At 42.5% G+C, this 72,089-nt stretch overlaps 1 protein-coding gene across 2 annotated transcripts; it reads right to left on the bottom strand.

Annotated features, from left to right (window-relative positions):
• Positions 1-20,656: 20,656 nt before the first annotated feature.
• On the bottom strand, positions 20,657-55,076 carry ENTPD3 (ectonucleoside triphosphate diphosphohydrolase 3). 2 transcript variants are annotated; one of them, XM_005891063.2, is made up of 11 exons: positions 55,004-55,076; positions 54,157-54,208; positions 49,964-50,091; positions 41,961-42,078; positions 33,785-33,935; positions 31,294-31,453; positions 30,109-30,342; positions 25,088-25,360; positions 24,815-24,925; positions 23,825-23,962; positions 20,657-21,983 (listed from the first exon to the last, which is right to left on the bottom strand). In XM_005891063.2, the coding sequence occupies exons 2-11, from the start codon at positions 54,194-54,196 to the stop codon at positions 21,747-21,749; spliced, it is 1,590 nt and encodes a 529-aa protein (XP_005891125.2). In that variant the 5' UTR covers positions 54,197-54,208; positions 55,004-55,076; the 3' UTR covers positions 20,657-21,746. The 2 variants fall into 2 exon arrangements, with proteins under 2 accessions (XP_005891125.2, XP_070215098.1); XM_070358997.1 differs by lacking the exons at positions 20,657-21,983; positions 23,825-23,962 and adding an exon at positions 24,128-24,289.
• Positions 55,077-72,089: the final 17,013 nt, after the last annotated feature.

Here is a 72,089-nt window from a genome sequence, read left to right as displayed (position 1 = left end):
ATAACTAAAAAGCCTCTTGATGAAAGTGAAAGAGGAGAGTGAAAAAGTTGGCTTAAAAATCAACATTCAGAAAACTAAGATCATGGCATCCGGTCCCATCACTTCATGGGAAACAGATGGGGAAACAGTGGAAACAGTGGCTGACTTTATTTTCTTGGGCTCCAAAATCACTGCAGATGGTGATTGCAGCTGTGAAATTAAAAGACGTTTACTCCTTGGAAGGAAAGTTATGACCAACCTAGACAGCATATTAAAAAGCAGAGTCATTACTTTGTCAACAAAGGTCTGTCTAGTCAAGGCTATGGTTTTTCCAGTAGTCAGGTATGGATGTGAGAGTTGGATTATAAAGAAAGCTGAGCACTGAAGAATTGGTGCTTTTGAACTGTGGTGTTGGAGAAGACTCTTGAGAGTCCCTTGGACTGCAAGGAGATCCAACCAGTCCATGCTAAAGGGGATCAGTCCTGGGTATTCATTGGAAGGACTGATGTTGAAGCTGAAACTCCAATACTTTGGCCACCTGATGCAAAGAGCTGACTCATTTGAAAAGACTCTGATGTTGGGAAAGATTGAAGGCAGGAGGAGAAGGGGACAACAGAGGATGAGATGGTTAGATGGCATCACTGACTCAATGGACATAAGTTTGGGTAAACTCTGGGAGTTGGTGATGGACAGGGAGGCCTGGTGTGCTGTGGTTCATGGGGTCGCAAAGAGTCGGACATGACTGAGTGACTGAACATAACTGATTCTGACCAATGTGACCCCATTCCTTTGTCTTTTCACTACTTTCTAAGGGTTTGATGAAATGTCATCTTCTAACCTTCTAGTTAGTTTTTAATGTCTGTTATTAGGTTATTAATTTTTAAGAGTTATTTCTTCTTAATCCCACCTGCATTAAAAAAATTGTTGCTATCTCATAGAAGCAATATCTTCTATTATCTCTCTTGGATATTAATCAAAACTTCCTTTTAAAAATGTATTTATTTTTTAATTGAAGGATAATTGCTTTACAGAATTTTGTTGTTTTCTGTCAAACCTCAACATGAATCAGCCATAGGTACACATATATGCCCGCCCTGGGACCTCCCTCTCATCTCTCTCCCCATCCCACCCTCTAAGTTGATTCAGACCCCCTGTTTGAGTTCCCTGAGACATACAGCAAATTCCCATTGGCTATCTATTTTATATATGGTAATGTAAGTTTGCACATTACTCTCTCCATACATCTTACCCTCTCCTCCCCTCTCCCTATGTCCATAGGTCTGTTTATGTCTGTTTCTCCATTGCTGCCCTGAAAATAAACTCTTTGGTACCATCTTTCTAGATTCTATATGTGTGTGTTAGTATTCAATATTTATCTTTTTCTTTCTGACTTACTTCACTCTGTATAATAGGCTCTAGGTTCATCCACCTCATTAGAACTGACTCAAATGCATTTCTTTTTATGGCTGAGTAATTTTCCATTGTGTATATGTAACACAACTTCTTTATCCATCTGTCTGTCAATGGACATCTAGGTTGCTTCCATGTTCTAGCTATTGTAAATAGTGCTGCAATGAACATTGGGGTACATGTGTCTTTCAATTTGGTTTCCTCAGGATATATGCCTGTGCCGGGGACCAGCCCCAGCTGATCCAGGGTATTCGAAGGAGAGACGGCCTAGGCGACTATTTATATGCTAATTAGAGATATAAAGAATAGAAGAATGAGGATAGCTCAGTAGGAAAATTCAGTGGAGAAAAGAGGCTGAGTAGCTTGGTTTACGCGGGAGACCAATAAAACTTCAAGACAAGAAGTTTGCACCACTTACGTAGGCCGCAGGCGCCCTCTCGAATAGCGGAAGGTGCCTCACCCTAGACACCTTCTTGAGTGGGTCTTAGAAGCCCAGGCGTAATTAGTAAGCGTGGTGGGTTCCACGCTCCAGATGGAGACTTCAGCCAGACCGTGAAGAGAATGACATGGGGAGACCAAGCACTGGTGAGCAAGGCCCATAGCTTTATTTTCAACAGGGGCTTATATACCCTAAGTTACACATAGAGGATAATAGGGGATGCAAAGTCAGCAGTCTTTGATTCTTATCAAAAACCAGAATTTCTTTCCTGCAAATTTATCGTATACAAATGGTTTAGGTGATTTACATCATCTTCTGGCCAGAAGACCTATTAACATTTTATGACTCTTGACAAGGACTTATCAACAAAGACTTATTTTCTCTAAGAGTAATTATTTTAAGGTTTGGCGCCATCTTCCAAAGATAAAATTGCATTCCTATAGGGTGGATGTGTAATGGGTTTACAACAAAGGAAAGAATTTATTACCTTAAGGGTCTAAAGTTACTAACACCAAGGCCACTACTTATTTTTTCTATATACCAACTATATTAATTAATACGTATTCAAGGATACAATTCAGGGGATGTGAAAACTTGGCAGCAAGCATTGGCTCATCAATGAAATCCTTTACTAGTCTTATTCTGACAGTTTCTAACTCTCTGAGAGGCTCTAAGCTATTTGAATATCTTAAGCTTCCCGTGCCTCTGGAGGCTGGGAGACTGTAACCAATCGTATGCATAGCTGCAGGAGTCCGGGTAAACTTGTCAGGCGAGTTGAGAGCCATCTGAGGGGTTTGGATTTAAACACTCCTAATTGCCCAGGAACTTTATTAATTGGAGCTGTAAGTTAACTCTTTGACAGAGAGAGCGAGATGGTGGTAGGGGACAGCCCCCAGTAAAGTCAGAGGTGAGAGCACAAAGCAATAAAGTAGGCAGACTCTGGTTTTTTGGGGGAAGATACTCGAGAATATCCGGGGAGACTTCCGAGGCTTGATCCCGCCTTTGCGTATGCCGAGCCTCCCTCCTCATGACCTTTGTCACGAGCGGAATGTCTCTCGCCGGCTCCCGGCATGCCTGTGAGTGGGATTGCTGGGTCATATGGTGGTTTTATTCCTACTTTTTAAAGGAATCTCTATACTGTCTTCCATAATGGCTGTATCAATTTATGTTCCCACCAATAGTGCAAGAGGGCTCCCTCTTCTCCACACCCTCTCCAGCAGTTTTTGTTTGTAGACTTTTTTTTTTTTTTTTTTTGGTAGACTTTCTGATGATGGCCATTCTGATTGGTGTGAGGTGATATTGTAGTTTTGATTTGCATTTCTCTAATAATGAGCAATGTTGAGCATCTTTTCATGTGTTTGTTAGCCATCTGTATGTTTTCCACACTTTTTGATTGGGTTGTTTGTTTTTCTGGTATTGAGTGGTATAAGCTCAATAAATGGATACAGCCATTATGGAAGACAGTATGGAGATTTCTTAAAAAACTAGGAATAAAACCACCATATGAGCCAGCAATCCCACTCCTAGGCATATACCCTGAGGAAACCAAAATTGAAAAAGACACATGTACCACAATGTTCATTGCAGCACTATTTACAATAGCTAGAACATGGAAGCAACCTAGATGTCCATTGACAGATGAACAATAGATGTCTGAGATATCCACTGACAGTATATTTTGGAAATTAATCCTTTGTCAGTTGTTTCATTTGCCATTATTTTCTCCCATTCTGAGAGCTGTCTTTTCACCTTGCTTATAGTTTGCTTTGCTATGCAAAAGCTTTTAAGTTTAACCAGACAGGTCCCATTTGTATACTTTTGTTTTTATTTCCATTACTCTAGGAGGTGAGTCATAGAGGATCTTGCTTTGATTTATGTCATAGAGTATTCTGCCTATGTTTTCCTCTAAGAGTTTTATAGTTTCTGGTCTTACATTTAGGTCTTTAATTGATTTTGAATTTCTCTTCATGTATGGTGTTAGGAAGTGTATAATTTCATTCTTTTGCATGTAGCTGTCCAGTTTTCCCAGCAGCACTTATTGAAAAGACTATCCTTGCCCCGTTGTATATTCTTGCCTCCTTTGTCAAAAACAAGGTATCTCTGGGCTTTCTATCTTGTTCCATTGGTCTATATTTCTGTTTTTGTGCCAGTACCATACAGTCTTGATGACTGTAGCTTTGTAGTATAGTCTGAAGTCAGGAAGGTTGATTCCTCCAGCTCCATTCTTCTTTCTCAAGACTGCTTTCGCTATTTGGAGTCTTTTGTTTTCCCATATGAATTGTGAAATTTTTTTGTTCTAGTTCTGTGAAAAATGCCATTGGTAATTTGATAGGGATCGCATTGAATCCTTAGATTGCATTTGGTAGTATAGTCATTTTTCACAATATTGATTCTTCCTGCCCAGGAACATGGAATATCTCTCCATCTGTTTATGTCATCTTTGCTTTCTTTCCTCAATGTCTTATAATTTTCTGTATACAGTTCTTTTGTCTCCTTATGTAGGTTTATTCCCAGATATTTTATTCTTTTTGTTGCAGTAGTAAAGGATTGATTCCGTAATTTCTCTTTCTGATTTTTCATTGTTAGTATATAGGAATGCAAGTGATTTCTGTGTATTGATTTTGTATCCTATGACTTTGCTAAATTCACTGATTAGCTCTAGTAATTTTCTGATAGTACCTTTAGGGTTTTCTATGTAAAGTATCATGTCATCTGCAAACAGTGAGTGTTTTGCTTCTTCTCTTCCAATTTGAATTCCTTTCATTTCCTTTTCTTCTCTGATTGCTGTAGATAAGACTTCCAAAACTACATTGAATAATAGTGTTGAGAGTGGACACCCTTGTCTTCTTCCTGATCTTAGGGGGAATGCTTTCAGTTTTTCACCATTGAGAATAATGTTTGCTGTGGGCTTATCATATATGGCCTTTACTATGTTGAGGTAAGTCCCTTCTATGCCCATTTTTTGAAGAGGTTTAATCATAAATGGGTGCTGAATTTTGTCAAAGGCTTTTTCTGCATCTATTGAGATGATCATATGGTTTTTATCTTTCAGTTTATTAATATGTTGTATCACACTGATTGATTTGCATATATTGAAGAATCCTTGCATCCCTGAAATAAACTGAGCTTGATCATGGTGTATGAGCTTTTTAATATGTTGTTGAATTCTGTTTGCTAGAATTTTGTTGAGGATTCTTGCATCCATGTTCATCAGTGATATGGGCCTGTAGTTTTAACTAAATTAATCAAAACTTCCTTTTTAAAAATTTTTTTCTTCTCTGTGGATAGTTTCTGTTTTTTCCAATTCACTTTTTCCTATTGATTTGTTTTGTTCTTTACCCTTATATTCCAGCTAATAGATGTCAGTTGGCAGGATATTAGATATATAAATCTGGAGTGAAGGAAAGAGGTCAGAGAATATGAAGTTTGTCTACCTTATTGTGACTATGTGACTATGAAATGATATAGTGATATAATTTGTTTAGCACAAAGCTGGGAATATAATTAGAATTCAAATGTTAGATGTTACTTTTACTATTTAGTGATTGCATGCAGCACATGGGTGAACATAATTAATTTAACCATTCTTTTATTGTTATGAAGAACTAAAGTGTCTCTTCAGTTCAGTTCAGTTCAGTCACTCAGTCATGTCCAACCTTTGTGACCCCATGAATCGCAGCACGCCAGGCCTCCCTGTCCATCACCAACTCCCGGAGTTCACCCAAACTCATGTCCATCGAGTCAGTGATGCCATCTAGCCATCTCATCCTCTGTCGTCCCCTTCTCCTCCTGCCCCCAATCCTTCCCAGCATCAGGGTCTTTTCCAATGAGTCAACTCTTTGCATGAGGTGGCCAAAGTATTGGAGTTTCAGCTTCAACATCAGTCCTTCCAATGAACACCCAGGACTGATCTCCTTCAGAATGGACTGGTTGGATCTCCTTGCAGTCCAAGGGACTCTCAAGAGTCTTCTCCAACACCACAGTTCAAAAGCATCAATTCTTCGGCGCTCAGCCTTCTTCACAGTCCAACTCTCAGATCCATACATGACCACTGGAAAAACCATAGCCTTGACTAGACGGACCTTTGTTGGCAAAGTAATGTCTCTGCTTTTTAATATGCTGTCTAGGTTGGTCATAACTTTCCTTCCAAGGAGTAAGCGTTTTTTAATTTCATGGCTACAGTCACCATCTGCAGTGATTTTGGAGCCCCCCAAAATAAAGTCTGACACTGTTTCCAAAGTGTCTCTTAGTGAAAGTGAAAAAGGAGAGTGAAAAAGTTGGCTTAAAACTCAACATTCAGAAAACTAAGATCATGGCATCCAGTCCCATCACTTCATGGCAAATAGATGGGGAAACAATGGAAACAGTGACAGACTTCATTTTCTTGGGCTCCAAAATCACTGCAGATGGTGACTGCAGCCATGAAATTAAAAGATGCTTACTCCTTAGAAGAAAAGCTATGACAAACCTAGATAGCATATTACTTTGCCAACAAAAGTCTGTCTAGTCAAAGCTTTGGTTTTTCCAGTAGTCATGTATGGATGTGAGAGTTAGACTGTAAAGAAAGCTGAGAGCTGAAGAATTGATGGTTTTGAACTGTGGTGTTGGAGAAGACTCTTGAGAGTTCCTTGGGCAGCAAGGAGATCCAACCAGTCCATCCTAAAGGAAATCAGTCCCAAATATTCATTGGACAGACTGATGCTGAAGCTGAAACTCCAATACTTTGGCCACCTGATGTGAAGAACTGACTCATTTGAAAAGACCCTGATGCTGGGCAAGATTGAAGTCAGGAGGATAAGGGGATGACAGAGAATGAGATGGTTGGATGGCATTCCCGACTCAATGGACATGAGTCTGAGCAAGCTCTGGGAGATGGTGAAGGACAGGGAAGCCTGGCGTGCTTCAGTCCATGGGGTCGCAAAGAGTCGGACACGACTGAGTGACTGAACTGATCTTACTGTTATAAGTACTGGACAATTTTTCTCACTTTTTACTATTGTATAAACAGGAATGAACACCTTATTGAAAACAGCTTTATTCATATATTTAAAATATTTTTTAATGGAAAATTACAAAAGTAGAGAATGTGATATAATGAATTCCTATGTACCCATCAGATCAGATCAGATCAGTCGCTCAGTCGTGTCCGACTCTTTGCGACCCCATGAATCACAGCACGCCAGGCCTCCCTGTCCGTCACCAATTCCTGGAGTTCACTGAGACTCACGTCTATCGAGTCAATGATGCCATCCAGCCATCTCATCCTCGGTCGTCCCCTTCTCCTCCTGCCCCCAATCCCTCCCAGCATCAGAGTCTTTTCCAATGAGTCAACTCTTCGCATGAGGTGGCCAAAGTACTGGAGTTTCAGCTTTAGCATCATTCCTTCCAAAGAAATCCCAGGGCTGATCTTCAGAATGGACTGGTTGGATCTCCTTGCAGTCGAAGGGACTCTCAAGAGTCTTCTCCAACACCACAGTTCAAAAGCATCAATTCTTCGGCGCTCAGCCTTCTTCACAGTCCAACTCTCACATCCATACGTGACCACAGGAAAAACCATAGCCTTGACTAGACGGACCTTTGTTGGCAAAGTAATGTCTCTGCTTTTTAATATGCTGTCTAGGTTGATCATAACTTTCCTTCCATGGAGTAAGCGTCTTTTAATTTCATGGCTGCAGTCACCATCTGTAGTAATTTTGGAGCCCAGAAAAATGAAGTCTGACACTGTTTCCACTGTTTCCCCATCTATTTCCCATGAAGTGGTGGGACCGGATGCCATGATCTTCGTTTTCTGAATGTTGAGCTTTAAGCCAACTTTTTCACTCTCCACTTTCACTTTCATCAAGAGGCTTTTGAGTTCCTCTTCACTTTCTGCCATAAGGGTGGTGTCATCTGCATATCTGAGGTTATTGATATTTCTCCCGGCAATCTTGATTCCAGCTTGTGTTTCTTTCAGTCCAGCGTTTCTCATGATGTACTCTGCATAGAAGTTAAATAAACAGGGTGACAATATACAGCCTTGACGAACTCCTTTTCCTATTTGGAACCAGTCTGTTGTTCCATGTCCAGTTCTAACTGTTGCTTCCTGACCTGCATACAAATTTGTCAAGAGGCAGATCAGGTGGTCTGGTATTCCCACCTCTTGAAGAATTTTCCACAGTTTATTGTGATTCACACAGTCAAAGGCTTTGGCATAGTCAATAAAGCAGAAATAGATGTTTTTCTGGAACTCTCTTGCTTTTTCCATGATCCAGCGGATGTTGGCAATTTGATCTCTGGTTCCTCTGCCTTTTCTAAAACCAGCTTGAACATCAGGAAGTTCACGGTTCACATATTGCTGAAGCCTGGCTTGGAGAATTTTGAGCATTACTTTACTAGCATGTTTTAATAATTACCCATTTATGGTCAATCACTCAAACATATTTATGTTTAATGCAAAATTTTGTTTTATTGATAGGAATACAGTCATCCCTTGGTATCCATGGAGGATTGGTTCCAGGATCTCCATAGATACCAAAATCTGCAAAGGCTCAATACCTTATATAAAACGACTTACTGTTTACATGTAACCTACACGCATCTTCCTGTATGTATACTTTAAGTTATCCCTAGATTACTCATAATACATAATACAATATAAAAGCTATATAAATAGTTATAAATACAGTTGACCTGGGTTTGAACTGCAAGCATCCACTTATATTCAGATTTTTTTAATAGTAAATACTGCAATACTACATGATCCATAGTTGGTTGAATCTATAACTGGTGACCTTGAATATAGAAGACTCATGGATATGGAGGGCCAGCTCTTTCTGTTTTTGCTGTTCAGAGAGTTGGGATCCCTAACCGTAGTGTTGTTGAAGGGCCAACTGGGTCAACTGCTCTAAATAGTTTATAGCATATGGCAAATTCAAGTTTTTTCCTTTTGGAACTTTCTAGAATTTTGTTTTCCCTGAATATTTTTGATCTGAGATTGGTTGAATCCAAAGAATGTGAAGCCTGCAGATATGTCGGACTGATGGTATATAGACTCTATACCAGTGCTGTCCAATAGAAACATAATGTAAACCACAAGTACTAATACAAGCCACCTTTATAATTAAAAATGTTACTTAAATGTGATTTAAACTTTTCTAGTCATCCATGTCATAAAGAGAAAAGAAATAGGTGAAATTAATTTTAATGATACATTTTCTTTTTTTCAATATATCCAAAATATTATTTTAATAGATGTCCCATATGCAAGTTATAATGACATATTTCACTTTTTCTTTTTGACATTAAGTCTTCAAAAACACTCTCCGACATACATCACAGCAGGATCCTCTATGACCCACCTCCCAGAATATTGGAAATAAAAGCAAAAATAAACAAATGGGACCTAATTAACCTTAAAAGCTTCTGTACATCAAAGGAAACTATTAGCAAGGTGAAAAGACAGCCTTCAGAATGGGGGAGAAAATAATAGCAAATGAAGCAACTGACAAACAACTAATCTCAAAAATATACAAGCAACTCCTACAGCTCAACTCCAGAAAATAAATGACCCAATCAAAAAATGGGCCAAAGAACTAAATAGACATTTCTCCAAAGAAGACACACAGATGGCTAACAAAACACATGAAAAGATGCTCAACATCACTCATTATCAGAGAAATGCAAATCAAAACCACTATGAGGTACCATTTCACACCAGTCAGAATGGCTGCAATCCAAAAGTCTACAAATAATAAATGCTGAGAGGGTGTGGAGAAAAGGGAACCCTCTTACACTGTTGGTGGGAATGCAAACTAGTACAGCCACTATGGAGAACAGTGTGGAGATTCCTTAAAAACTGGAAGTAGAACTGCCTTATGATCCAGCAATCCCATTGCTGGGCATACACACTGAGGAAACCAGAAGGGAAAGAGACACGTGTACCCCAATGTTCATCGCAGCACTGTTTATAATAGCCAGGACATGGAAGCAACCTAGATGTCCATCAGCAGATGAATGGATAAGAAAGCTGTGGTACATATACACAATGGAGTATTACTCAGCCATTAAAAAGAATACATTTGAATCAGTTCTAATGAGGTGGATGAAACTGGAGCCTATTATACAGAGTGAAGTAAGCCAGAAGGAAAAACATAAATACAGTATACTAACGCATATATATGGAATCTAGAAAGATGGTAACAATAACCCGGTGTACGAGACAGCAAAAGAGACACTGATGTATAGAACAGTCTTATGGACTCTGTGGGAGAGGGAGAGGGTGGGAAGATTTGGGAGAATGGCATTGAAACATGTAAAATATCATGAAAGAAACGAGTTGCCAGTCCAGGTTCGATGCACGATACTGGATGCTTGGGGCTAGTGCACTGGGACGACCCAGAGGGATGGTATGGGGAGGGAGGAGGGAGGAGGGTTCAGGATGGGGAACACATGTATACCTGTGGCGGATTCATTTTGATATTTGGCAAAACTAATACAATTATGTAAAGTTTAAAAATAAAATTAGAAAAAAAAATAAACAGATGCTAGATGGATGGAAAAAAAAAAAAAAAAAAGACAAAATCCAGTGTGTATTATACATTTACAGCACACTATAATGGGACTATGTACATAGTGGCTTTCATATGAGAAAATATAAATATACCCACTAAATATGATTATTCTGAAGCAAGTTTTAGACATTGTATCAGTATATTCATAAGCAGTTCAGTTTGTATTACTACTAATAGTATTCACATTAAAATTTTTCCTTAGTATAAATTTCTAGAAATTAGATTGTTGGATTGCTCATTTAAAATCTTACAGCCTATTACCAATAATTTTCCAGAAAGTTGACACCAATTTACACACCATCAGGAGTGCTTGATGGGGCCCACATCACTCCATACAGTGTATTTTTATTCCTGACTAGGTTTCTGAAATCCAGAGAAAGGCAATGAGACTTTCATCCTGAAGAAAGGTCAAGTTCTAAGATGATTCGGAGGTGAGTTTTAGGCAGATAAGAACAAAGCAACAAAACCAGGGGCCTCTTGGAATATTACTTTGTTTTTCTTTTCTTTTTTTAAGGAAAGAATAGGGCAAAGGAAAAAAGATAGTGGGGAGGTAGAAATAAAACAGACAGACTCTGGGTAAAGATGTCTGATAGAACACCAACATCTAATTGTGTTCCTTCCTCACACTCCAGTAAAAGTACAATGAGGCTCTGCCTAGATACTTGGCAGTCCTTGTTTTTGAGCGTGGGTGTTGGTGAATAGGATGAAAAGCTGATGTAAGTTCTAAGTTCTTGACTCAAGTTTCACTACAGAGTGATCTGACTGGGGAACTCCAAATGTCAGCACATTTTGTCCTTTTTCCTGGGCTGTTTGGGTTTCCCATAATGGAAAACTTTTCCAAAGTCCTGTCTGGAGGGAGAGTTACACAGAACCCGAGGGATGGACTTGAGATCTAAACAGTGTGTGTGTGCTCTGTCTGGTTCTCTAAATCCTGCTGTTCTGGGTATGATACCTCCAACTTCAGCTGTGACTTGTGCTGTCCAGTCCTCTGCCTGTGTTGGGGAGAGATAATCATTCTTTAGCAGAGTAGGAGAAGGGATTAGGGAGCTACATTCTTAAACAGCTTTAAACTGTTTTAATCTTGTAACCATCTTTATTTTATATCCACGAACTCAGCTTCCAGCTGTACGTGATACCATGAACTCCTGAACTTTTTAAAGATGCTACTGTTTAAACAGGTTGATTCTCAATTTCCTCATTGAGTTAGGATTAGGCTTTCTTGGATAGCTAAGCCATTAACCCTGGTCCATCAGCTTTTCAGGTGCCAAAGCTGTGGTTGCCATTTTCTTTCCTCCTCTTTTCCATACTTGTGGATTTGTGCTGGTGCAATGTAGAGTTAACTCTCTCTGATGCATTCACTGCTCAGTTAATGGCAACCCCATATTTCTAGTTCCTTAGGCTAAAATTTTAGAATAATAATAATCCTAGACTCCTCCTCTCTCTCACCCCGCATATTAATAAATGCAACAGCAAATCTTGGTGCTCTGACTATTGCTCAGCGTCTCTAGCACTACCAGCCTGGTCCTCGCCACTAGCATTTTTTGTCTGTATGTTTCTAACTGACTACCAGTTGATTTTCCTGTTTCTGCCCTTGCCCCTTTTGCTTTATTTTTATCACTGCAGCTAGAGAGCAAACCCTCTAAACCAGAAGCCAGATGCCCCTCCTTTGTTTAAAACCACCTAATGACTCTGTCTTGCACAGTCTGTTTCCTGTTAACTCTCTGACCCCATTTCCCACGTCTTCTAGTTATTTGTTCTCCTCCAATCACTCTAGCTTCTTTCTGGACCTTGAATGCCTCCTACTTGCATATGCTATTTCCTTTGCTTAGCGTGCTCTTCTACCAAATACTTTCAAATGGCTGACTCCTTCACTTCCTTCAAGTCTTTGTTCAAATGTCATCAGACAAGACTTTCCTGACTTGTGTGAAGTAGCAATCCCTGCACTCCCTATCCCGTTACTATGTCTCATTTTTCTCTGGATTAGTTGTAATCCCCTGAGCATTATGCACTTAATGTCTGTTTCCTCCAGTAATGTCAGTTCCATGAGAGCAGAGACTTTGTCTTTTTTTTAAATTGGTGTAGCCACAGCATCAAGAACAGGATCTGGTTCAAAACAACAAAATTCTATAAAGCAATTATCTTTCAATTAAAAAAAAAAAAAGAACAGGATCTGGTTCAGAGGATACTCACAGTATTAGTTGAATGAATGGATGACTATATTAAAAGAAACTGAGGTATAGAGAGCGCCTAAGAAGTGTAGGCCAGGGTCACTCAGCAGCGAATAGAAGAACCGGGATTCAAACCAGGTTTGTGTGATGTCAGTGCCTGAATTATTAATCCTTTTGTTTGATATTTGGGAAGAATTTTTAATGAGGTATGAAAGTGCTAATGAAATAAGTAATGAAATGCTATAAAAGAAGTAGATATAAAGTTGTAACTCCAGTATGATCTTAACTATGTGAAAAAATGTAGAGAAAAATATCCAGAAATAAAAATACCAAATATAAAGCAGTGGGTTTCTGAGTGATTTAAAGTATATTTTAAAACTCTCTTAATTGTAGAAAATTGTGACATACGCAAAGCAGACAGAACTATAGCAAACCTCCATGTACCCATCACCCAGCCTCAAGGACCATCAAACCACGGGCCAGTCCTGTTCCGTCTGCATTCTCCCTTCTGTGTTGTTTTGAATCAGTTCACAAATGTGATGGTCAGTTTTATGTGTCACCGTGGCTAGGCTACAGTCCTGTGTTATTTATTAATCTAAAGTGACTAAAACCATAATCAGTTGTTTTTAAGTATGGGAAATTATCCTAGGTAATCTAGCTGAGGCTGTCCTGTGGGTTTCTGACTCTCCTCGATAACCCCTACAGTCACATCAGTTACTAACAAAAGCAATTTCTCGTGAAATTGAAATTGTATGTATCAGTGTATCTCCTACTTGTTCTATTTCATGGGTTAAATCCTAACTGCTATAATAGACATATCAGTTCATCTTAAATAGTTTAAAAAGTTTCTAAATGGTGATTCTTTTTTCTTTCACTTTTTATTGGAATATAGCTGTTTTACAATGTTGTATTAGTTTCTGCTGTACACCAAAGTAAATCAGTTATATGTATACATATATTCTCTCTTTTTAAGATTTCCTTCCCATTTAGGTCACCACAGATTATTGAGTAGAGTTCCCTGTGCTATGGAGGTTCTCACTGGTTATCTATCGTGTACGTAGAAATGTATATATGTCAATCCCAATCTCCCAATTCCTCCAACTCCTCTTTCCCCTTGATAACTATAAGTTTGTTCTCTACATTGTGACTCTCTTTCTGCTTTGCAAATAAGTTTATCTGTATCATTTTTCTATATTCCACATATAAGTGATATTATAGGATATTTGTTTTTCTTTTTCCAACTTACTTCACTCTTTTTGACAATCTCTGTGTGCGTGCTAAGTCGTTTCAGTCATGTCTGATTCTGTGTGACCCTGTGGACTGTAGTTTGCCAAGCTCCTCTGTGGAGCTTGGGGATTGTCCAGGCAAGATTGTCCAGGAATGGGTTACCATGCCCTCCTCCAGGGGATCTTCCCCACTTAGGGATCGAATCTGAGTCTCATGTCTCCTACATTGGCAGGCAGGAGCTAGCTTCACTAGCGCCACCTGCGAAGTCCATGACAATCTCTAGGTCCTTCCATATCTCTGCAAATGGCACTATTTCCTTCCTTTTTATGGCAGAGTAATATTCTATTCTATATGTGTACTGCGTCTTTATCCATTTGCCTCTGTCAGTGGACATTTAGGTTGCTTGACATGAGTCCTTGCTATTGTAAATCGTGCTGCAATGAACACTGGAGTACATGTGTCTCTTGAATTATAGTTTTCCCTGGGTATAGCCCAGGAGTGTGATTGCTGGGTCATATTTTTAATTGTTTAAGGAACCTCCATACTCTTTTCCATAGTGGCTTTATTAGTTTACCTTCCCATCAGTGTAAGAGGGTTCCCTTTTCTTCACACCCTCTCCAGCATTTATTGTTTGTAGATTTTTTCGATGATGGCCATTCTGACTGGTGTGAGGTGATACTTCACTGCAGTTTCTTTTTTCATTGTAGTTTTGATTTGCATTTTGGTAATAATTAATGATGTTGAGTCGGAGAAAGCAATGGCACCCCACTCCAGTACTCTTGCCTGGAAAATCCCATGGACGGAGGAGCCTGGTAGACCGCAGTCCATGGGGTCGCTAGGAGTTGGACATGACTGTGTAACTTTTAAGTAGACACCCTGAGCGACTTCACTTTCACTTTTCACTTTCATGCATTGGAAAAGGAAATGGCAAGCCACTCCAGTGTTCTTGCCTGGAGAGTCCCAGGGACGGGGGAGCCTGGTGGGCTGCTGTCTCTGGGGTCGCACAGAGTCGGACACGACTGAAGCGACTTAGCAGCAGCAGCAGCAGTGATGTTGAGTATCTTTTCATGTGTTTGTTGGCCATCTACATATCTTATTTGGTGAAATGTCTGTTTAAGTCTTTTGCCCATTTTTTAATTGTGTTGTTTGTTTTTTTGATATTGAGCTGTCTGAGCTGTTTGTATATAAATCTCTTGTCAATTGTTTCATTAGCAAATATTTTATCCAGTTCTTAGGGTTGTCTTTTCATTTGTTTATGGTTTCCTTTGCTGTGCAAAAGATTTTAAGTTTGATTAGGTCCCGTTTGTTTATTTTTATTTTCATAAGCGGTAGGTAAACAGTAAGGATTATTCTTGAAAAAGAAATCCACAATACCATTATTTCACCTAAACAAAAATTAACAGAAATTCCTTGATATTACCAAATGTTTAAATTTCCAATTATCTCATTATGTTATAAAATTAAAAATATTTTTAAACTCTAATTTTTTTTTTTTTTCAGCATCTTTAATTAAGGAGGAAAAAAGTGCATAACCAGGAAGAGTTTTCTCCATAGCTCCAGTAGGGGGTGTTAGTGTCTCACATGTTTCAAGAGGAAAGTTGATTCTTTTCTCTTCCAACCTTAGTCTTCCAGCCCAGTGAGGAGAGATTTAGCACCTGATAGACTTTTGGAAAATGTTAGTGCATGCGTGCTTAGTCATATCTGACTTTTTGCGACCCACTGGACTGTAGCCTGTCAGGCTCCTCTATCTGTGGGATTCTCCAGGCAAGAATACTGGATATGTTGCCATTTTCTTCTCCAGGGGATTTTTCCGACCCAGGTATCAAACTGATGTCTTCTGAGTCTCCTGCATCTCCTGCATTGGCAGGTGGATTCTTTTACCACTGAGTCACCTGGGAAGCCCTTGGTAAATGTATGATGAGTGAATAAATAAATGGGTGAAAGAAATACTTTTTTATACTTTTATTCATTGGCTATACTCTGTGCCAGGTACTAGCTGAGTGCTACATTTTCTCTTTTTAAAATTTGTAACAGGAGGCAGATATTATCTCCATCTTATACATGAGAAAATCTAATGGTCAAAGAGATTGAAAGACTGTATGAACATCATGGAGGTAGCAAATCCTGAGTTAGCCCAGATCTATAATTTTATTTTTCAGTCATGTAGGACATACAGTAAGTGTATGAATGGTTGAAAAAGGGAATACCTGTAACTACTACCCATTTGTAGAACCTCACTGTCAAACATGGAACAACAGACTGCTTCCAAATTGGGAAAGGAGTATGTCAAGGCTGCATATTGTCACCCTGCTTATTTAACTTATATGCAGAGTACATCATGTGAAATGCTGGCTTGGATGAAGCACAAGCTGGAATCAAGATTGCTGGGATAAATATCAATAACCTCAGATATGAAGATGACACCACCCTTATGGCAGAAAGCAAAGAAGAACTAAAGAGCCTCTTGATGAAAGTGAAAGAGGAGAGTGAAAAACCTGGCTTAAAACTCAACGTTCAGAAAACTAAGATCATGGCATCCGGTCCCATCACTTCATGGCAAATAGATGGGGAAACAATGGAAACAGTGAGAGACTTTAATTTTTGGGCTCCAAAATCACTGTAGATGGTAACTGCAGCCATGAAATTAAAAGACGCTTGCTCCTTGGAAGAAAAGCTATGATCAACCTAGACAGCATATTAAAAAGCAGAGACGTTACTTTGCCAACAAAGGTCCGTCTAGTCAAGGCTATGGTTTTTCCAGTAGTCATGTATGGATGTGAGAGTTGGACTATAAAGAAAGCTGAGTGCCAAAGAACTGATGCTTTTGAACTGTGGTGTTGGAGAAGACTCTTGAGAGTCCCTTAGACTGCAAGGAGATCCAACCAGTTCATCCTAAAGGAAATCAGTCTTGAATATTCATTGGAAAGACTGATATTGAAGCTGAAATTCCAATTCTTTGGCCACAGGATGCGAAGAACTGACTCATTTGAAAAGATCCTGATGCTGAGCAAGATTGAAGGCAGGAGGAGAAGAGGACGACAGAGGCTGAGATGGTTGGGTAGCATCACTGACTCGACGGACATGAGTTTGAGCAGATGCTGGGAGTCACTGATGGACAGGGAAGCCTGGCATGCTGCAGTCCATGGGGTCGCAAAGAGTCAGACATGACTGAGTGACTGAACTGAACTGAACTGTCACTCCATAAGTCCTGTTTTTACGGACTGTCTGCTTGTGTGCCCCCAATAGTCATATGTAGAAACCATCATCCCCAGTGTGGTGGTGTTTGGGTATGGGACCTTTGGGAGGTAATTAGGGTTAGATGAGGTTATGAGGGGGGTTCACTAATCATAATGAGATGATTATAAAAAGAGAGAGCTCACCTTTTCTGCATAAGCACAGAGGAAAGGTCAGTGAAAGGGTAGCCATCTACAAAGCAGAGAGCTCTCACCACAGGCACTGAACTGACCAGCACCTTAATCTCAGACTTCTTGGCTTCCAGAAGAGTGAGAAAATAAACTTCTATTGTTTAAGCCACCCAGTCTGTGGTATTTTATTATGGCAACCCTGCTACTGCTGCTGCTAAGTCACTTCAGTCATGTCTGACTCTGTGCGACCCCAAAGAGGGCAGCCCACCAGGCTCCACCGTCCCTGAGATTCTCCAGGCAAGAACACTGGAGTGAGTTGCCATTTCCTTCTCCAATGCATGAAAGTGAAAAGTGAAAGTGAAGTCGCTCAGTTGTGTCTGACTCTTCATGACCCCATGGACTGCAGCCTACCAGGCTCCTCCATCCATGGGATTTTCCAGGAAGAGTACTGGAGTGGGATGCCATTGCTTTCTCCAGTGGCAGCCCTAGCAGACTGAAATACCTGTTTATCTCTTTCCATACAAAAGGTATCAATTTTACCTTCTTTGTTTAGTTTTACCTGTTTTTGAGCTTTATATTAATGGAATTATTCTACCTACCTACTTAATGACTTGTTTTTTAACCTCAACATTATGTTTCTAAGATCCATCCATATTGAGTATATATGTGTAGTTCTTTTGTTTTAATGCTGTATGGTATTTTCTAGTACCAACATGTTACTATTTATTCTTCCATTTTATGAGATGGGAGTCTTGGTTGCTGGTAAGAACATTCCTAAGCATGTATCCTGATATACATTAGAACACATATCTCAAAGATATATACCTTGGCCTGGAATTTCCCGGCCATCTGGTATGCATGTCTTCAGCATTATTAGATAATAGCACAGGTTCTCAGAGTGGTTGCACTAACTTTCATTCCCACCATCAGTAAATGAGAATTCCATTTTTCTATACTTTCATTAACACTTGGTATTGTCAGACTTTTAAATTTGCCAGAATAATGGGTATATTGTGCTATCTTATAGTATTAATTTGTATTGCCCTGACCTGTTTAATGAAATTGAGCACCTTTTTATATTTATTGGACATTTAGATTTCTTCTTTTGTAAAACGTCTTTTCAAACCTTTTGCCCACTGAGAAAAACTAGGTCATCTGCCTTCTCACTGATTTGTGGTTCTTCATACAATTAATCAGCTATATACTTTGCAGATACCTCTTCCCATGCTATGGCTTATTTTTTCATTCTTAATGCTGTTTTTTGACCAGTAGATTAATCACATTAATCTAATGTGATCCATCATATCCAGTATTCTTTTATGGTTAATGCTTTTTGTGTAGTGTTTAAGAAACCCTTTTCTTATTCAAGATCTTACATTTTCCACCCTACATTCTATTCTAAAACCTTTGTAGGTTTATCTTTCACACTTACTACCTGGGGATGATATTTTTAAATCCTTGTTTGTTTATTTGGCTGCATCAGGTCTTAGTTTGGCACACAGGATCTTCGTTGTATCATGCAGGATCTTTTGTTGAGGTTCACAGACTCACTGGTTATGGGGCGTCGGTTACTTGCTGTGCAGCACGTGGCATCTCAGTTCCCCAACCAGGGATTGAACCTGTGTTCCCTGCACTGCAAGGCAGAGTCTTACCCCCTGGGCCACGAGGAAAGTCCCTGGGAGTGATTTTTGAAAATGTGAGAGGAAGGGTTGAATTTCCTTTATTTCTCCATGTGGAAATCCAATTGTCCCACATTTTTCACTACCGCTCTGATGAGATACCTCTGTCATAAATCACACAACTATATGAATGGGTATGTTGGACTACAAAATTCTAAAGTCAGATGCCCAACTGTCATGACGTTGACTTTGTGAAGGGAAATATGATGGACATAATGTGGTTTCCTTGTAGTCAAAGTGTGGAGTCCTAACCACTGGGCATCCAGGGAATTCCCCAATTTTTTAAAAAAATTTATTTGTTTTTTCCAAATGTATTTTAGACTTAACCAGACTCTCAACTCACAATCTCCATCTCCAAAAATGCTTACTAGCTGGTAATGCTGGTGTGTTATTTTACCTTTGAGCCCATGTTTTTCTTGCATGGTTATTAAAAGGAGTAGGCATAATTTGTGACACCTAATCATAGTTAGTGATTTATCATCAGTACATATTTCACATGTAAGCACTTGCCCTGTTTGGAGCTTAGGAGCTTGGAGTTCTGTAGTTGTGTTAATTTTTTATGGCTGTGTAACAAGTGGCCACAAACTCAGTGCCCTATAACAGCACCCATTTCTGACCTCACAATTCTGGAGGTCAGAAGTCTGGGTGGGTTCTCTGCTTAGAGACTCACAAGGCTGAAATGATTGGAGGCTCTGAGGAGATCTGCCTCCAAGTTCACTTAGGTTGGTGGCTGAGTTCAACTCCTTGCAGTTGTAGGACTTAGATCCTTCTTCCATGCTGGCTGTCAGCTAGGGGTTACTCTTAGTTCCTAGGGGCTGCCTTAGGGCCCTTTCTGCCCTAAGGAGGATTTCTACCCAAATCCTCCTAATGTTTTGAATATGACTTTCTTTCTTGGAGAAAATGAAAATGAAAGTGAAAGTCACTCACTTGTGTCCAACTCTTTGTGACCTTATAGACTATGCAGTCCATGGAATTCTCCAGGCTAGAATACTGGAGTGGGTAGCCTTTCCCTTCTCCAGGGGATCTTCCCAATCCAAGGATTGAACCCAGATCTCCTGCATTGCAGGATTCTTTACCATTAGAGTCACCAGGAAAGCCCAGGAATAGTGGAGTGGGTAGCCTATCCCTTCTCCAGGGATCTTCCCGACCCAGGAATTGAAGTGGGGTCTCCTGCATTGCAGGTGGATTTTTCATTAACTAAACTATCAGGGAAGCCTGGAGAGAACACTCTGCCTTTAATGAAGTCATGGAAATTGTGAGTTGAGATTAGATTAGAATTTTGTAGTCCAGTTGCATGATTAGCAACAATATGAGAATTTGTGTAGTTTTTAAAAAGTAATCCAAGAGAGAGATCATGATGTGTGTGTGCACGCGTGCATGAGTGTGTGCAAGGAATGCTTTGTGAAAGAAGTAGAGCTGGGATTGAACCTTGAGAAATATGGTGGTTTGGATGAGTGGGAGGATGACCTACAGTCTAGGTAGGGAAAACTGTGAACAGTGGTGCACTTTGGGATGGGAGCAGCCATTCTGGTTGGGAATCAAGATGTGAGTGGCAGGTTGTAGCCTCACAGAAGCTTTGCAATGTCAGATAAGGTAAGGAAATGTTGGACTCAGTTATCTCAAGGAACTGAAGGTTTATTAAAGTGAAACACTTTGAGCTCTTTGGAATAAAGGTGATATTGATGTGTGACTTTCTTAATACACTAGGAAAGTCTGCTCAATAAACTTTTTTAGTTGTTTAGCTTCTTTTCATAGATGCCACTTTGGGTCCTGAAGAGAAAGAGTACCGTTTGCACGGTAACAAACACACACTGCAAGTCACAATAAAATAAGTCTCCTTTATTCTGTACTCAGTGAACAAGCTATAATCTGAGAGAATGTTGATTTTTACTTTGCAGCCATTGGACTTGCTAGAGTCCCTTCCCACTTTGGAGTTAAATATCCCTGCAGCTTCCTTTCTGCCCTCAAAGTCAGGAACTATGGCTACTGTGTGCAAAGGCCTACCATCTAGGAAAGTGATTGGTAAGCAAATCAGAGAAGAGGATGTCCTGTGACAGCATCAGGTGGCCCTGTGGGAATGGTGGGTGAAATATACACAGGGTGCTAATGATGAACCCTAAGCAAAAGCCTAGCAAAGGCAAAATGATCTGGAGCATGATAGCCTTGCTAGGAATAGACAGTTCACAAGGGCACACAGCAGTGGGAAGGGGAGGCGACGAGGATGATAACACACGCAGGTGGTGATCTAATGACCAGAGCCCTGAGAGGGAACCCTACTTCAGGAATGGCCTGTAGTGTTCTGGTGGATGTCCTGTGTGGCTCTGCCCTTCAGGTTCTGCCTGCATGACAGAAGCTTGGCTGTGGCCACTGTCCTTGGGGGTGAAGGAGGATTTTCCCCTAGACACAATATTCTGCCAAGCTGAGGGAGCTCAATGTTATTAATGGTTGTTAAGGAAATTCTTAGTTAAGGACCAATGAGAGGAAGCCATAAAATGAGATATTTGATTGGACCAGATGCTTACTAGACACCTGCCAATTTCCAATCCTACTGGGAGGACTATGGCATTTTTGAAGGAGGGAAAATGCAGACTGAGCCCTGAGGTCAACTCTTCCACATTTCATCTGTCATCTTCTCAACTTACTCTTCCTGTGGGACACTTGGAATAAGGAGGCTGACCTTGATGGCCTGTCTCTCTGTTCCCCAATAGGTCAGCTAGTGGGTGGCGGGGTCTCTGGCAGAGGAATGTGCACAGAACAGTTGAGGGACTTCCCAAGAGGTGTTTTGACATAAATCAGTATCTGAGAGGCACAGGACCTAGGCATTGGACTTTAGCTGTGTTTCCCGAAGATGGACATTTTGCTTGCATTGTCTGGTGCCCCCCAAGCTGGTAATGGGCAGCTCTCAGGCTCTAGGAACCACTCTGTGAGGCTCACTCAGAGTCCACCATGTTGTCCAAGGCATGCTGGGAGCGCCTCTGATTCCTGGACAACACACACAAGTATACGAGATATGTCAGACACAGCAAGGCCACTGCTGCAAAGAAGGCGAGGGTGCCCACGAAGGCAGATGGCTTGATGGGCAGGCGGATGAGGGGGCTTTCGGCTGGGATCTGGTTGGTCAGGCTGAGCATGTAGCCAAGAGACCAGGCTATGCTGCTGTTCCCCACCTGTGGAGTAGAGGAGATGGCTCAGTTCTCAGGACTGGGCTTGAGGCACAGATTATATCCCCAGGACACACCACGGTCACCCTCCTGAGACACCCCCAGGAACTGTGGCCTAAGGAGGTCAACAGACTTGCCTAAGTTCAGAAACTGCAGAGACTGGTCTAGAACTCTGGTCATCATGACCACAAAGGCTTGAGTGCCCAACCTCCCACACTGCAGAGAACTAATCCTCACAGCCTCATCACAGCCGGCGTGAAGAGGGCACAGTTAACAGCAGTGGAAATTTTTCGATCACTGGGTACATTAGAGTCTACAGCTAAAGAAAGAGGTGATGCATGTTTTACCAAACCCAGGACCAGTTTCTAGGAAAAGAAGGTCAGTCTAAGTGGGAAGCAGACTGTGTCAGTTCCATCTGGTGGTTCCATCAATTTTTGCTTGCACGGTTTTAGGTCATTTTGGAGATGTATAAGCGTTTCGCATTTGTAATCTCCCATCTGCTCTCTCTCCCTGCGGTGTCTTCTCTTGCTGCAGAGCACAGACTCGAAGGTGCACAGGCTCAGTAGTTGTGGTGCGTGGATTTAGTTGCTCCCTGGCATGTGGCATCTTCCCAGACCAGGGATTGAACCCATGTCCCCTGCAGTGGCAGGTGGATTCTCATCTACTGAGCCACCAAGGAGATCCCCCACATATTTGGGATATAAATCTTTGTTTGGCAAATCTCCTGAAGTCTTTTTATATCCTCACATTTGAATACTGATTTGACTGATATTAAATTCTTTATAAATAAAAGAAAGGAACTTGAAACCTAGAATTATGTATCCCCCCAAATTGGTATTTAATGGAAAATCATAATGTGCTTTTCTGGTAATTAGATTAATTAGAAACAAAGCTTGGAGAGTACATGCCACCAGCAGTCCTTATCTGTCTCCAGACATCCTTATTTTTTATGGCTGACTCAATTTTATCTATGTAAAACAGTCACAAGCCTAATACTGGATGTTGCTTGCTTTAATCTAATTACTGCTGAAGCTCATATTGTACAGACTGACTCCAGACATACTTCAGGCTTTACATCTGCTATTCCTGAAATGAGAAAACCCTCCAAGAACCTGGGGAACAGAGTGCTGGATCAACACAACAGCAAGGCTGAGTCCTGAAAGCAAAGTACAGAGGCGCCTCACCAGTCGGCTGTCATTCCAGAGTCAGACCATTCTGGACACTTGAAAGTGAATACAGTGACCTCAGACTCATTCCAAGATCAAATCCTTACTTAACGGCTGCTAACTTAATCCCTGTGCTCTAAAGAATAGATCTCCCTCTGACATCTGTGTAAAGTGGAGATCAGTTAGTTACTATCCTCTTAACAAAATTGTATTTGAAGCTTCTTGTCAGGATAAAAAGTTTCAGTTCCTTAACATATTTATGGATTCACGCAACAATATTTACCAAGAGCCTTCTATGTTCTCAGCCTTGTGTGAGTGCTAGGAATGTGAGGATGATCAAGCAAGTCCTGTCCCCACAGAGCTCAGAGTCCACAGTTCTTGACTTCCTCAGCTCACATAGAAGGTTTCTTCTATGTGAAAGCTACCCCCACAGAGCTCAGAGTCCACAGTTCTTGGCTTCCTCAGCTCACATAGAAGGTTTCACATAGAAGGAAGACCACTTCCTCTAAATTCTCCATTATCTCTTCTCATAAGCTCACCAGGGATCAAGCCTCATTGGCTCCCATTCAGCAAGTTTAAATCCCCAATTCCCACTTATCTCCTACATTTCTTTCACACACGTACAACCAAACATCTATTTTTGGGAGGAAGAAGAGGAAAACAATTTGTGCTTTGACTTACTTCCTTTTTAAAATGTATTTGGGGCCAGCTTTCCTCGGTGAATTTGTATCCACTTACAAGCAAATGGTAGATATAGTGGGCCGAGAAGCAGTAGGAGCGTGCATACTGCTCATCAAACTGGGGCAGCAGCAGTGGGAGCTGAAGGCAAGTTCAAAACAGGGAGGAGGCAGGTTTTAAAATGCGCATTTCAGAACAGCTTAGGTCACAGTCATATTTTAAAGAATCTTATCAGAGAATTTAATCATTAAAATTACTATAAAATAATACAATGACAAAAAATCTGTTTATTTGTTTCATTTTTTAGATTCCACATATACGTGATAAAGTACAGTATCTGTCTTCCTCCATCTGACTTATTTCACTAAGCATAATACCCTCCAGGTCCACTCATGTTGCTAAAAATGGCACAATTTCATTCTTCTTAATGGCTGAGTGATATTCCATTGTATATATACACCACATCTCCTATATTAAAAAAAAAAAATCCCTTTACAACATAACCGAGTGGTAAAGAATGCGCCTGCCAATGCAGGAGACATAACAGATGCAGGTTTGATCCCTGGGTTGGGAAGATCCCCTGGAGAAGGAAATGGCAACCCACTCCAGTATTCTTGCCTGGAGAATCCCATGGATAGAGGAGCCTGGACAGTTCATAGGGTCACAAAGAGTTGGACTGAAGCGACTTAGCATGCATACAATATCATGGAACAGCAATCTTAAGTTTATAGAGTGCTTGTTACATGCCAGACACTGTTACAAACATTGTGCCCATGTATAGAACATTTAATCTAATTACTGCTGTAATCTAATCACAACACAGCTGTGAGCTGGAGTTCCTTATTAATCTTACAGATGTGGTGAAGGAGAACAGCATAAAAGTCAGATTCAGAACATACATACACACATGTACACACACACAGAGGCACAAATGAAATCTGCTCTGCTGTACTGTTTTGTACCAATATGGGTCCTTTTTCTTTAAATACTGACCTGATTCCAATTCTTTGAGCAGAAGTTCCAGGTGCTCAAGTTGAAGGCGTGCAGAGAAAAGCTACCTGAAAGGTTGAAAGCATTGGCTGTATAGTAGAATCCTGCAAAAGCCTGTAAGGAAGTTGTACAGAAGGAAATCATTTCTCAGAATGCGATATAATGAAGGTTTCAGGGCAGGGAATAAGAAAGCGGGAAACACCTCAGCAGAGGAAAGACAGGAAGGTGAGAAATAATCAGTAGGGGGAAAAGGAATCTCTGTTGTTTTGCTCTTACCACAAATGACCCTTTAACTCTTGGCTGATACACCCCATCAAAGGAACAAGCTTCGTGATCATGGCAAGCGCTGAAGTTGAATAGGGAAGCCACCTTTTCCCTACACAGTGATGGGTCCCCGGTTCCTTCAAAAGTGATGGTGTTGTTGGGATTATATCTTTCAGGTCTCAGGTCCTCTGTACACAGGCTGCCAAACACCTGTGCCTCAGTGAAGGTGGTGATGTAATTCTGAGGGTAACAAGGGTTGGTGAGCGTGGTTTCAGTGGTATAATCCTGTAGGTAAAGAGTAAGATGTTAGAAATCACTCTTGTGGAGGTCCAAGTACTTTCCTTTTGCAAGTCCTCACTGTTGTTCCCCTCCAGTGCCAAGAGAGAAATGGAAAAAAGGCCATTATACGTGCGGTGGAAGGGGAGTCCCAGGTTGCCTAAATAACTCTACTTGGGGAGGGGGGATTATCACCCTGCACCAGGCACAATACCAGGCTGTGCTCCAGCACTTAGCACAGCTGCATGAAGCAGGGTTTATGAACTCCATTTGGGTGAGAAAGCAAGATATGTTTAGGTTAATCGACCATTTTGAAGAGCATGTTATCTATCCATCTAAAAATAACAATTAAAAAGGTACAAATAAACGTATTGTGAAAATTAAGGCTCATTCCCACCCACTTTATCCACCTAGCTTCCCTCCCTGGAAGTAACCACTGTTGCCAGTTATAGTGCATTCTGACAGAGATTCTGTGTATACTTCTTCTATGCATGTGTGATTACATTTTCTTTTCCCCTCGTTTTCTTTCTTTAAATTTTAAATCATAAATGGCAGTGCTCTATACACACTGTTCTGTCCCTTGCATTTCTTACTTAAGAATATATCTTTGATATTTTCCTTTCATTGTCCATGTAAGAGTGACCTCTTCTTTTTACACTAGCTTCTTTCATGCTAGCTACCTAGAACTCCACTGTACAAATAAACTGTACTTTATTTAGGGAATCTCATCTAGAGGAAAATTTAGCTGGTTTCCAATCACGTGCCATTACAAAACAATGATGTAATAAATACCCTGTTACATAGAAATCTTCCATCTGTTTGTAATTTATTTGGTGTTAAGATTGTGGTAGGAATTTGATTTTACTTTCTCCAGATGATTATCTAGTCTTCTATCTATGGTGAAAAATGTTCCCTTTATTTAATGCTAAATTCCAAAATGTGTTTGGTTCAATTTATGGGCTCTCTTTTCCAAGGAATTGGATTTGAACTCTGTGTAATTTCAAAGCTACTAAAATGTATTTTAATCCTCTACAGTATAATCTTGGCTCAGAAAACACTTAGCTCAGCTCTCTTATTTTACTGCTGAGGAACCTGAGGTACACATCAAAATAATGTAATCATTTAATGAAAGGCAGTCGTAGGATTCTATGCAGAATCCTACAAAAGTCCAACACTCATCTGATATGAGTGTCCTACAGAAAGATCTTAATATGACGGTGGAGGCAGCAAATGGGCCCCTTCTGCTTCAGTGGTGTGAAAAAGTCTATGGTGTTCAAAAGTTGTTATGTCTAATTTGTAACATATCACGTCATGGTCACCCTATGGCTGAAATAATCATTGAAAGAAAAAAAAAATAAATCCAACAACTAATCATTTAGTTTCCCCCTCCAAATCTGACTTATACTTTTTTAATAATTAAAATAAGTCATTTCTGGCCTGGCTTGGAGAAGAAGCAAAATAATGTAAATTATTTTTGGCTAGAAGAAGCTTGCTGCTGCTGCTGCTGCTAAGTCGCTTCAGTCGTGTCTGACTCTGTGCGACCCCATAGACAGTGGCCCACCAGGCTCCCCCGTCCCTGGGATTCTCCAGGCAAGAACACTGGAGTGGGTTGCCATTTCCTTCTCCAATGCATGAAAGGGAAAAGTGAAAGTGAAGTCGCTCAGTCGTGTCCGACTCTTCACGACCCCATGGTCTGCAGCCTACCAGGCTCCTCCGTCCATGGGATTTTCCAGGCAAGAGTACTGGAGTGGGGTGCCATTGCCTTCTCCAAAAAGAAGCTTAGTAAAGATTAATTCATTTCTCTTTTTGGATCATGAATTATTTGTTAGAGCATTCCTGAAATGTAACTTGCCAATGTGCCAAGTTACTTAGTCCCTCAACATTTAATAAATCTTCCCTGAATTTAGTCTTTGCAGGGCATTATCATGAAAGGGTCATGTACTTCCTTTGTAACTACACGACCAACATAGTTTTTCTTTTTAAATAATGTGTTTGGAATACTGCCTGTGCTTGTGCTCAGTCGCTCAGTCATGTTCGACCCTTTGCAACCCCCATGGACTGTAGCTGGCCTGGCTCCTCCATCCATGGGATTTTCCAGGCAAGAATACTGGAGTGGGTTGTCATTTCCTCCTCTAGAGGATCTTCCCAACCCAGAGATCAAACCTGTGTCTCTTACGTCTCTTGCATTGGCAGGCGGGTTCTTTACCACTAGCACCACTTGGCAAGCCCATATATATACCATATGAAGCCAAATTTGTAAATACACATATTCTTGCATTAAAAAGAACTGGAATAAAATGCAATAATATGTTGATGATGGTAATTCCAAGTTTTGTTGTTTATTATTTATATTCTTTATGTCTGTATTTTCTCTCCGCCCCGCACCGCCCCCCGCCCCCCCCCGAATATGGGTTACTTTAAAACCAGAAGAAAAAAATCTTACTTAACAAGGAAGAGAAAGTGAATGCATGTCCCTAATGTCTAACATGCTATCAGAGTGAGACTTGAGCCTTGGGGTCACTGGAGACCCCTTAATTAAGAAAATAATTTGCAAAGTATATATTGGTAGCTCAGATGGTAAAGAATTTGCCTGCAATGCATGAGACCTGAGTTCGATCCCTGGATCAGAAAGGCCCCCTGGAGTAGGAAATGGCAACCCATTCCAATATTCTTGCCAGGAGGATTCCATGGACAGAGGAGTCTGGCAGGCTACAGTCCATGGGGTTGCAAAGAGTTGGCCACAACTGATTGACACTTTGACTTTTCATGTATCTAGGTGTCACTCTCACCACACTCTGTAGCCCTTTATATTTCAGTCCAGGAACTGAGACCTGGACTGGAAGCAATTACTCAGGCAGCATTCATGATGCAGTAGGCCTTGGGAACCTTTAAGCTGGGGTTTGGCAACACGTCTTTGGAACATGAAAAATTGGCTAGGTAGGTCGGGACATGCATTTGTGGGTGATCCTCATCACACCTGGATCCTGCCCCACACATGAGTCAGAAGGCTTAGAGGGCAAAGCCACTCTCTCAGGCATCCACATGTTACCAGGCAAGTTGACGATGCCCCCTGTCCCTATGAGTTGACTATATACAGTGAGAAGCAGGGGTGTCCCACCTCTGCCCCCAGACCTGGGCTCACACCTTGAGACCTGCATTCTCAAGTTCAAATGAGACCTCACCCAGGTGGAGTATTCACTTCTCTACTGTAGACTGTTAGGTACATAGACAGTCATTCTTTAATAAATCTCGTAGGAGTGTGTGCACAAATATACATACACACACCTCATGGCCAGCCAAATTTAAGAGATTAGCTTCTCAAACCTAGATTCACCCTGGGAAAAGGGTGATTTCCCCTGCCTCCCTTCTCCCATCTGAAGTCCAGAGGAGCCCTGCCCTCCCTGACCCACCCTGCACCCCTTCTAGGGCCAGAGCTAGAGGAAGGGGCCTTAAGTATTGCTAGAAATAAAAGGAGAGAGAAAAGAGGAGCCCAGTTAGAGAGGGTTGACTAAGCTCCCTGCAGGGTTTGGTTTGGCCGAGTGGGGGTGTGTATTTAGGAGTCTGGCCTGGGCACCAAGTCTCCTGAGCCATGGAGAAGTAGCTCAGGGCTGCCTGCAGGGCCCCTGCTCTGTCTTCCCCAGGAGTGCCCAGCCCCTCCCCAAAATACATGTGGCATACATGTGTGCTGGGGCTCCAGCCTTTCCTGTGAGGCTGAAAGAGAAGTTTTGGGAAGAGGGCCAGACCTGGAGGGTGAATTCTCACAATCCACCCTGCATGAATACTCAGTAAATGCAGGGATCTGAAGATGTGAGTTCTACTGATGACTCTTTGTAAACGAATCCAATTTTTCTACAGCTAGTGGCTGGGAAATACTGCTTCTTTCCTCATGACAAGAGTAAGCTGCAGTGGTGGGGGTTAACCTACTGATGCTGTGTCCACTACATTCAGAGGCTGACTCAGCCCCTGTGCCCTGCCCCGGGTCCCCTCGGAAGTCAGGATCTGTGGCCTCCAGTTGGCCTCATGCCCTTCCAGGAGATCAAGATTCCTTCCCTTCATTCTCCTTTCATCTTCATCTTCCCTTTTCAGCCATGGTCAAGATGGATGTCCCCTGAGCACTGGAGTTTGGGGCCCAGGGTCACATCCATGGTGCTAGTGCTCTCGCTGCCACAAACAGTACTCATGTCAACTTTATATTAGTGACAGCCTAACTGATGTCTGAAGTAGCCATCATATTTAGTTACCATATAAATTACTGATCAATGTGATGGAGTTCGGTTGCTCTAAGATCCCACCATATAGAGCACATTAAAATCTGCCTAATACAGGCTCATCTAAAAGAAGCCTGAGCCTGGGGAGGTCCTCTACCCTCTCTGTTGTCAGCAAGCATTTCTCCTGTGGCCAGGTTTATTATTTTGTCTGCACTCAGGGGAGTCTGCAATCTCCAGCTTCTTTAGCTACTAGTTTAAAGCAGTTTGTGTCCGTAAAGGGATCCCAAGTCCTGAATCATTTATAAAACCTCTGGGGCTCTGGAATTGCCCCGGACTTCTGACTCAGATACACTGGAAATGGTCAACGTATCAGAGAGAGAGAAAGAAAGAGAGAAAGAGAATGCTTTGACCCCTACAAGTTAACAGGAAAATGCTGCTGTTTCCATCCACCTTCTAATTGGAATGGAAAGGACAGACCCCAGAAGGCAAGGCATCTTCCCCTCAGCCAAGACCCCCGAGGGAACACCTGTCGCCCCCTGGCTCAGGTACCTGAAGGAGCGTTGCCAGAAACCTCTTCTCAGCCTCGTTCCGGCCATAGCACTGGAAGCTGTGTGTGTAGAGCGTGTATTCGTAGCCATACAGGGTCACCTTCATGATGTCACTGGTGTTCAGCCCCACCTTCTCTTCTGCTGCGAAGGATATTTGGGTGGAGGCACCACCCAAATCCAGGGCCCCTGTGGTCTCCTTTCCACTCGGATGAACCCACATATGCCACAGGCTCTTCTACACAGTTGGAAAAAGAAGCAAGAAAAAAGACCAAAGGTGCCATCTCTGATTGGCCAGGGTTCATCACCCAGGATCCATCTCCTGTTGCTAAGAAGTATGACATGGGGTGCATTCAGGGCCAAATCTCTCCTTTGTTTCATGGGTGGTGAACTCAAATGCTTTCAGGGACTGGACAGGCAACATAAATGAGTGAGTAGATTAGGTGTACACAACCGGGAATGGTGAGGACTGTGGCCATCTGGGGAATGCATGAGATATAGACTCTGTTCCAGTTGGTTGTTGGCATGCAGGAATGTGAGTCTGCCGTGACCAGCTCTTCCAACTTTTGGGGAGTGAGGGAGTCCAGAAGAGGCTAGAATCATGGATTTCTACGGGAATTTCCAAAATATTAACTGAATTAATTAACTTTAACTAAAAATATATTCAAGGGAGAAGAAAACAGGTCTTGGGCTGGACATGGTAGGTACCCTCAGTTTATACCCTCTGTGACATGGTGATTATCTTTCCGAGTCAGCTTTCCTCTGCACCAAAGGAGCAGGGAGTGTGGAGACCGGAGTGTGAGACCTGGGGACACAGAGTGAGTAGGAAGAAGGCCACGTGAGGGCTTTGTAAATTCCTGACGGCTACAGGGCTTCTTGGAAGTGTCATTCTCTAGTTGTATTTCAAAAGACTTATGGCCTACTGCAAGATTTAGATCCTCCCTCCCTCCTCAAATTTCTTGTTGGTTGGTAAAATGATATTCCCCTCCCCCATGCATTTGTCTTACTTAGTATCCAAGGCTTTGTCCCAGCTATACATGTCTTTTCTTGGCTATTGTATCACTGCTGTTTCCCTAAAGAAATGACGCAGGACAGATGGCCCTGTCAGCATGCACCTCTGCTTAAGCTACCAACCCCAGGGGACAGAATAAACAGCGAGATTAAAAACCATGCATTTGTTTTCACACACCTCCAGGAAATTTCCCATTAAATAGTTGGCTGTAATCCATCCATATATCCCTTCCTCTTGCCCAGAAATGATTTGAGCATCCCTAAAATCAAAGGGCTGAGACTTGAAGTAGTTTTCAATGCTTTCAAGGACTTCATTAGCTGCTGTTTCGTTTTGCAACCTATGCAAGGCACAGAACACAAAAGGCTGAGTGCCCAGACAACAATCTTAAAATAACCTCCCCACTCCCTCAGGCAGGGACCGTTTTCCAGATGTAGGTAAGATACAGGAACCCCCTCTGCAAATTGAAGCTTCCCAGGCGACCATGAAGGCAGGCTGCACTTGTTACCTGTCAAACTGCCAAGCAGGGAAATAGCTACCAGTAAAAATATCACTTGTCCTCTCCTCCCTTACCTGTTTCTATTCTGCTGTCTAGCAACCAGCTAAAGAGCCTCCTACTCAATCACTGTTGCTCTGTCTCAGATCAGCAGAAGAAAGGAGATTAGTGAAGGCATAGGAGTAGCGTAAGTATTCACTTGGGGCACTATACAAAGAAACCCTCATCAGGCCAGAAGGATAGGGAGCTTAGGAGGGAGGTGGAAAGGAAGAGGGGTTTTGCGCTGTCCCCGCTTTGCTTTTTGGGAGGGCTTTGGCATGAGGGGATATGATGGCCATCATGGCTGCCACTGAATTGAAATCCTTTAGTGTGCTGACCCATGGAGGAGTGGTGACGTAGCATTCATATCACCCGTGACATAGTGTATTTGTATCATTTATCTGTGCCATTTTATGGAAGAAGGCTCGCTTGGGACACTCTTTTCCCTTTCATCAGGGTTAAAGAAATTCGGGGGGCACTGGCTCACTCTCGGCTAAAGAAGAAGAAAGAGCAATGCTACAAGCCGAAGTCCATTCCAGTTCAGTAGCAATTTATCACTGCTTGGAAAATAATGAATAATTTTCTTAGTTTAATTAGTTCTCATCCCCGAGACTCAAATGATTGTTTTTTCTATATTTGACTTTTCTTGCAATTAAAATATCAACTAGTTCCTCAGAAGAAATGGATCACCATCAGGAAGTTGTGAAAGAGTTCACAAAGAAGTGTCAATATCTATTCAAATGTAACATTCACCTTCTCGCTAAGGGGAAGACTTTCTATTTCATGTTTCTTTTTTCATGGCTATAAATCACAGAGCCTTTGAATGATTTCTCACTGAGAGGACTGGGAGAAGAAAGCAACCAAGACAAAGTTGACAAAGTTGAGTTCTTTGCTTCCATTAGAAAGAAAAGACAGAAGGAAGGGATTTCTATATCATTTCTATTTCAGGGAAACACAGCAATCTTGAAAACACACTGCAGAATCCAAGAGTAAGGAAAGAAACCTGACTTCCTTCCACATTCTACTTGATCAACCAGGACATAGGAATAGAAAAAAATGAGAGAAAAACTACAAGGAAAAGGCTCAATCCAACTGAAAGTGCTTCATGATCTTTTTGATTTATCATCTGAAAGCGACTCTGTTTGTTCCCTTGAAGTTTCTGCATGTGGTGAAGAAAATACATGTAATTTTACATTCCTAGGATCATAGACAAAGTGACTTTGCAACCAAATGAGTGTCATCGTTTGGGGAGAAAGCCTTATTTTCAAAGTTTAGGGCAGCATCTGCCCTTTAATTTCGGTAGTTTTAAGTTTGATGGGTTTTTAAAAAACTGTTTTTCTTTTATTTCAAGGTCAAGGAAATATTATCATGGAGAAAAAAAATGAGAAAGGACATTCAAAAACAATACAATGGGGCTAAAAGTCATGGCTGAAAATTTAGAAGGAACTGCTTAATTGAATGAAATGTTTATTTTTTATAGTAACTCCAAAGGCCTTGGGGCGAGGAGCAGAATTCCCATTATTTGAAAGCAGATATTTTGGTGACATTTTGTATGTGGATAGAAGCTAAATAGCTTAGTAGTATGGTGGCTTACATTTAGTGGAACTGGTTGTGCACAGGTATTAAAATTGTTATTTAGTCGCTCAGTTGTGTTCTACTCTTTTATGACCCAATGGACTGTAGCCTGCCATGCTCCTCTGTCTGTGGAATTTCCCAGGCAAGAACACTGGAGGGGGTTGCTATGCCCTTCTCCAGGGGACCTCCCCAGATCAGGGATCAAACCTGAGTCTCCCCACTGGCAGGCCGATTCTTTACCACTGAGCCACCAGGGAAATCCCTGATGGTCAAAAACAGTTTCTACTTTTCAAGAAAACTAGAGGTACATCCCATGACTAGATTTCATGTTACTTTCCTTTTTTTTCAGAGTTCTCAATAAAATCACCATGGGGAAGGGAATCAAATATAGAATTGTTTCTTTCTGAGTATTAAGACTAAAAGTTTCCCAACTTTTAAAGCCTAAATTTATGGCAGAATATGGGATTCTTTCCCAGAAATACAGTTATATTCTTGGAAAGGTTCAACACATTCCTGGCTGTGTTGGTCCAACGGGCTCCTCTGTGCCATTCGAGCTCTCACCTCAGTAATCGCATCCCAGCTGTGGCCCCCAGGTAAACGCAGGTGGATCCATGGAGACTGACTGGAATGTGCCCCTTGACTTTTTGCATGCAATCCTCAAAGGCTTTGGGGGCATCTTGGGGGTTTTCCGCATAGTTGGAGATCCCAGAGCCTGAAGAGCAAGCATTCATCACTTCTTAGCATTCCCAGGAACCAACAAGAGCCATACAACTTTTAAATAATGCAAATCAGCTCTGGAAATTAATGGGTTTTTGTAGGGGATTGAAAACAGTGTATGTGCTAAGTTCCACGTGGCCACATAGATGAGTCAATTCCCAAAATGTAGAAGGAAAGAATTACAAAGGTGAAAAAAAATGAGCTGAGACCTGCTTTGAAAAAAGGTTCTCATTATGGAAATTTCAAATATAAATAAAAGTAGAGAGAAGAGTACAACAAACCCATGCACCCATCTTCCAGTTTTAACAGTGATCAATCTTGCCCCATCTGCACTCTCCCAGTCTCTCCTCATGAAGCAAACTGCAGACATGGTATCATTTCATTCTATAAATATTTCAGTATATATCATTAAAAGATAAGACGTCTTTTAAAGAAACATAACCATAGTCTCATTAGTCTATCTAAAAGTTTAAAAAATAATCACTTAATATAATTAAATATCTAATTAAGATTCACATTTCCTCCATATTCACATTTTTTCTCTCCCTCTACCTCTCTCTAATTTGTTTGAATTAGGGCCCCAATAAATTCCATCCATTATAATTGGTTGCCATGTCATTTAAGTCTCCTTTAATATATAGATTCTGCCCTCTCTTTCTAATTTTTCTTTGTAATTAAACACTTTTTCCCTTGCAATTTCATTTGTCCTATAGTTTCCTAAAGTCTAGAATTTGCTGACCGCATCTCCATTTAATATGTTATTTGGTTTCAGTGTTTTCTATAAATTGGTAACTGAACACAGAGGCTTAATCAGATTCAGGTCTGAACTTTTTCAGAAAGAGTAATTTGTAGGGATGTGCATTTCCAATAAGAGGCACAAGCATCTGGTTGTTTCTCTCTGTGCTGTTAATAGGCATCAATGATCATTGCTTAGATCCATTAGCCTATTAGGGTTTGTGAAATGGTGATATTTTATTTCCATCATTCTTGTTTCACTTTTTATCTAAAATGCTTTTAAGAGAAGAAAACTTCCCCATCATTAACTGCTTGGTTACCCTATAATACAGTTTGTACAGGGAAGGCTGGATAGATATGTGCTTGATTCTTTCCCTTTATTTACCAGCATAAAAAATATTGATTGTAGACTTCCCTGGCAGTCCAGTGGTTGACTCCACACTTCCAATGTAGGTGGCAGAGGTTCAATCCCTGGTTGGGGAGCTAATATCCCACATGCCACGTGACCAAATAAATTTTAAAAATTTTTATATATATATATATATATATATATATATATATATATATAGTATATTGCACCTCCAGTATCTTCTTAACTTAACCAATGAGGGATTTTACTTGTTTGTTTAATATCTTTAAGGGCTTATGAATCTACAGATATGTTTGATATGTAATATTGCAGTTATTATTCTTATTGATGGCCCATCTTTATCCAGTGGTGCTTTCTTCAGTTTGGCAGCTGCGTCCTTTTGACATGATCCCAGAAACCTTTAAGAACTTCTTTGCTTTATGATATGATGAGATGTATCAATGACCTATATACTTCCTGCCCCAGATCTGGAATCTGCCTTTTCTCCAAGAAATCCTGATTTCTTTTATTGAGTAATGGTATCTAGTATCCAAAATTTAGAAGTTAGGGTGCTCATTTCAAGCCTTTTCAGAAGACAGACCTAGAGAAAACTTTATTTCAAGAGAAAAGATGTCATGAATTCTTAGTGGTATTTCTAATTCAAAACTTCAATTTTTCTCTTGAATTCACTAATCTTGTATCTTTATCTTCCTTTTCCTATGCTAAAAATCCTGTTCCCCAGACCCTCCAACTTAATAACTCATTTGCTTTATGAGTCTCAGTATGAGACTCATAAAGCAAATGAATATGAGTATGTTCAATGGCAGTACCAGCACTACCACCAGTTGTAGGATTATTGAAAACAGTTTAAATTTTTTTGAAGTTCTTTTTGTCCTTAGGGTATATCCTGTTAGGCATATACAAGTGTCCATAAACCAAGTCTTCTTGAAATACATACATACTAATTTGTCTCCAGATGGTCTATGGCTGCTTTCATGCTAAAGTAGGAGAGTTAAATGGTTGGAACAGAGATCACGTGGCCAACAAATGAAAAATATTTATCCTCTAGCTCTTTACAGAAAAAGTTTGCTGACTTTTTCTGAACGTATGCTGAAAAGTCCCCTGACTTAGATGCTTTATTGGCACCTCCAACTTAATATATTCAAAACCAGATTCCTTAATCCATGCCACAGCCCCAAGCCCCAGTGTTGCCCCCTCTCAGGAGACAGTACTGTCATGCACACAGTCACTCAGGTCAGAACTGACGGTCAGGTACCATCAGCCAGGATGCCGTACATTAAAACGATCGTAAAATGTTGGCTCTACTTCCAAAATATGGCTCCAATCTCAGCACTTCTCACTCCTTCCCCAGAACCATTGTCAATCAGCGTTTCTCAGCCTCCGCGCTACTGACTTTTTGGGCTGGATCTTTCTTTGTTGTGGGGACTGTTCTGCAAGTCATGCAATGGTTAGCAGCATCCTTGTTCTCTACCACTAGACGCCAGCAGCACCACAAACCCCAGCTGTGAAAACCAAAAATGTCCCCACAGGGACTTCCCTGGTGGTCCAGTGGCTAAGACTCCTCCCAACGCAGGGGGCCTGGGTTCGATCCCTAGTCAGGGAACTAAGATTCCCATATGCACAACTAAGACCTGGTGCAGCCAAATAAATTCATTAAATAAATAAACATAATTAAAAAATAATGTCCCCAGATATCAACAAATGTTCCCTGGGGGGCAAAATTGCCCCACGTTGAGAAGCACATGTCTAGGCTAGACCACCCAAACATCACCTCCCACTTGCACTGCTCTAGTAACCCTGGTTTCCCTGCCTCTAATCTTAGTCTCTTGACTACATGTTCTACATTGACAGAGTGATCTGTTAAAGTGATGTCATCTCATGTTAGCTCCCTGGTCAGAATCTCCTAATGGGTTCCCAATATACTTTGAACAAAACTCATTTGAGTAGAAGTCAAAGCCCTTACTGCATCGCAAGGTCCTCCCTGAGCTGGCCTCTGCGACAGCTCCGGCCTCATTTCCCACTTGAATCTCTTCCTCGTTCTGCTCCAGTCACACTGGCCCCTTTGCTTTTCCTAGAAAATGCTGAGCCACTGCCACCCGTGGTCTTTTCTCTTGCCATGCCCTCTGCTAGCACGTTCTTCCCTCAAACATATGCATGGCTCACCCCTCATCTCACTTTGGTCTCTGCTTAGCTGTCACCTTCTTTGCTGTCCCATGAAATCGCATGATTACTCTCTATCCACCTAGCTGGCTTACTTTCTCTTCACAGCATTTCTGATTGACATCGATACCCATTTATTTGCTGTCTCTCCTTCATTAGACTGTAAGTTCTGTAACAGTAGAGACTTTGTACATTTTGGTTATTTTAGAATTCCCAGTGTCAAGAACAGTTATTGGCAAATAGCAAGTACCCAAATAAATACTTATTAAGTATATGAATCAATCAATCAGTGAGATTTTCAGATCAGCCCACCACACTAGAGGAAGGGGATTGTGTAGTTCAGTCTGGACCAAACGAAATATATTTCTGCAAGAGCTGATCTCTGGACAGGAACTGGTTAGGAGCCTTGCTAGAATGTTGAAATGTGGGGTATTTGAGCATATCCCTCAGGGACCTATTTTCATAAGGTTCCCTTAAGCTTCCCAGAGGGAAAAGGAGATTGGGTTCACAGGCTCATGGAATACTGGGACACTCCAACGAAAGAGCTAAAACTGCTATTCCAATCTGAGAAGAGAGGGTTGGACAGCTGGCATAAGACTTACTTGAGGTGGGACAGGAGCAAAAGATATGTTCTGAGCAAAAGATTGTTTTCAACACTATAGTGACCTGGTCCCTAGAGCAACTTTTTAAGGTATTTCAATGGAGATGGTTAAGTCTAGTCTCAGTGGAGTTGAAAATTTTTTAACTGCTGGTGTAAAGGGAAAACATGACTGTCACCTCTGAGAGAAGGGCGCAGGAAGCCTGAGCAGTGCATCCTACACAAGAGATGAGGGACAGGCAAGGGACCAGTGACCCTCAGAGAATGGCTTTAACATAAGCAGCCAGAGCAACAGACCCCAGCATGGCGCCCAGGAGCTAAGGCAGCACCCACTGAGCTCACAGGAAACAGCAGCGCCGGAGGGCGGACACCCACCAAGAATGCCCTGAGAAAGGTATTTCTAAGGCCCTGGGCATTCAGGAAACACTGCTAGGCATGCAAACATTCACCACTCCCTCACACTGGCCGAGGCAGGGGAGTCCTGGGGTAATCTGCAACCGAGAAACTAGAAACCCAAATTATGCTTGGCGAAGCCACTTATCTTCCAGTGGATGACACTTGCCAAACTTCAGCTCTGTTATTTGAGCTGTAGTTTGTGGTCTTCTGGTCATTCCAAGTATATATGGATCCCTGAGGCTACTGTGATCAAAGAGAGAAGATCCATTTATGGATGTGGTGTGGGCTCCATGACCCTGCCCCTCCCCTAAATCACATCCAGGGTGGGCCAAGGGCCCCTGCCCCTGAGAGACTGCCTGGGTCCCTCCCCACGAAAGTGCCACCTCTTCCTGCAGTTTGAGGCCATCACAACTGACTTGGCTGAACTGCCCTCCCAGGGCTAGAGGCAGATCTTACAACGATGTTAGAACAGCCTTTTAGCAAGAATATCCACTGGGAATTCTAAAGTGTGGTGCCACATAATTAATAGCTAACAATTATTGAGTGCCTACTGTATGCCAGGTCTTTGCTACCTGCTTTATATGTGCTGGTGCTTAGTTGCTGAGTTGTGTCTGACTCTTTGTGACTTCATGGACTGTAGCCCGCCAGGCTCTCGGGAAGATCCCCTGAAGGAAGAAATGGCAACCCACTCCAGTATTCTTGCCTGAAAAACCCCATGGACCTGCTTTATACATATTATGTCATTTAATCCAAATCATTCCTGTGGGGTGGGTGTTACTGTTACTATGCTTTTTATTTTAGAGATGAGGGAGTCAAGATGCAGAGAGCTCAGATGAGTTTCCAGAGCTTTCACAGTAGGGATGAGGGTGACGTCTTAATCACTGTCCTACATTATCATATGTGCTTGGAGTGGCTGGTCTGTCTTTCCTAAAAAAGCATCCTGTTGCATGCTTCAGAGTGAAGAAATAGCTCAGAAGTTAGGAGAACAGAGATGGGATCTCTGGCTGAAGTTTCAGAAAGGCTGCTGCTGCTGGTGAGCTGCAGGTAATGATGCAAGCAGTGCTCAGACGACATGGAAGTCCCCTATTGTGAGGAGCCCAGAGAAGTGCCACACAGATGCCCCTTCAAATAAAGGCTTAGTGTCCAGATGTTAGTTCCTTCGGGGTTTTCTTTAGCTGCAGAAAACTGCCTTGGTCAATACTTTCTTCCCAAGCTGGCAACATCCAATAACTGACAGTGACAGGAGGAATCACATCCAGTCATTTCCGACCATTTATACCCAGTGCAGGACACCTCTAATCGGCTGGAGCTCTGCAACGCCTGAGTTGCAATCTGACTTCTCTTTCTGTGCAATCCTCCTCTTTCTGCCTCCTTTCCACGGATGTGGATCACTCATCACTCCCTTGCACCCCAGCCTCTGTCTGCGCATCTGCTTCTTAAGACCCTAAGTGACACCTATGTCCTGGGGTCAGCAAGCTCCTGGCTGCCCTCCATGGAAGGGCAGATGATCAGAATGCACCCTGGTTATCCAGAGACAACTCCTGGTCTCTCTACGGGAAAGGCTAATTCTGCTTCCCAACATTTTCTATACCACGATCTGCAAGAAAGTATTCTATTTGAGCAGCTTATTGAGGGAAATGAAGGAAGTTGCTTGGGGTGACTGGCCCAGAGTCTAACTCATCCTCTAGGCTGAGGGTATCCCTACAGGTTACAACCTATCCTGTACACTTGTTGGGAAGATCCAGGGCAAGTCACATATCATAGTGCTCTAAAGAGGGTGGCACATACATATACATTCACTAACTGGGTTTGATTATGTGGCCTAAAGACTTAATTGTAAAAGGCAAATTTATAAAACTTTTTTGTTTTGATTGTGCCACATGGCCTAAACCCGTGACCCCTGCAGTGGAAGCGTGGAGCCTTAACCACTGGACTGCCAGGGGAGTCCCAAACTTTTGATAGAAAAATATCTTTATGACTTCAAGTTAGGGAAGGATTTCTTAAATAAAACATACAAAAGAGCAAATGAAAAGGGAGAAGACTGATAACTGTACCTTCGTAAAAATTGAGAACTTTTATTTGTCAAAGGGCATCATGAAAAACTAAAAAGACAAACCATAAACTGTGAGAGAGATTAGCAACAATATAATAATAATATAGCAAAGCATTCATATTCGGAATAAAGACAAAGGATTCCACAACTCAATAGGAAAATGTCAAGCAATTCAGTAGAAAAATGAGCAAAAGACATGAACAGGCATTTCACAGAAACAGAAATAGTCATAAATATATAAAAAGAAACTTAACCTTATTAGTAACCAGGGAAATACAAATATCCCTCAACAGGGAAAAATGAACCAGGTACTCATAGCAACAGAGATGGATTTTAAAAACCAAGTGGTAGTGAACAAAGCAAATTACAGAATAAATGTTTGCTTCCAATTGTATAAATATGCGCTTGATTCCTTTTCCAAAACCAGGAAAAACTAAATGCATAAGGACAAAACTATAAAAAAGAACAAGTAAATAGTCAACATAACATTCAGGATATATTGTGGAGGAAGCAGGAAGCGCATGGAGGGTCATTAAAGACACTGATAACGTTCTGTTTCAGAGTTGGCAGCTCCCTAGCCATATACAGTTCGCCACCTTCTTTTATACAGTCTGTGAACTGAGATATTTGTGCATTATTTTTAGATGGTGTTGAACATTTTTTTAAATAATATTTTGTGACATTTGAGAATTATTTTAAATTCAGAATTTCAGGGTCCATAAAGAAAGCTTTACTGGAACAGAGCCACACAAGCCTGTTTGTTTACAGATGGTCCATCTCTCTCTCTCTTTTTAGCCTCCCCTCCCACCATACACAGACAACTGGAATATAATTTTCCTGCTGCTGCTGCTGCTAAGTCGCTTCAGTCATGTCTGACTCTGTGCGACCCCATAGACGGCAGCCCACCAGGCTCCCCCGTCCCTGGGATTCTCCAGGCAAGAACACTGGAATGGGTTGCCATTTCCTTCTCCAATGCATGGAAGTGAAAAGTGAAAGTGAAGTCGCTCAGTCGTGTCCCACTCTTAGCGACCCCATGGACTACAGCCCACCAGGCCCTCCGTCCATGGGATTTTCCAGGCAAGAGTACTGGAGTGGGGTGCCATTGCTTTCATGAGTTTCTCACGTTTCTGTATGTCTTATGAGCAGAGGCACTCACTGCTGTTGTTCTGGATTATCTGTTCAGGGATATTTGCATAATGAACAAGCTAAGAAGATACGGATAGTGTTTCCCTCCAGAGCAGGGCAGGTGCCCATTATAAATCTTTCAGGTTCTCTAATCTCAGGGTTCCTTTTTGGTAATACAACCCACAGTGCAAGCAGGTACCATCTGGCGCTGTCTACACATCACCCTGTGCAAATTGGAGCTCAGAGAACCAGGACAAGAAAACGCTGATCCTCGGGCGTTTGTGTGAGCAATAAACTCTCCTGTGTTTCTCACAGGAGTTTTGGGTCTTTCACCAGCATCCGTATCACACCAGTCACAGTTCTTGACACCCCACTTCCCGTTTTACAGATGAGAAATCTGAAATCCAGAGAAGGGAAGGGGCTAGCCTAAGGTCACTGTACTGAAGAGTAGCAGCGCTAACAAGAGGCCTCATATTTCCCTGACACCCAGCCCAGCGCTCACTCCTCGCCTCCAGGCAGTATTTCAGGACCCCTGCAGGCCTCTAAGGACATTAGGACTCTCCCTTCTTCCCTTGGGCCTTACCTTTCACGTTGCATTTGAAGCTTTGACTGACCACTCCAGTATTATTCGCCTTCTCTGCTGGCCATTGATACACGTAGATTGTGGTTCTGGAAGACCCGGCATCAAGTACAATTCCATACTGAATAAAAGGGGGGATGGAGAGTTAATTACAGGCTCAGCCTCTCTGAGGACCCCTTTTCCCAGAGAACCACTGAGAACCCTGAGTCATCCCAAGAGTTTAACCCACACTGCTTCCTTTATATAGAACCTGACCAAGAAGAAAAACCTATTTTCTCCAAACCAACTTTGTTTCTGTAGACTGGAGGGAGGGGTGGGGCGGAGGTGGGTCAGGTGTTCTAGGCCACAGTTCTCAGCCTTGGTTCACAGTGGAATCACTTAGGGAGCTTTTGAAGCTCCCAATGCCAAGGCTATACCCGAGACTCATTAAATCAGAATCTCTGTCAGTCGACCCAGGCACAAACAGTTCTTAAAGCTCCCATGGTGATTCCGATATGCAGCCAAGGTTAAAGATGAGTACCCCAAAGATTGTGCATGCAAAGACAATCTCCTGATTTCTCTTCATCCAGATTCTGCAGGGTGGAGGTGGGGGAGGTCAGAAGCCACCTGGGTCTCAGGAGGAAAATGAATCGTCAGTCACCTTGCTACCGTTTCTTGTCCAAATTTCCAGGACTATCTGCCTGGGAATAAGCAATCAATAGGAAACCATAGTAGGAAGTACTTAAAGAGGAAAAAAACAAAATATGAAAGATTATTGATATATCACCTCACTTTGGTGACTCATGTGTGGAAGAATGGACAGGAGGGTATTGCCAGCCATCTCACCCAGCTTGAGGCAGTTACCAGAAAGCTTTGCTTGAAGGTGAGGCCCAGCCCAGGCCCTGGACCAGACCTGCCCAGAACACAGCATGCAGTAGCAGCCAAGGGGCACAGGAATGAGTTATGTTGACCTAGGTCAGTATCTGGTTGGGCTGGAGTCAGCCCAGGGCATCAGAGACTTCTGGGTGGCAGCTTTTCCCCAATTCCTCTGCCACTGAGTTAGCATAGCCTGTCTCAGAGAGGAAGATGACGTTGGGTTCTGGAGGCAGGTCAAATCGGATGGATTCCTACTTTTCCGATATTGTGTAAGAGACCTAACCTCTCTGGATTCCATCATTTTCAGACAACTTCCTTTCGGAAGTAAATAGGAGACCATCTGCCTGATGCTTACTGGCTGTTCAATAAATACAAGCTACATAGAAAAACCAGTAAGCAAAATAAATTAAATTACAAAGCAAGAAAAAAAGGAAAGAAAAGTGAATAACTGTTTTAACACCTTGTTATATATCTTTTACAATGGTCTTCTGTGCATACAACTACATATACACCTATGCTTCATAATTTTTAAAATCAACACAGGATTATACTACACAGAAGCTTCTCCAATGCTCTTTTCTTACTAAAACAGTATATCAAGAACATCTCTCCCTATCAGTAAAAATACTGACATCATGATTTTTAAGACATTCATCACATTGACTGTGAGACATACAGTAATTCATTTAACCAGTCCCCTGATTCTAAACTCTGCCATGAACACTTGCTTCATTTGAAATAGGAGCAAACAAAAAAGTGTTACTCCAGCTCCTCCGTTCTATGAAGATTGAGAACACCCTGTGTACACTGGTATTTGAACTTGAACAGCCTCTTCAACTGGGCTCTTCAGTCTGATGACGCGTGTTGCTTGGGATCCTGACATAATGGCAAACAAGGGAGGCATTGTTCACAATCTGTTCCAGGCAGAGGCTCCCCATGAGATTAAAGCACAGGTTGAAATGGAAGGAAATCAGGCACTCCAGAGGTCTGAGCCTCTGTGTCAGTGCTTGCTTTCCTTCCCTCTGCTGCCAACCTGCTCCCCACCCCTCCACCGGCCCCTCCAGGCCAGGTACTGATAGGAGCGCGAGCATAAGAAGGCAGCCACTCAAGAGGATACCACACTGTCTACCCCCAAAGCTTCTTTATTCCAACCCTTCATGAAGAATGCTTAGGGTTCCTGGGCCAAGATCAGAAAGAAAGAAGAATGTCCATTTTCATTTGTAACTCCAGAAAAATGGGATTTAGTTTTCACCACAGTGGGTGCCGCCAGAGACTTTGCTCTGAGATTTGCAGGAGAAATGGCAGCCCCTTGGGTACCTGCTGATGTACTGACAGCAGCCTTGAGGCCCAGGGCTACTTCTCACTAACACAATCCACCCCCACCCCACCATCTTTCACTGGCATTTTCAAAAGTGCAAAAATTGGTCTTTAACCAGTTTTCAGAGTTCATCTGCCTAGATCAGTGCAACTCAATGTGGTTCCATGGAGGAAGGTGTAAGAGGAGAATGAATTTCATTCAGTTCAATGAAGTGGGTGATGTTTGGGTGAAAAGCAGCAAGTCACCCTCTGTTTAATGCACTGTCAGAAAAAAAAACATGGCCTGATGCAGAACTGAAGACACACTCAGTGGGTCAACCGAAAAGAAACAGTCTTCCATATTAACCCATGGTCATGGACTGTGTGAGCTTCTAGGAAAAGCAAAAGCAAAGATCACATGATCAGCTTTCTTAGATGTGTTTATCATCATCATCATCATTACTCTTACTATAATAATAAGAATAGGGATAGTAATAAACATTTGCTGAACCCTTATAATATGTCAGGCAGTGCAGAAAGGGCCTTAGTGTCGCATTTATAAGGCAGGTGTTATCATCATCCCCACTTGACAGATGGGAAAACTGAGGCTCACAGAGGTAAATAATTAGCCAAGGTCACAGACTTGGGATCAAGCTGGGGTCTGACTCTCAAACCTGTACCCATAGCCCCTGTACTTTCCCTGAGTTCCAAGAAAAACAAGTCCTTTTTAAAATGTATTTCTAATTGAAGGATAATTGCTTTACAGTATTGTATTGGTTTCTGCCATACATCAGCATGAATCACCCATAGGTATATATATATATATATGTCCTATCCCTCTTGAACCTCCTTCCCACCTCCCACCCCATCCCACCTCTAGGTTGTCACAGAGCCCCAGTTGAGTTTCCTGAGTCATATAGCCAATTCCGGCTGGCTATCTACTTTACCTATGGTAATGTGTATGTTTCCATGCTGCTCTCTCCATTTGCCCCACCCTCTCCTTCCCACTCTGTGCTCACAAATCTGTTCTCTGGGTCTGCGTCTCCATTGCTGCCCTGCAAATAGGTTCATCAGTACCGTCTTTCTAGATTCCATAGAGATGCATTAATATATGATATTTGTTGAAGAAAAGCAAGTCTTAACAGGGTGACTGATTAGTAAGAAGGTGCCTGGTATGGTATGGCAGACTTTGTTCAGACAAAAGACCCTTGAAAGCAAACTCTTAGTTAAGTGGTGTGCAGATCTGGGTGGAGAGGAGAATGACCAATGTGAATAAGGAGCCAGGGCTTTCTAGAAAGGAAGAAACCAATTACCCAACTCTTGTTTTCCAAGAGGTAAACCAGGGTGGGCCACAGGGCATCTGATACCCAGGCTGACGACTGAGAATGGATGAGGGTTAGAAGGAAATGGTTTTAACACAGCCCGGTCCAGTTGTTGTGCTTTGGAGAGTTGTGTGACCCAACCTGGGCTCTGATGTGACCTGAGCAGGTCATGGCAGAAAAGCAGTGTCCCTGAAACCTGGGACTCTGCATGCCCTTCTTCAACAGTGACACCATGTGGGTGCAAGCGGCAGTGGCAGTGGCACTGGGATATTGATCAGATGGGACTGAGAGGCTTCAGGGCTTCTAAGCAACTGTGACAGGGTTGGGAGGGGAAAGCCTCAAGAGGCAGATATCAGACTTAATGATAATAAAGTGGCAGGGTAGGTGAAAAACAAAGGCAACGTTGTCATGTCTCTTCCTCAAGCGGATAGAGCAGGTCAAACCAGTAACAATGATAAAGGGACTGGGGATATTTCCCTCACTGCCTAAGTTTTAATAGTTCCACTGTATGAGATCAGTCCTGAGTGTTCATTGGAAGGACTGATGTTGAAGCTGAAACTCCAGTACTTTGGCCACCTGATGCGAAGAGATGACTCATTTGAAAAGACCCTGATGCTGGGAAAGATTGAAGGCAGGAGGAGAAGGGGACGACAGAGGAAGAGATGGTTGGATGGCATCACCGACTCAATGGACATGAGTTTGGGTGAACTCTGGGAGTTGGTGATAGACAGGGAGGCCTGGTGTGCTGCAGTCCATGGGGTCGCAAAGAGTTGGACATGACTGAGCAATGGACATGACTGAGCAACTGAACTGAACTGAATGGAACACTTAGATAAAACGAGGTCAGGTGGGCCAACATTGGATTTAATAGCCAGATATCTTGACCTCTCATATGGGTCTTGAGGAACATTCCAGGGCCCCCTATATAGGCAGACCACCATGGAGCTGGCCCCTCAGAACCACCAGCTGCACACAAAAGCAAGATAAGGCAAGGTATGAAAACATAGACAATGAAAAATTTATATATTTTTTTCATTTTTTGTTTTATATTCACTGCCTCCACCTCCACACTGCCCTTCCCACCTCCAGCACACATTGCACAACAGAAGGACAGGTCTCTGGACAGCCTGAGAAAAGCTGCATGTGAAGGGCCCCCTTCCAACCTGTCATTCCACTCGACTTCAGCTGGCCCACAACATCTGTCTTTTCTCACACCTAACTCTCTCAGTGAAACAGGATGAGCCCCTGAGCCAATATTCCGATGTCATACAAGTCATTCTCCTACAGCCGGGGCTGAAGAAATTAAAAATCCCCTCTCTGAACTGTGTCTGCTAATGAGGATATACATACCGATCCTTCCAAACTCTTGCCTAAGGCCTTTGTTCTCTGCTTTTTCCTTCCTTCTATGCCAATTATGTTACTTCTAATCTGTGTAATCGCAGGAAGCTATTTGCCCTTTCTGTTCCTCTGTTTTCTCGTTTTCAAAGTTGGAATGAAAATAATCTACCTACGGGGTGACAGTCACTGAGGGTCCCTCACCCCTGTGATGTCCACTTATGTATGCACTTTCTACCTGCCTGAAGGCTGTCTCCTTGGCCCAGCCTACCTAAGCTCACACTATGCCAGAAATACTAGAGAGCTTATGTCCCCCAGGGAGCAGCCTGCAACCGATGACTAATGGAAGCTGGTGTGGAAATACGCCCTGGACTCGGATGACCGAGGCAGGTGTTCTGCATGCCTGGGACAGGTTTCATCCCTGAGGTGAGTCTGCACTGGCTCCCAGGGCAGTCCCAGCTGCCCACAGTGGTAAGCTGCTGGGATCAGCCCCTCCACTGGGACAGAAGCCCCTTCCCTTCTGTCTCACTTCTACCCCCCACAGTGCTTCCTGGGGTCACCCCCAGATGACTGTCTTGCACAGGCATCTTTGACTAGGGAAACCCCTCTGAACAGTGGAACTAAACATGGTCTCCTTCAACAGCACCCTCCACACTGCTCGGGGGCCCACTTTTCTCTACCCAGTTTACTCTTCAGGTCTTCTAACTCCTCCATGTCCCTCCAGTTTGAAGTTACCTCTCATCTCCCCAAACAACTGTCTTAACCAGCCTATCCCTCGCATTTGAAGGGCCCAAGGGACACTTTTTTATGAAGGAAGACTTCTGCCCTGTCCTGCCCCCCGGCGCCCCCACCTGTCTTCTTCTCATCCACAGGCAAATCCACAGTGTGAACAGCCTCATGCACCTGTATGTTGACTGTAGAAGGTGGGCTAGCTCAGACTGTACACTATACCCATGCTCTGTCTACTCTCCCTGCAAGCAGCTGCCCCTTTGCCACCCCTCAGATCAGTGGCGAGGTCTGCTCTCAGGGGAAGGCCCACACAGACCCTGGGTTCTGGGGTCCCCAGCATGTTCTAGAAGGGGAAGCATGGCCCTTGGTGGGCACATTCCCTTGTCCCATAGAGAGGTGTACCTGGAGTGCAGCTAGGGCTGGTTCCTTTGATTTATGGGGTCTAGGGGCGGTACTGGGCTTCCCAGGTGGCATTAGTGGTAAAGAACCTGCCTGCCAATGCAGGAGATGTGAGGGACATGGGTTCAGTCTCTGGGTTGGGAAGATCCCCTGAAGGAGGAAATGGAACCCCTCTCCAGTATTCTTGCCTGGGAAATCCCATGGACAGAGGAGCCTGGCAGGGTATGGCCCATAGGGTGGCAGGGTCAGACACGACTAAAGCGACTGAGCACACACGCTCAGGGTGGCACTAGGGTCTAAGAATGGTTCCTTGCCCCCAGTCGCTCCTGCAATTCACCACCTTCCTGTCTCTGTGCCCATCCTCCCTTCCTGTGCAAAGGAGGACATGTTTTCCTATCAGAGGCCAGCATCTCCTCCTGGGCTCCCTGTTCAGAACCTAGGATCAAGGAACAGTTGGAAGTAAATGAAGAGAGCCCTGGCGGTGGCAAAGGAGTGTTCAGGTTTCAGTTCTGGTCCCACCATCCACTGAGCAAAATGGTGGTGACAGGGTTTGTCCATCTTCCATAGCTGGCACAAGATTTCAGTGAGATAATTCAGGGGAAAATGCTCACTCAACTGACTAGCAATTTACAAAGAGTAAGGAGATGGTATTTCCTCTAGTTGCACTCCTGATTTTATACAGTTTATAGAAGAAGGCAGTGCCTGGAGCTTGGGAAAACAGCTTCTCTAGGCCTTAGCTAATGTCTTTGGACAGCCAGATAATTTGTTTTCCTCTCACCACTGGACAGCTGCATGAGGCTTTTCTTTTTCTTTTTTATTCATGTTATTCATGGGAGGCTGAGATTCTTAAGTAAAATATAAAAGAACAAAGTTCCATTATCTAGAAAAGATTTTAGGAAATTCTCTGGCAGTCCAGTGGTTAGGACTCAGCATTCTTACTGCTGGGACCCTGGGTTGGAGCCCTAGCTGGGGAATTAAGATCCCACAAGCTTCTTTTTGCAGCCAGAAAAAATTTAATTAATTAATTTAAAGGCAGACAGAAAGAAAGAAACAGATTTTCCTCTACTCCTTTAGCAAAGTGGACTCTGGATGGTAGATCAAACTCAACCACAGAGTCAAGGCAAAAATGGTTCTTTTTATCTTTTAAAAACCTCTATATCAAATATAGCCTATGAAGAGTCCCTAACAGCAGGAAGATATAGAAAAGATCCAAGGTCAAAGATAAATACTAAATGAGATTCAAATAACATGGTTCCTATGGCCCTCCATCTAAGAGTGGTTTTCATAGCTTTAAAGAGTCATAAGAAGAGAAAAAGAAAAGAAGCTATGCAATAGAGACTATAAATGGTTCTCAAAACCTGAAATATGTACTGTCTGGCTCTTTGTGGAGGAAGTTTGCTGACTTCTACTCAAAATAATTGAAGGACTCACTGATTCTCTTCACCTTTCACTTGACAGTCCCTCAGGGGATCACCTCCTGTCACCCTGACAGCCAAGGCAGAGGGCTACATACAATTCTGTCTACCAGATGGTTTTTATCAAGGGCTGACAGAGGTCTCTGGAACTTAGCATAAGGTCCTGAGTAATTTCGGTGGGGGGAGGAGTCAGAGGGACCACGGCATACTTCTAGACTCAAGAGAGGTAGCACAGCACAGATCAAGGAGACTTTCCAGGTCCTTGATTTTGTTTACCCAGGCTAGGCCAGAAGAAGAGCCTGAGTTTCCTGGTCTCCGCTCATGAGCAGGGTTGGGTCATCTGGGGAGACTGACAAGCTGGTAAATCTTTGGTAGCCATCCATAATTCTTGGCCACAAAGTCTGGCTTTGGTTCTAACAGTCAGGAGTCAAAGCAAGACCACATCATCCTAGGAGAAGGTGTCACCACTATCAATCTGTCACCTCAGACACCACAAACCTAGCATGTCCAGTCTTTCTCCCTGGGCCTTACCCCACCTTTCCCTGGCTCCAGCTGGAGGTGAGGAAGGGCAAGAATTTTCTTCTAACTCATAGCTTGAGAATCACTGATGTCAGAGCCCATTTCTTCCCTTCAGTGCCAACCCCTTCACACCTACCTTTGGTCCTGGAAAAAGGACCTCTTTCTGGTGTGTCTGGATGAGTGTGATAGCCATAAGTACCACAATGCTCAAAAACAAGACCACCAAGGCGATGATGGCTGGAGTTCGGGAGAGGACCTTGAGGCCTAAAATGAGGAAACCCAGAAGACACATGAGGGGGAATCAGGAACAGGGCCCTGCCCTTCTTCGTAGAATCTGTGAATTGGGTGCTTAACTGGGTGCTTAGCTGCATGCATAAGTCACTTCCTCTGGCTTTTTTTGAGACCCAAACATTTAGAACTACAACTGGGCTCAAATACCCATTTGAGTATCTTTCCTCCAAAGAGTGGAATAAAACAGCATTTGCAAGGAGAGTGTGCATAGTCTGCTACTGCTAAGTCACTTCAGTCATGTCCGACTCTGTGCGACCCCATAGACGGCAGCCCACCAGGCTTCTCCATCCCTGGGATTCTCCAGGCAAGAACACTGGAGTGGGTTGCCATTTCCTTCTCCAATGCATGAAAGTGGAAAGTGAAAGTGAAGTTGCTCAGTTGTGTCCGACTGGACTGCAGCCCACCAGGCTCCTCCGTCCATGGGATTTTCCAGGCAAGAGTACTGGAGTGGGGTGCCATTGCCTTCTCCGGTGCATAGTCTAGCTCTCTGGTATTTCCCAAAGTGTGTTATGCATGTTACTGGTTGTCCCTGAGATGATTTCCAATAACATTTATTTCAATGTATATTTGAAAATTATGAGTTTTCTATTAAAGCAGGTGATATAATATTTCAATTAAAAATAATCTAAGATAAATAAGAAGACATTCCTATTGTATTTCAAATACAGTCAATGATTATAAAGTTTAGTACGTGGTGACACTGTCAAACAAACGGTAATGTGTCTGAATTCCTAAGATGTGTGAGTGCCCAGTAAGAATTCAATCTCAGTCATTTTCCCTGTGTCTATAGTAAAGACATAGACATCTTTACAAATGAAGAGTGACTAGACCCCAATCCACATGTTCCCTCCCAAAGGGGTCATGTAATCTCTGGTATTTATGTTTTATATTTTAATCATAACATGTAAATGCAAAAGAAAAAAAAATGTAGCATATGAATTGTCTTCAACTAAATATATAGCCTCTAAGTAAAGATAATTATATAATTATATGCATTATATGATAATATATAATGTATCATAATGGCTTATTTCTACTTATTAAATTTAAGCTAATATTTCCTAACTAGATGATTATGAGCAAATATTTACTTGGGCCTAACATACCAGTGCAGGCTAATGAAAATTTCATAAATAAAGTAGCAAATATATTTATTTTAAAAAAAAGAAAAGAAGGAAAGAAACTTTCTGAAATGATTCCATTTATGTTAAACTCTAAAACAGGCGGGTGATAGAATTCAGAACAGTAATTGCACAGGGGTTTGGGGCAGGCACTTTCTAGGGAAATGAAAATGCTCTTATATCTAAATAGGATTGTGGGGTATATGTGTTTGTTCATTTTTCAAAATTTATCAAACTTTCCCAAGTCCTTTGGAAAAAAACTGAAAATCACAGCAAACCAGCTCCTTTAGATACAATTTCCTTAAAAAATATTCTTATAAATTGTCCATTTTCTAAAAACATAATCCTTCCAGAAGGCGAGAATACCAAATTTAGGGACACAACTTAAGATCTATCCATTTCACTATATATGAAGGAAGTGAAAGTCACTCAGTCGTGTCAGACCCAGGTCTCCCACATTGCAGGCAGCTTCTTTACCGTCTGAGCCACAAGGGAAGCCCAAGAATACTGGTGTGGGTAACCTATCCCTTTTCCAGGGGATTTTCCTGACCCAGGAATCGAACGTGGGTCTCCTGCATTTACCAGCATAAAGAATCCACCTGCAAAGTAGGAGACCCGAGTTCAATCCCTGGGTCGCAAGATCCCCTGGAGGAGGGCATGGCAACCCACCCCAGTATTCTTGCCTGGGAAATCCCATGGACAGAGGAGCCTGGTGGGCTACAGTCCATGGGGTTGCAAAGAGTAGGACACGACTGAGCGACTAAACCACCACCACCATCACTACCTATCACTATATATAACTTATATCTAATTTTTTAAAGATAAAAAGACATTAAAGTAAAATATTGACTAAATAATAGTCTTGGTAGAACTATTATAGCATAAACCTAAGTGGTGACACTCAAATGGCTGAACTATGATAAATACTAGCGTAACAGGAAGATCACTGAATTCTGAGAATCCAAATATGTCTCACCAGTCGAGTATTTAAATTAACTAAAAGTAAATGAAATTTAAAAATTCAGTTTCTCAGTTGCACTAGCCACTTTCTGCTGCTGCTGCTGCTGCTAAGTCACGTCAGTCGTGTCCGACTCTGTGTGACCCTATAGATGGCAGCCCACTGGGCTCTTTCTAAGTGTTCAATAATCAAAAGTGGCTACCATATTGGACAGTGTAATTACAGAACATTTCTATCATCACAGAAAGTTCTATTGAACAGCAGTGGGGTAGAACCTGTCCTATTCTAGAACATCTACCTTTAGATCATCATAAGCTATTCTTTACATTATTTCTAGGAGATTATTTTCTTGGAAGAAAAAAAAAGAGCATGTATTTACTACCATATAGAGTTAGATTCAGCCTCAATATCCAGTCACATCACAGTGCTCATTACTTGGCGAGGTCAGTCATGCAGTGGGTCTCAATATCTCAGAAGAGCCAACTCTTAACTACCTCACCTGATTCCCCTGCAGTATAAATACTGCCACACACACATCCTGATGTCCAAGGTGCCTTAATTTTCCTACCTTGTCACTGGGAGTGAACTGGAGGGGAATTTGTCAGCATGTACCAAAATTGCAAGTGTGAAAAAAAAAATTGCAAGTGTGTATACCATCTGCCTCCCAATCCCACTTCTGGGAATTTATTCCACAGAACTGGTCCCAAGTGTGTTAAATGACTTGTCCACCAAGTTACTCACTGCAGAATCGTTTGTCATAGCACCTGAAAGGAGGCCAGCCACTGTGGAGTTAACCTTCAGGGCCTCTGAAGGGGTCTTGGCTCACTTTTCTGTGATTCCAGATCAAAGGATATGACCCAGAGAGAAACCGTTTTATCCACAGAGGCAAATTTTTGCATCAACTGTTAAACAGTGCGTATGCCAGGTCAGTTATATACAAGACAAGGTAGAAGTTTAATCTGCCAAGTTAAACTTGTCCTTTGGAAGGAATGTAACAAGTTAGTTTGCACGTGTGATGTAACAGTATATGTGTTAAACTATCAAAGTGTTTTGAATACCAGTTTAGGGGCACCACTAAAGAACATCTGTCCATGGGGCGGAACTGGGGGTGATACGTAAGCAGTCTCCTGACCACAGCCACGAGCCTAGCCTCCTAAGTCTTCTGTGCTTCAGCAGTTTTCAGGTAAAAAGCTGTGATTACTTTAAGCAAACCCTTGCTCCAGCAGAAAAGCCTATCGTAGACCAAAATGGACTAGACCAGGTCTCATTCATTTAGGGAACTGCAGCCTAGAGCTGTGCTGTCATTAGGGCTGGACAAACACTGTAATTACCAGGTACCTCCCAAGAGTGGAGAAGCCAGACCCTTCTAGGCTTCCACACAGAGCAACTGCAAAATGTGCTCCAGAGGCAGGCAGGACAAGCTCAGAAGTGTGTGTGTATGTGTGTGTGCGTGTGTGTGCAAATTCTACCCATGTGCCTGCAGTAAAAGGTGGTAACAACGCTGACCACGGGGGCTGGGGGTGGGCGCCGGGCGGGGGGAGGGGGCGAGCGCAGGGGGAAGGGATGCAGTAGGCGCCAGGCCAGCAGTAACTTGGATGGAGAGAGAGGCAAGCTCCAAGTACTTTACAGGTCATCACAAAATCAACAATATTCTAAAGCAGACCTTACACACAGCTGGGTAAGGGAAACCACAAGGGCCAAATTAATGGATTATGCAAACCGGAAAAACCATTTAAGCGAAACAAGCATGCTAGTCCTGGTTTTGTGTCGCTTTGACGAAAAGAATTACTTTTATCTGTGGAATGCCGGTGGTGAAAGCCCGGTGGAGACTAAGTCTCCCACGAAAGAAGTTAAACCGTCATTTGCTGGGGGACGTGGATGAAAGAGCCTGTGGGCTGAAGCTGGGATTCTTGGGTGATGTGACAAAATCATACTCGCTGCCTGCTGAGTGATACTGACCTGCTTGCTCACAAGGTTGGCGGGTCAGCACCGTGAACATCTCTCCTTCCAGCTGCAGGTGAGAGAACATAGAATGACGGCGCGAACTTGGTCCCTGACTTAAGTTCCGAAAACTTGCACCGCGTTAAAGCACAAACCCACTTCACTTTTTCCAAAGGAAAGCCTTCTGAGGGCCAGATGAACCTAGAATTTCCCAGGCAGACCCAAAGCTGGGCTTATATTCTAGAGTTATCTCTCGCCAACCCCCACCTCCCTCCATGCAAAAAGGAAGAACGGACTTGCTGAAATTTTAAATTAAAATATTTTTCTAAGAAGTCGAGCTTCTCCTGCAGATTTTTCCACCTGTACACACCTCCTGGGGCAGAACAAATCTTCAACCTATTATCAACATTCACAGTCTGAGGCAGGGCTGTTTTTCAAAGCACGCCAGCAAGGGAGGTTTCTTTGTGTGTTCGCGGCTTGCGAGCCCGAGGTCGCCCTTTCAAGATCCAGGACGAGTATCTGTCGCTGCTGGCTGGCGACCATTGCAAGAGGATGTCGGGCCCCCGGCATCCAGCGCCCCAGGATCTAGGAGGCCCCACTCTGGAATGAATCCCCACAAGAGTCAAGGCATCCAAGCTCCCGGCGCTCCTTTGGACCCGAAGAAGCGCTCGGTTAAAGACGCATCCACCTCTCCGGGGCCGCATGGATCACCTCCCCACGGCCCGAGGACGTGGGGCTCGCGTACTTCTGTCCCTCCCTCCGGCCCCCTGAGGAATTCGATTCCGTTTCCTTCCCTCCCAGATTTCAGCCCCACGAAGCTTCCCACTCCTTCTGCAGCGGCTCAGACGCGGGGTCCTCTCCTCACCTGTGCGCAGACGACCGGAGGAAGGCTACTGGCGCTGCCGCAGTGCTAGCCGGCAGACAGAGCGCCAGGGGCTCCTGCGGAGGCGGGGCTGGGGCGGGGCGGGGCGGGGCTTCCGTGTCCTGGGCCCGCCCCCTGGTCCTGGCCAAGCACCTCTTCACCTTCCCTCTTACAGTTCACTATCATGCGGAATGGGGGCGGGGAGGTTTGGGAACCGCAGCGGGGCCTTGGCTCTTCACTAGCGATCCCGCCAGGGCCTACCTGGGGAAAGTGGGGCGGGGGTGATGTCTTCTACGTGCTGCCCTCTTTGATGTCAAAGCCAAGAGCCTTTTGACTTATCTGTTAGTTTCCTTCACTGTTACCCCAAGCCTCAGTAGAGGGGAAGTGGGGTCAGGGCAGGGTAGAGACTAGGCACTCTGTGGGTGTGCTCCATCTTTCCGTGACGTCGAGGACACCTGTAAACACCTGTAATGTTGGGGGTGAGACAGGTAAGCAGACTGGTCCCTGGGTCACTTGGACCAGGAGAGCAAAGTAGTACAGAGTCCTTCCCTCTTGAGTCCTTCCCTCTTGAGTGAGTGAGTGAAGTCGCTCAGTCGTGTCCGACTCTTTGCGACCCCATGGACTGTAGCCTACCAGGCTCCTCTCGGCACATGGGATTTTCCAGGCAATAGTACTGGAATGGATTGCCATTGCCTTCTCCAGGGGATCTTCCCAACCCAGGGATCGAACCTGGGTCTCCCGCATTGTAGACAGACGCTTTACCGTCGGAGCCACCAGGGAAGTCCCTCTTAGCTTAGCAGAACTGCCTTCACTATGCCCAGGGACATTCTCACTAGTTACTGAGCAATGCTCTCCTTCACTGCATTTTTATAGGCCAAAATTCAGTCCAAGCACTTCTTAGAAGAGGCCAAATAGGAAAAGTGACAAAGATGCAGCCATTCACATGCCCCAGGAGTCTGTTTTTAATGCACCAGCAGGCTGCCTTGTGGCCCCTCTGAGTGACCCCAAGGACTCTTGGAATGATCCCAGCAAGATGCATAATAAGCAGGCTTCTGTTGAATCATCCCTCTTTGTGGCTCCTGAATTTTTGAAAGGAGTTGCTGAGACCTCGACTATGTCCTTGGGAGCTAGGCCTGTATGCCACTGGTTTTCTGTCCTGTGCAGGTAGGGCCAAACCCTTCACGAGACAAAAGGGCCTTCAGAGAACAGTGCCCTTGTTTTTTGAGACTTTTGAGCCCAAAGAGGAGGGTCCCAAGCTGGGTGTGTGTATGTGGGTGCGCACACACACAACATGCAAGGGCACCAGTCATTCACCCTAAGTCTGATGGACATGGACTGTTGAACAGGATTTGTACAGAGTCTAGAGTGGGGCATTCAGTAAATACTTGCTGAATTGCAAGGCTTCTTTTCATTGAAAGCAGTGCGTCAATGAAACTCAAGGCTTAGGACTGAAAGATGAAGGACTCTCTGCACCCAGGGGGTCATAAACCCACAAACAGCTGCTGACGCTGCCCCTAGACCTGGGGTCAACACTGGCTCGAAGGGATGAATAACTGACCTTAACATCCCCTAGGGTTTCCCAGCAGCTGAGAAGAGTTTCCTGGGCCTAAAACTTTGATATCTTTAAATTGGACTTTTTAAACCAAGCAATAGCAAAGCTAAAACTATCTGTGAATGACTATTGTCAAAAAGAGCACAAAAACAAATGTTGGTGAGGATGTGGAGAAAGGGGAGCCCTCATACATTGTTGATAGGAAGGTAAACTGGTGCAGCTACTGTGGAAAACAGTATGGAGATTCTTCAAAAAAGCTAAACATAAAGCTACCATAAGATGCAGCAGTTCCCCTAAGCTGGAAAGGATACATGCAGCCCAATGTTCATAGCAGCACTACTTATAATAACCAAGATATGGAAGCTACCTCAGTGTCCATCGGCAGATGAATGGTTAAGGAAACTGTGATGTGTATGTGTGTGTGTATAATATTACCCATAAAAAGAACAAAATTTTGCCATTTACAGCAACATGGATGGACTTGGAGAGCATTGTGGTTAGTGAAATAAGTCAGAGAGAAACAAAGCACTGTTTGATATCACTTATATATGAAATCTAAACATACAACAAACTAGTGACTATAACACCACCATCAAAAAAGATCTATGATACTCCATATTGGAGAAGCTGTGGGGGAAACAGGCCTTTCTGAAGCTTCTGGGATGTGACATGCCCTGGTTTGTTCCCACCTCCTCGAAGCTTTTTGCTAGTTTGTGCTCTTCTCCCAGGAGTTTCTCAACAAGTAGTCCTGGGCCCTCTTTTCTCCTCGCTCTGTCCTCTCTTCTTAGGTAATCTCATCCATGCCCACACCTTCTATTCACAAAAGCCCCTCCAAAACATGTCTCCTGCTCAGGATTCCCCCTTGAGCTGTAAACTTAGAGAACTGGAGGTTTGACTTCTTTGGATGTCTTAAAAGGCATCTCAGTTTATGAGGCTTCAAGCTGAATTCCTTATCTTCTCCCACCAGATCATCACCGCCTCCAAAATTTTCTCATTTCAGTGGATGCCCCTGCTCATCCACTTGGGCAAGCCAGCAACCTGAGGGTTATCTTAGATAATCTTTCCCTCATTCCTCATAATCAGCCACTAATTACTGTGGATATTAACCTCTTAATTATCTCTGCAATATGTACTCTATCTTCACCACCTCCACAGTCTGAGCAAGGGTTTCGTGGTCTTTGGCGCTATTTGTATTTCAGGCCAGATAATCCTTTGTTGTGGGGTCAGTTCTGTGTATCATAATTTAGTAACATCCCCGATCTTCACCCACTAAATGCCAGTGACATCCCTCCACACATAGTGGAACCACCAAAAATGTCTCCAGACATTGCCAAGTGTTTTCTAAGGGGTGAAATTTCTCAGTTTGAGAACCACTGGTCTAAGCTACCCTTGTCTCTCTCCTGGACGTGGGCAGTGGTCTCACTTTCTTCCTTTCTGATCCATTTTCCCATCGCTGCCACCCTCCTCTTTTCAAAAGACAAATCTCACTGTGTCAGCCCTGTCCTTAACAGACACTTCTGTGCCAGCCATTTCTCAACCGATACAGACTCAAATCCTCAGTATAACCTAGAAGGTCCTGCTCTGTCTGGTCCCAATCATCCTTTCTCTGACTCTTTTAGTCTCATCCTTCTTCTTACTTTATGCCCCGAGGGCACGCCAGCTTTCTTTGAATTTTTAAAATTTGTTAATTTGGCTGTGCAGGGTCTTAGTTGTGGCATATGAGATCTTTAGTTGCGGTGTGCAAATGTTTAGTTGTGGCATGTGGGATCTAATTCCCTGCCCAGGGAATGAACCTGGACCCGCTGCATTGGGAATGTGGAGTTTTAGCCATTGGCCCACCAGGGAAGTCTCCAGTTTTTCAAATATATTTCCTCCTGCCATAGGCCAGTTGCACATAATTTCCTTTGCCTTTGCCTAAGGGACAGGGTAGTGTCTGCCTCTTCTTTTATTTTTCCCTAACTAACTCTGGTTTATACTTTCATTCTCAGCTCAGTCACATCCACCCTTCAGTTACATGCTCCCTCAGTGGGCTTTTCTTTCCTTCCGCTGTGGTTTCATTATGGCAGTTGTGGAGCAAGTGACACGTATTGCCTCCCACCAGGAGCAGCAGTACCAGGGTGTCAACCCACCGCATGGTTTGCAGGTGTCAGGGTCACCAAGAAAGAGGGAACTTACACAGGCTCTGGATGGAACAACGCTTTCCCCCCCATAAAGAGACAGAGCAAGAGCAGCTTCAACAGCCAGCATCCATCCCCTGTGGTCAGCGGGTCTCACTCCACAGCCCAGAGTAAGACAGGGAGATGGTGCATGAACCCCTTTTCTGCTGCAGGTAAAGGACACCCCTTCCCGCATATGGGTTTGAAATTCAAAAAGGTGGGGACATGCCTGAGGGCCAATGAGCCACATGCTCAAGCAGAACAAAAAAAGTACACATCAAACCTGGAACAGGGGAAGATGTTCCAAAACAAAGAAGTATGGCTGGTACAGGCTGTAGGGCTTTTTCTCTCTTTGTAAGGAAGTGTTCCAGGCCCAGGGCAACCCTTCCAGGCAGGAGGCAGGAAGCTGCGTGTGACTGCCTTTCCCAACAATGATTTCTGATGAGTCTGTCTCTGCCTACTAGATGGTAAATCCCATGCAAGTAAAAACCATGCCATTTTTACTCACCATGATATTCTTAGTGTCTACCACAGTCAAGCAGCTAGTAAGATTTCAATAAATATAAGTCAAATGGACAGGATGGTGTCTCACAAATGGAGGATATTAACCCTTTTACTATCTTATGTGACACATACTTTCTCCCAGTTTTCCATTTAAGACTCAGCATTTTTACAAGCTACTGCTGTCTTTCTGACTGCATGTTGCAGCTTGAAGTCTTTGAGTTGAACAAAGCATATCTAATTGGAGATAGTTCATAGCTGCTCATAGACCAGAGGGACAACTGGGTTATCCAAAGGAGTGTTAAACTAATATTTAGGAAACCCGACTTCTCAGTCTCAGCTCTAATTACCAGCAGGTAGATGGCCCTGAACACATCTCTAGACTTTCTGGATCCTCAGGTTGTTGGTGTGTTTTTTTTTTTTTTTTACCTGTGAAATGGAGACAGTAGTTAGCATCTGTCTATGATTCCATTATTTTTGAAAGCTTGAGGCTAGAGATATACATCATTAGTGGATGGGAATGGTTGGAGTTTGGACAGAGACTAGAGATGACCAGGAGTAATGGAGCCTCAAGATGGAAGCCAAATTGCCAGAGGTCATGAAGAGTGGTTAAGGAGGAAGTGGAGCAGGTGTGTGTGTGTGTGTGAGCATATGCCCCAGATGACCTTAATTCCTGCTCTCTTCTAAAGCAGTCCTCACCTTCACTGTTAGAACCAAACTTAAATCCCACTGTAATTCATCACCTCATGTTTCTTAATGTTCTTTTGCTGCTCTAATGAATTAAGTAAAGCAAAAGAAACAGTTTTCTCTGAACTTATGGTATGTAACATTTTTATGTGGATGATTTAGAGCATATATATATATATATATAAATAAATATATAAATATACATATATATATGGAGTTGGAGTTATTGTGAGGAATTGGCTCATGTGGTTATGAAGGCTGAGAAGTCCCAGGATCTGCTGTTTTTGACAAACTAGAAACCCAGGAGAACCAATGCTGTACTTCTAGTCTGAGGCTGAAGGCCTGAGAACCAGGAGAGCTGATGGTATAATTTCAATGTTTCAGTTTGAGCCCATGTCTGAAGATAGGAGAAGACTAATGTCCCAGCTCTAAAACAGTCAGGCAGAAAGTACACTGTCCCCATTCTGCCAGTATTTGTTTAACCAGCTGAGCATTTGAAGATCCAGTCAAGCTAACACATAAAATTAACCATTATGAAATCCAATTGCCTCTTCTTGAATTTTATGATTCTGGTCCCAGATCCAAGACTTGCCTGGGTGGTATCATATAGGGCAAGTCGTGCCTTGCATTAAGTGTTCTGGGCTTGAAAAACCTCGTTCTAACATGCTTTTGTGGAAGACATTCAGGAAGATTGACAAATGTGCTTTGGGACAATGGCTCTAGAGTCTCATATATAAAGGAGAAAAGCAATTTAGAACCAGATGGGTGACATTAAAACCCTAGATCAAAAAAAACAAAAAACAAAAAAACCCTAGATCAGTGCATGATTCCAGGTGATGTGGAGGCTCAGAAGATGAATAAATCCTTCCCCTGTGGTAGCTCACTGCGAGTCTCCAACCTCCTGCACCTACTCCAGTGCCAGACCTCACTGAATGCCCCAGCTTTCATGCAACACCTTCTACCCCTTTGACCCTTCTTTCTTTCTAGACTCATAAGCCCACTCAGTGGACCAGCCCAGTATATTCCACCTCACAATTGCCTCCACCCCACTTCCATTTTCCATTCACTTAAAAAAATCTGACTTAGTGGTCTCGTGTTCCAAACCACGTGTTCTAGGTTCTGGGTCTGGGCAGGAAATGAGTGACACCTGGGGATTGAGTTCACTCCTGTCCTTCACCCTCTCATTCCAGCTCTCTTATCACTGGTTCAGACTTTTTCCCAGCCTCCAAGGATCTGCCCCACCTTCCCCTCTTAGCCATCTTACTTAGTTTTCACTTTTTTTTTTTTTCAATCATGGACCCTTTCTGCAGTCTGGTGAACTGATGGACATTCTCAGAATCTTTTTTTTTTTAATGTATAAATTAAAAAATTGCAAAGAAATCTTTATGTTGAAATGCATTTTAAAAATGTTTTAAAAATCATATTTGTGTTGTATGTATTTCTTTATTAACTCATTAAGTCATGAGGTCCAGTAGCAGATCTAATGCCTGGTTTAATTTCAAAGTGTGATGAGGTAATGTGACATGAAAATATCTGTGATTTCTCTTGGTGACAAAATCACAAGTCTTGCCAATACCATTATGCTTTTTGACTATATTCATAATTGAAGGAAGCACTCCATTTCCTGAAGATAAAAATATACCCCCCTGACCCATGCAAGGACGTAAGCCCCTCTGAGTTTTGTCTGTGGACTCCAGTTTAAGAACCTGCTGGATAAGCACAACTGTGGGTTTCTGGCTCAAAATCTTTTGACGACTCATTCATTCAACAATCAATTCTCACTGCCTACTGAAATGTCTATCAGCCTGGCATTCAAAGATCTGCTTCTGCCAATTAATTTCTTTTCTGCCTTAAAAAATTTACTGATATTGTATATACTATTCTTTTGCCACTTGCCTTTTTCATTCAAAAGTTTTTCCCCCCTGAGATTTATCCATGTTGTTATCTATTTTGTTGCTGTTGTTTATGGATAAGTCATGTCTGACTCTTTGTGACCCCGTACACTGTAGCACGCCAGGCTCCTTTGTTCTCCACTATCTCCTGGGGTTTGCTCAAATTTATATCCATTGAGTATAACCATGGTAGTTAAAACCCCTGAAAAATAAAACCTCTCTGGGGTCTGAGGAACGTGTGTCCTAGGCCAATTCTACCTGAGTCATAGACTGACATGTACTAAACCTCCCTTAGACTTGGGCCCTGTCCATGCAGGGACCGGGCAGGCATGCGCAGCCCAGTCAAAGCCTTTCAGGTGGGGTAAGATTTACAAACAGGTGCTTCACTTGTCCCTTTGGGCACCAATTTCGATTGCAATCTCCTTCCATTTTTTATCACCTGATTTAGGGGGATGGAATTCTACACTCCTTGTTGGAATATGCCTAACTTCCTTCTTCACTTGACTGGCTTTAAATTATCTTTTTTTCTGCCTGATCGGCTCCTACATTATTCTCATAGTTTTCTTGTTTGGCTATAGCCACAGTTCTATTGTTAGTTTATTAACAGACTTCTCTACAAGGTGACTTTGTTTATAATTACAGCTAATTTTTAAAAACGAATTCCTCCTTTCTACTTAAAAATTTTTGTTGTCCTTTTTAACTTCTTGAGCAAAATGGTTAGCTTATTATTTTGTAAAATTCCTGTCTTCTATATATATATATACCTGAGATTACATTCCAAGGCTACACTCTTTACTTCAAATGCCACTTCAGCTACGTTCCACAAGTTTTCATAAAGAACATTTTTGTTATAATTCAGCTCTAAATATTTTGTGATTTATATTATGATATTCTTTGACCCACTGATTTTTTAAAAATGTCTTTTCTTAGTTTCCAAAAGTATGAGGTTTGGGAACAAAATTTTTCTTTTTTTAAACTTTTTATTTTGTTTTGGGGTATAGCAGCTTAACAATGCTGTGATAGTTTCAGGTGAAGAGCAAAGGGACTCAGCCATACATATACATGTATCCCTTCTCCCCCAAATTCCCTGGGAGCAAAATTTTTATAATTGCTTTAGAGTTATACTATAGTTAGTGAATTTAGTGTGTATGATAGTTTTAATATTGCCTTTGTGTCATGTACTTTGTCAAAAGTGTAGATAATTTATTGGACTCCCAATGGCACTAGTGTAAGGAACCTGCCTGCCAATGCAGGAGACATCAGAGACGCAGGTTTGATCCCTGGGTCAGGTGGATCCCCTGGAGCAGAGCATGGCAATCCACTCCAGTGTTCTTGCTTGGAGAGTTCCATGGACAGAGGAGCCTGGCAGACTACAGTCCATAGGGTTGCAAAGAGTCAGACGTGACTGAAGCAATTTAGCATGAATAGACTAATGCTTTTAGGATTCAGCTGGAAAATGTTTATATGCATAATGTTCCTGGTGTTGGGAGTATAGTTTTTAAGTTTCAGCAAATGAGCAGAGTCCAGTGACTGCCTACCACAATAGAGCCAGAACCATTCTAGCAACCTCTACTGCTCTTTTGTAGTCAACCTCTTCCCTCACCGCCAAAGCACATAATCTGTTTTCTGCTCCTTTCATTTTGCTTTCTCTAGAATGTCATGTAAATAAAATCATAAACTATGTGACTTGTTAAGTCCGACTACTTTTATTTAGCATAATGCATTTGAAGTTCATCCACATGGTTGCATGTGTCAATAATTCATTCATCTTTATTGCCGGATTGTATTTCATTGTATGGATATACCACAGTCTGTCTATCCATTCACCAGCTGAAGGACATTTGTAAGATTTTAAATAACACTGTATGTTTTAAATTACTGGGAGTAGAAGATGATATACATCCATTATATGAAGCTTTTTGTGTTGTTCAAATTCTCTATAGACTTAGAAAAATGTCATCTGTTGGGTCTATCACTTTCTGGGAGAGATATTTTAAAACCTCCCACCATGAAAGTATATTTGCTGTTGTCTCCTTATAACCCCTGTGGTGTTTTATTTTTATATGAGAAGCCTATGCTGTTAGTTTCATACAGGTACAGGATTGTTATATCTTCCAGGTGACGTGTTCCTGTTACCATTAAGCAAAATTCCTCTTTATTCCTAATAATGTTTACTAGGAATGTTTATTCCTAATAATCTTTATGAAGATTGCCATGCCATTTGCCCCGACCCCAGATACATTCCCGGCCTTCTCTTCCCTGCTCTGGCCCACAGACTGCATCAGCCAAGCTCTCTTGCCAGCTGCCTTGTGGTTAGGTCGCCAGTGGGAGGCAGGAGTTGTAGAATGGAGGAGAAAGAGGTCAAGTATTTCTTGTTCTGCCCTCCTCCATCTAAGCTACATTATCTGGTGGAAGCCATGTTCCTCCATGGCTGATGGAGATCTCTCCTCGGGGTTCAAGCATACTCTGAGGTCTGACAAAGCTTATTCCTCCTGTCATTTCCAGCCTGAGAGTAGCAACAGCTTGTCTCTCTGTTTTTCTTGCCTATTTATTTCCTGAATTCCACCTCCCTATGTGGTTTGTCCCTAAGCCATCTTATCTGGATTCTGCTGGGATGCAGGTTTTATGTACTTTTTAAAACCACTCCATGTTTAAGGTAAATTTGTAACTGCTGATACATGTTTATTTATTTTCTATCATCTTATTTAGTGATCTTCATTTTCTGTGCTTTATCTCTGTCTTTGCTTCTTTTTCCCCTCTTTCCTGCCTTTCCAAATTGAGTTTTCTTTATTCCCTTATTTTCCATTCACCAGTTTTGAATATATACATTCTATTTTTATTCATTTGTTGGTTACTGTGATGTAGTAAGAAATATATACTTGGTCCCTGCTCTTGGTTCCTGACACAGAGTTCCTAAATCCATTGGAAGTTCCTAGGTGATAGAAACATCTTTTGTTCTAATGAGACAAGTCTTGCTAGACTCATGGATGGCTGGTCACCATGAAAGTCAAACTTGACTAGAAGCTTGGAACTTTCAGCCCCTGCCATCCTCCTGGGAGGAGAGGGACTGCAGATTGAGTTAATCATCAATCATAGGGACTTCTCTGGTGGCTCATTGGTAAAGAATCCACCTGCCACTGCAGGAGACACAGGTTTGATCCCTGGTCCAGGATCCACACATCGCAACTAGAATAGCCCCAACTTGCCATAACTAGAGAAAAGCCCACACAGCAGTGAAGACCTAGCACAGCCAAAATTAATTAATTAAAAAAGGAGTGAGTTGGGAAACATATCCATGTGCCAAGAGGGTGGCTCATCCCAATTCCACTGCCCCTGCAACATTTCTGGTTCTCATCTTATGTACTTATTTATCCAACTGATCATCTGTATCCACTATTATATCCTTCATAATAAATTGATAAATGTGTTTCCCTATAGCAAATTATTAAACCTGAGAAGGTTGTGGGAACCCCCAATTAGTAGCCAAGCAAATCAGAGAGCTTTGGGTGACAACCTGAGACTGTGATTGGCATCTGAAGCAGAGGCAGTCTTGTAGAACTGAGCCCTTAATCTATGTAGTCTGCACTAACTCCAGGTAGTTAGTATCATAATTGAATTCTGGGGCATCCAGACAATACCAAGAATTAGTGTGGAGAAAAAACTTGCACACATTTGGGGTCAGAAGTGTTGAGATCAGAGGAAAAATGTTCTTTCCTTCCTTTTAGCTACTCTTTTGTCTTTAACATGTATGCTCTGCTATGTAAAATATATGCTTGATGAAGATAATCTGTGTCTTTATTTTACTCCCAAAGAGTACACAATCTATAAAATGCAGTCACTCTGATCCCCTCTCCCATCCACCACTTTTGTTGCGATTTATCCGTTGTATTAGTTTACTCAGGTTACCATAACAAAACAGGACACATTGGATGGCTTGCTGTCATGCTTAATCACTCAGTCGTGTCTGACTCTTTGCGACTCCATGGACTGTGGTCTGCCAGCCTCCTCTGTCCATGGGATTCTCCAGGCAAGAATACCAGAGTGGGTAGCCATTTCCTTCTACAGGCGATCCTCCTGAACCATGGATCAAACCTAAGCACATTTTTTTTTTTTTTGGCTACACGGCATGTGGGATCTTAGTTCCCCAACCAGGGAATGAACTCGTGACTCTTGCAATGGAAGCATGGAGTCTTAACCACTGGACCACCAGGAAAGCCCCAAATTCAGTGGTTTAAACAACAGGAATTTATTTTCTCACAGTTTTGGAGGCAAGAAGTCCAAGATCAAGGTGCCGTCAGGGTTAGTTTCTGGTGAGAACCTGCTTCCTGGCTTACAGATGGTCACCTTCTCTCTGTGTCCTCTCATGGCCTTCCCTGCATGGATGAGAGAGAGAAAGAGAGAGAGCGAGAGAGAAGGAGGGGTCTGGTGTCTCTTCCTCTTCTTATAATATACATCTGGATAGTTTATCACTTGGTAAATGAATTTTTTAAGGCAACTGAGAGGTGACTGAAATGAACATTTCTATGGAGAGATCTGGTCTCACTTGATTTCATGAAATAGTCCCCAAGTAATAATAACCATGAAATGTATACACACATATACTCTAGCACATGCACTTTAAAAATACAAAAGCAGAACCTGTCAAGGAAGAATTTTCCCCGTTAGCCCCATATCCACATATTCCCGAGAAGCTATTAGTCCAGTTTTCCCAGGGTGAGTCTGGGATCCATGTGGAGGTTTATGAAAATGTGAAATGCCGGGCTGGGTGAAGCACAAGCTGGAATCAAGATTGCTGGGAGAAATATCAATAACCTCAGATATGCAAATGACACCACCCTTATGGCAAAAAGCAAAGAACTAAAGAGCCTCTTGATGAAAGTGAAAGAGGAGAGTGAAAAAGTTGGCTTAAAACTCAACATTCAGAAAACTAAGATCATGGCATCCAGTCCCATCACTTCATGGTAAATAGATAGGGAAACAATGGAAACAGTGAGAGACTTTATTTTTGGGGCTCCAAAATCACTGCAGATGGTGACTACAGCAATGAAATTAAAAGACACTTGCTCCTTGGAAGGAAAGCTATGACAAACCTAGACAGTATATTAAAAAGCAGAGACATTACTTTACCAACATAGGTCCATCTAGTCAAGGCTATGGTTTTTCCAGTGGTCATGTATGGATGTGAGAGTTGGACCATAAAGAAAGCTGAGCACTGAAGAATTGATGCTTTTGAACTGTGGTGTTGGAGAAGACCTTGAGAGTCCCTTGGACTGCAAGGAGATCCAACCAGTCCATCCTAAAGGAAATCAGTCCTGAATATTCACTGAAAGGACTGATGCTGAAGCTGAAACTCCAATACTTTGGCCACCTGATTCGAAGAACCAACTCATTGGAAAAGACCCTGATGCTGGGAAAGATTGAAGGCAGGAGGAGAAGGGGACGACAGAAGATGAGATGGTTGGGTGGCATCACCTACTCAATGGACATGAGTTTGAGTATGTTCAGGGAGTTGGTGACGGACAGGGAAGCCTGGTGTGCTGCAATCCATGGGGTTGCAAAGAGTCAGACATGACTGAGCGAATGAACTGAACTGAATAAAGGAAAGGAAAAATAAAAGAATAAGATAAATTGGGAGTTCCCTGATGGTTCAGTGGTTAGGACTTGACGCTTTCATCCTTGTGGCCCAGATTCAGTCCCTGTTTGGGGAACTAAGATCCTCCAAGCTGAGCGACATGGTCAGAAAACAAAAACCAAAGGACCAAAAAAAAAAAAAAAAAGAGAGAGACTGGAATGGATAAATTGCCCCATTGAATTCATTTCTGACAATTGTTTTCTTCTTTCTAAAATGAACATATTTCTGTAAGGAAGAAAACAGATTTTAATGGAAGAATAAAGCAATCTCTTCTGCTTGCTCCTCAAAGCCTGGCTTCCTCACCTTGCACCCCTCAGAGTAACTCCCCAGGGGGTGCTCTAAGCCCTTGAATGTACTCTTTTTGCTGTAACATTAAGGGGAGACAGTAAAACTCATTATTGCTCTTTTGGAGAAAATAGTTTTGTTTTTGTTTTGGTTCACCATTTTTAAACATCTTTCTAGCCTCTTTGGGTAGTGAGGGAATGGGGAAATTTGCAAAAATGTTATGCAAAAGATTTTCTTTCCCTGAGGTTTTACAAATTTGAAGAATGCAAATAATTGATTAATTCTTGTATGCTAAGTCTGAAGCCCTGTGTCCCTGACCTTTCTGGGCACTCTCAGAGTATTTTGCTATATCAGAGGCCCAAATAAGCACAGCTAAAGGTTTTATCAGTGTTACTGGTACTACTAGATATGATGAGGATGTGTGTCACTAGCATGACTCAGCTCAGGAGTTCCCACCTCCTCAGGTACAATTATAGGGTTTCCACCACTGTGGGTGTCCAGGATCTCAGCCAGGTTTACGTCTTCCTGGGGTATTCCTGGGTGGAGTTGAATGTGACAGGGCACTCAGATAGGGACAGAACCAAGTCCCATTGCAGTTTTGGGTTTTGCTTCTTTGAGAAATCACCAGGTGAAGAGCTGAGGCATCCAAGGTGAGATTCTGATGCAAAAAAAGGAAAACTGGTTCAGCCGGTGAGACCTCAGGCTTCTGATGGTGCCTTTCACAACGGTCCTGCCCAGCACAGCTGCATGGCATGCCATTCACCTGGACTTCAGCCTTGACGTCATGCAGCATGCAACCTACACAACCAAACGCAGTGACCTGGGCTTGACTGGACGCGCAGGCTTCCCCTCAGTCCCTACTTCTTTCCTGTTTATGTCCAGAACTTCTACAGGGTCAACTTCCAAGCTTGGAAATCCGCATGTCTACCTTCTTGAGCTGCTCAAACAGTCCTTGTGGGACTGTTGGAAGACACAATTCTTCATGCCTTTAGGAACTGTGAACAGGTTTTGGATGCTAATGATTCTGTCTCCGTAATGATGGGCTGTCAAGATTGTTGCTTAGGGGCATCCCTGGTGACTCAGTGGTAAAGAATCCCCCTTGCAATGCAGGAGACCCGGGTTTGATCCCTGGTCCGAGAGGATCCCACATGCCGTGGAGCAGCTGAGCCCATTTGCCACAGCTATTGCACCCGTGCTCTAGAGCCCAGGAACTGCAACTGCTGAGCCCATGTGCCACAACCGCTGAAGCCCCTGCACCTCGAGCCTGTGCTCTACAGCAAGGGAGGCCACCACACAAGAAGCCCATGCACCCAATGAGAAGGCGGCCCTTGTTCATCACAACGAGAGAAAAAACCTGCACGGCCATGAAGAGCCAGCATGGCCAAAAGTGAATAAATAAAATACAATTATAAGAAAGGATGGAGGAAATCATTTTTTAAAATTATTGTATAAATATGTGTATTTAAACACATATGTAAATATGGAAAATATCTATGGGTGGCTCAGATGGTAAAGAATCTGCCTGCAATGCAGAAGACCTGGGTTCAATCTCTGGGTTGGGAAGATCCCCTGGAGAAGGGAATGGTTACCTATTCCCCTATTCTTGCCTGGAGAATCCCCATGGACAGAGGAGCCTGGCAGGCTACAGTCCCTGGGGTTGCAAAGAGTTGGACACGACTGAGTAACTAAGCACAGCACAGTAATATGTGTATATTATAATACACATATAATATGTGTACATATATGAATTCATGAATATAAGCCTAGAGTTTGTGTCTAGGGCTAAGAGAGGCATAGGTAGGAACGCCCAAGGGTAGGTCTGTCTCTCTTTCTCTCTTTTTTTTTTGACTAGTCTCTTTTTATAAACATTACAGCTTAGAGAGATATAATGATTTGGCCAAGAGCCCCCTAATGTGTGATAAAGGTAATTCCTAGCTTGTCTGACCCCATTATGGTGAAACTGTTCTGCGTGATTAGTGATTTCTAGTGAGGGAGGAGAGTAAAATGAGCTTATTGAAGTACACTTTATATACAGTAAAATGCACAAGTCTTAAATGTTTAGTTCAATGAATTTGGAATGTGTAAACACCTCAGAGTTCAAGATACAGAAAATATTCATCACTCCAGAATGTTTCATCATACCTCCTCCCAGGGGTCATCACTGTTCTGATGTCTGTCATCATGAATACATTTTGCATGTTTTTGAACTTCGTATAAAAGAAATGGCACAGTACGTACAGGATTCCAAGCGTGGCTTCTTACTCTAGGTGATGGGTGTGTGTGTGCTAGTGCATGCTCGTGGGCTGCTGAGTCTTGTTTGCCCTTCTTGTGACACATTAAATATAAAGCCAGAAGTGAACAACACACACTGTGAATGGATGAGCTGAGTCACGGGTGTTCTGTAGATTTTTAATATCTGAGTTTGGGGTGAGGCAACATCTCAAGTGAATTGGCTACATTTATATTTGTTTCAAGCACAATAATGAAAATCAGTGCCTGGGTAAGGTTTATCTGTGTTTAATAACTTCCATTCTTTGATTGCATTAGATGTTCATTTGGAAACAAAATGAATTCCATTGGAAAAGCACTGCTTGAGAAAATGCTTTATCCCACTTGATCATAGTGCAGACAGTAATGAGTACTGAAATCTCAAGTTTTTAAGGGCTGGGGGCCATCCTCTGTTTCTTCCGTTTCCTTACAGCACTGTGCTGGGTAGAAACACACCCAAAGGAAAAGGAGAGCGGCTAGCTACTGGCCTTGAACTGGGCAGGGAGAGTCTTGCTTTTCCCCTTTCTTTCCTCCCCTCTTTCATTAGTGTTACCATAAGCGTTGGTACAGGCAGAAAAGAGAGAGGCTTCATGTCCTGCAAGTCATCTCTTTGGTCTCTTACAGGCAGCGCAACTAGGTGATACTGATTCGGGCATTGCTATTTCCTACTTGTGTGACTTTGGGCAGGTGACACCCTTTCCGTGCCTCCAGTTCCTCAGCGAGGAACTGTGATGAACATTGGGGTGCAGATATCTTTTTGAATTAGAGTTTTCACCTTTTCCGGATATATGCCCATGGCCCAGGAGTGTAATTACTGGATCGTATGGTAGCTCTATTCTTAGTTTTAAAAGGAACCTCCTTACTGTTCTCCATAGTGGCTGTTACAAGTTTACATTCCCACCTACAATGAAGGAGGGCACCCTTTCCTCCAAATGTTCTCCAGAATTTGTTAATAATGTTTTCTTTTCTCCAGTTTACTTTATTGTAAGAATACAATGTATAATACATATAATATACAAAACATGTGTTAATCAACTGTTTGTATTATTGGTAAGGCTTCTGGTCAACAGTAGGCTATTAGAAGTTAAGTTTTGAGGGTCAAAAGTTACATGCAGATTTTTGACTGTGTGACGGTTGTCGTCCTTAACCCCCATGTTATTCAGAGTCAACTGTATATAAACACTATAGGATATAGGCTCTCCAAAGGTAGGAATTTTAGTTTTGTTCACTAATGTAAACCAAGAACAATGCCTAGGACAATGTATATATTCAATAAATATTTACGATATGGGTGCAATTTAAAAGATTTGATTAGAATACGGGTGGTGCTTTCAAAAGTAAGAACGTTCAGGACCTAAAAATGTCTTAAAATAGCTCAGATGAGTTTTTGGATATGATCGGGGTGCTGGTTATGTTACATGTTGATGAGAGAACTTTGATAGATTCTTTGGGCTCCAGCTGATGACATGAAGGCAACAAAATTCAGAGGTGAATGAACCACATTCCATCAAAGCCTTTCTCATGTTCTTCTATTTTAAAATTCCTCTGCCTCCTATTGTTATTTTTAGACAAGAGAGCTAAATGCATTCATTTGAATAATGTAATTTAAAAATGATTCTGGAGCAAAGCCAAGAAGTAGTAGTCTGCTAAACTATACTCAACTTAAAATTTGAATTTTGATTTTAAAATTTAGTTAATTAAATTTAATTCTTAGTTTTAACTGTGAAGTTTTATGTTGTTTTTAAGTATACAAATGTCAAACTCTAAAGTCATCACAGTTTAGATGGCATCAGTAATTATACTGACGGCCACAGATATTAGCATGAACTCAGTACCAAAATAAATCAGACTATGGATAATGGGAATCAAAGAAGACAAGCAGTAGGACTAAATAAATGAATATGTTTTGCCTATTTTTTCTTTGAGTTAGTTTTTATTTTGAAATTGTAAGCCAGAAATTGCTCTTCTGGTATAAGAAAAAATATGATGAGCCAAGCAAAGGTGTTTTCTGGCTTTTGCAAAATGGATGAAAATATGAGATATGGGGAAATTAAAAGTTTATTTTTATAAACTTTATTTTTATAGCACCCTTTATTTTTATAGCAAAGATAAAATG

Source organism: Bos mutus, chromosome 22 (assembly GCF_027580195.1).
Source record: "Bos mutus isolate GX-2022 chromosome 22, NWIPB_WYAK_1.1, whole genome shotgun sequence".
Lineage (NCBI taxonomy): Eukaryota > Metazoa > Chordata > Mammalia > Artiodactyla > Bovidae > Bos > Bos mutus.
The sequence above is the reverse complement of the archived record's forward strand: the minus strand, read 5'-3'. Positions and strand labels throughout refer to the sequence as shown.

Bases quoted from the DNA above. Each gene is read 5' to 3' on its own strand.
- ENTPD3 (XM_005891063.2), bottom strand. From the start codon at position 54,196: ATGTTCACGGTGCTGACCCGCCAACCTTGTGAGCAAGCAG. The intron at 31,454-33,784 runs GTGAGAGCTCGA...TGCCTTGCATAG, and splicing joins GCTGGGATGCGATTACTGAG to GTTGCAAAACGAAACAGCAG. The intron at 23,963-24,814 runs GTCAGTATTTAA...ACTTGCCTTCAG, and splicing joins GCTCAAAGAATTGGAATCAG to CTCCCACTGCTGCTGCCCCA.